Below are 72089 nucleotides of genomic sequence, written 5' to 3' on the forward strand. Positions count from 1 at the left end.
AAGACACCAGTGTTTTGAAGTTGTTGTTACATGTTGCTGTGTAGTAATTTTATAGTTTCCCATTTTACCTTAGGTCTTTGAAAAAAAAATTGAGGTTGTTTTTGGACAGAGAAAGGAAGAGCTCTCTTTTCCCAGTTTTAAGATACTATATTTTTTTATATAGTGTGGTTTTGGTCAAATATCAGTTAGCTGTTAGAGTGTGGATTAACTTCTGGCTTCTGCTTACAGTCCCATTGGTTTGTCTGTTTTTATGTTATTACCTTGTTGCTTTGGCTACTAGAACTCTGTAGTACATTTTAAAAAATATATTGTGATACCTCTGGCTTTGTCTCTGTTATATATTTTTTCATTTATTTAGCTGTTTACTGATTTGTTCATACATTCCTGAGGATCACCTTGGGCATTAAGGCTGTGTTTCTGTTATGTAATTAGAATTTTGAGTTTAAATGTCAATGCATGGTTACTCTCTGTCGTTCCTTCACAAACACACATATTTAAGTGGTCAGTCGTCTGTGTGCTAATTGATTGTCCTCATAAGTCTTCTCCATCACTTTCTTCTAGTGACTATTTTACTGAATATCTAGTGAATATTGTGGAGGAATGGGAAACAGTGATTGGTTTGTAAAATAAATGAAAAATGCAGTTTAAATATAAAAATATAGTGAAGTTGCATGTAAAAAAGAAATGGATGATATAATATCATATTGAACTTCAACTATGCCAAGAAAAAATATTTTTACCCACTAATATCATCATAAAATATCTTGGAAATAGCATCAGTGAGAACAGATGACTGAGAACTCAGTTCAACAAGGGTTTATATCTGTGCAATAATTTATAATTGTAAAGCTGGATTTTTAATGTGTATATTTTTATATTTATAAAATCTGTGGTATGGAAAGAATAACTTTTCCTCTTTCACTGGAGAATGTAAAGCCCAAGGTATCATGTTTTATTATTGGTGACACAAACATTACATTATGCATGTATGACTGTTATTTAATTCTTGGTTTGGGAAAACTGATGTTTTCACTAAGGCATTTAAATCTGTGCCTAGAGTGTAGCTATTTCTCTTAAACTTGCCCTCACTGCTCTGTTAATGTAAAGCTTTAAATAAGAAGAGGACAATCCAGTGCAAAATATTCTGTGTGTGGACAAGAAGGAAGGGATGATTTTTATCTGGTATTAAAAACACAAGTTGAGTTTTACTACTCTAAATGGCTAATTAGTTGGAAAAGTTAGATCATTTTTATTGATGCATATAGTCACAGAAATAAAATCATTACTCTTGCCTTTCAGGGAACACATCTGTGTTTATTTCATGTTTACACTTGTTTCTTTCAGTCTGTTTCTGCTAACCACTTACTAACAATGGCTGTAACTGTTGGTCCAATATTAGTAAATACAAATGTCTATTCAGTACTCACTTACATTCCATATCATAGTATAGCTTATTCAAAGAATTATATAATTGAACATCTAGTATTTTCTGCACAATTAACCCCCCTACTTGAATACTGATCAAAACCAAATCTAAATATACATTATCTATACAAAAACACTGGCAGAAAAAAATAACAACAAAAATCCAAAAAACATGAGAACACACCTGGCACAAGGGTCTTCACCTGCTTCTGCAAACTTGTGGTCCCAGCTGGTGAATTGTGGGCTGCAAGCTGGCTTTGACTGCAGAGCAAGGCCATGTGTCAAGACTCAAAAATCAAGCCAAATGCAAACAAAACAAACAATCTAGCAAATAGAAGAAGCAAAATAAAAGAATATAAACAGAAAAACTGGGCAAACTTTGTCTTTTTAGTAAGTGTTCTAACAACACTAAACTTCCAAGGAACAGATACTTTCATGCTTTGCGAATCGATTTTAGAGTTGAACTGACAAACTGTGGCCAGTGTGCTGGCTCCTTCTTCTTGTAAACAAAATGAGAGGGAAACTGGAGGCCATCTACTCATGTGCATATGCTTTATGTCTGCCTCAGCTCTCCTGTCTAGTGGCTTCTGGGTTGTTGGAATTAGATAGAGATCGTATGAACTCGATGTTAAAATGCTTACTTGAGCCGTTAAAGATCTTGCTGTTCTTTAAGAGGACCTGCGTTATTTTGTAGCCAACACTAGCAGCATCTACAGCAATCACGACTGAGGTAGAGACTGAAGGGCCAAAGCTGGTGAGGATCCACAGAAAGTCACATGAGAAATGCGCTAAAGTACAACAGTTTAATTATGTTATGCAACAGAAGCAATTAAAATACTTTGTTGACTCCCCATAGGAGGAGGCCTACCCTTTCTGAGCAGTGGGTGGGGGTTGCTGTGAGAGGGAGGTGTGGGGGAATGGGAGGAGAGGGGGATGGGGGAACTGTGGTTAGTATGTAAAAGGAATAAAAACATTTTAAAAGAAAAAATAAAATACACTTTCCATGTATTAATATGTGAATTAGAATTAGGTCAGAAAATAAATACACTAAAATCAAAGGAATACAATATGGACTTTAGGAAGAGAATTTATAAAACGTGGCAGAAGCTGAAAATAGCTGTTCTGGGAGGTTTGAGGATGGAGGTGACAGGGAGCTTGGTGAGGATCCTCAGGCACTAGGATAGGGAGAGGCAGAGTTTAGGAAGTCCAGCAGTGTGTTACTGCCTATGAGATGGGACAGTCAGGGGTGACTTGGGAGAAAAGCATCTGCTTCTTGTATGGAAGCCTTTGCCTGTTCCAAAACAGTCAGCCCTGGACCAGTGACTTTACCTTCTACTGAGTCCCTTCCTGGTGGTTTTCTGGTTGGTGATAGTCCTGGGGAGTGGTTGATGGGCAGTTGAAATGATGATTAGAGAAAAAAGTCAACACAGACTGTGCCTTTCAAGGAGGGTTCTCGTCTGCATTGGCTAGCATGTCCTTTCAGTGAAAATGATCGCTTTAGCCACACTTCTGTAGCTCCTGCATTCCTTGTGTTTTCCTGTTTATGAACACAAAGAGACTTGCGATGTGTATTTCCAGCCTTATTTGGGAACAATCGTCTAGTCTGACAACTAACAATCCACGTAATCATCAACACAAAGGAATATGTAAGAAAAGAGCTCTTCTGACAAAGAGAAACACTGGTCCTGATGGATTTGCTGCCTATTCATATTAAATATTTTAAAAGACCTGAGAGCAATATCACAAAAACTCAAGAAACAGAGAAAGAAAGGACATGTCTCAATTCATTTTATGGGACACAATTCTGATACCCAAACCGAACATAAACATTATCCAAAAACAAGTTAATAAAAATCAGATACTAATAAATAGTCCATGTTCATAGGGGCAAACATTTACTGTATCAGTTGAATTCAGTGCCATTCACAAAGAATGTCCAATTCAGGTTCCAGGAAGGTTTATTCCAGAGAGATAAAACTGTTTTAGCTTCCCACTTACCAATCAAGAGTTACAGTTTACCATATTAACAAATTAAAGAAGAAAATTGATTTTTAGTGTGTGTGTGTGTGTGTATGTGTGTGTGCTCCACCATATGCTTACCCATGCACGCCTGTGAAAGCAGGTGCTCTCAGAATCCAGACAGCATTATATCTCCTGGTTTTGGAGCAACAGGTAGCTGTGAACGACTTGATGCAGGTGCTGGGGACTGAACTGGATCCTCTGCAAGAGCAGCACACACTCTTAATTGCTAAGCCATCTCTCCAGCCCTGAGAAGAAAATTAAAGGATATTTGTCAGATTCGACCCACTGTGTAAGCAAAACAACAAGTATCAGACAAGTAAGAATATGGAGAGTTTCTCAACCCTATAAAGAACATTTATAAAAGTTCCTCCCTGGCTCCTCCTCACTTATGCCACACTACAATGAAGCCATCGTCAGGGAAAGAGAGGAAGAAATAAGGTGCAGCAATACAGATAATGATGGGAAGGCAGAAATGACTGTGTACTTCATTGTATGCTGCAGAAATTTTCAGAAACAGACATAATTATCATGAAATCAATCCAATTTCTCTGTTTATCATTACCCTTTGAAGATCAAAGGCTGAGACCCTTTAATAAATTTCTCTTGTTGTGGTGACCCCCAACAATAAAATTATTTTGATTGCAATTTCATAACTGTAATTTTGCTTCTGTTACAAATGGTAATATATTATCTGATATGTAAGACATCTGATATGCACCCCCTGTGAAAGGGGTGGAGTTCTATAGGTTGGGAACTGCTGGTATGAAGGGGTCATTGAGAGTTTTAGGAGAGGTCACATCCCTGCTATGAATGAACTTTCCTTCCACCATCCTTCTAATGACAAGGTTTGCATTGCATCATGATAGCCAGCAAAGAGCAAAAGTACAGGGCCAGTGATATTTTTGCAGATCTGGGAATGATGTATTTGATACTAAGCAGAATTAACTGCCACAGCAGCCCTGTCATACGTGCATAACTGTTTGTTCAAGAATAGCACGAGTCTCTAAAGGATGACTTATAGAAATAATGTTTCCATAAGCTTAATTTTGAATGATCCCAAACCAGAGATGCCATATTGTGAGAAATGTCACAAAAATTAAAGGAGACAAAATTTTGATAATAATATGAATAAATCCTCAAATATATTTGAGTTGGTATTGCCAGATAATAATATAACTGAATATCTGGTGTGGTGTCTTATATCCTTTAAAAGTGTGGAAGAGGCAGAATTTATCTCTGGTGAACATGAGTCAAATGAATTGGTTATTTACTGAGACAGGAAAGGCTGTATGAAGAACAGGATTTGGGACAAAGTTGAAAAAGTACCTAAGGATGCTACATCTGCCTAAGAGGATATCCTGAGCCAGAGCCAGTAGGAAATGAATGAAGGATTTTGAGATTGATTTGAAAATATTTCTGAGTTATTTTAGGAAAATACATTTTTTGAATTTGATGGGATCAGAAATGGTAGTAATAGATGTTGAGACGTCTTACTCTTTCTTACTTTAGCTACTTTTTTGGAGGAAGAATGTGTGTGGGTGTAAAACATGTATGTGATTATCTTTGCCCATCAAAAACTGATTTATTAAAAACAATGTTCTACTTATGGCATAGTAACTTGAAGAAGTATCTTATTATTTAATGAAAACATTCAGATATCTCCAAGGGCAGAGTTCAGTCACATAGCAACTTGACGGCTGGTGAAGATAGTAGATCATTGTTACTGCAGGGGCTTTCCTTTAGATTTCCTCGTGGGCATGGTGAGGTACTTCTCTTAATTTACCCATTTGGAATCTACTTGCCTCATCCGGAGCCTTAGGCAGAGCTCCTCTCTCTGAGCAGGTTTCTTGTTTAATGATCTGTAAGTGAAGCTGTTATTGCTTCCTTGTCTCCTGTTTATGAGCATCATTATTTCTCACAGTGGGTTGTCTTTGTCAGACAATAAAGGTAGAAAAAGTTTTTCAAATTGTCAGGGGTTTATTAATACAAATGAGAGAGTGGTTGAGTCAAAATTAATGACAGTGGTTTTCCATGTAGGATACGAGGAACAATTTTAAGAAATGATGGCTCTTTTAAAGACATATGGGTCTTCCTCGTAACAGTGTCTTTGTCCTATTGCTGAACTCTGAATTTGAAGGGCAGACACTCATTTACTATACTTTGATGCCATGTCTAAGAAAAGCAATAAAATTGGTTGCATAAATAAGAAAATTTTATTGTAAAATTCAGCATTTAAAGGGTGCTATAGGCACTAGTCTGTGATTATCAAAACACGTTATTTGAAGTTAAGGAATCTTTTGTTCATTATCAAAATGAGTCAGGACAGAAGGCACAGACAAGATGAAATGAATGATTCTCAGAAACCAATCAGGTTGGTATTGTTGGTGGTAATTGTAGTAAATACACAATTTGAAGTCTTATTGCTCCCTAGACTCTCATCAGTAAGGAGGAAGGAAATTGAAATTGCACAAAGCATAAGTTTATTTGATATCTCACATTTTTAAAAGCCCCTTTGGAGTAATTTTGATGATGATAACCAAGTTTCTCTAATTGGAGAACAATCACCACTTATACAGATAATTAGTCTGAGAAATATTGTTGGTATTTGAGTTGTAGCCAGAAATACTGTCTGGAAATGCCACATGCTTGCTCTCAGAAAATATCTGTCCTCACTGGCATCTCCCATGACTCCATGACCTACAGTCAAAGATCTCAATGTTACTTAATCGATCAAATTCCTAATTGTTTACTTTAGAGCCCATTCTTTCTGTTTTTGTAGATCAACATTCTGAAACAATTTCTAGTGCCTTGACAGTTTTCAGAATAAGAAAAGGGAAAATAAAATTGGAGTCAATGCATTATTGGTGGAAATGCCACTTTAGAAAATAGAGTTTGATTTACACCAAAGGTAGCTAGAGTAAATGGAAGAGAAAGTAGGTTTACATGGGAAAGCCTTTACAGTGACTTCCCAGCAGCTCTCCTTTCTCGTCAAGGTCCCAGGAAGTGGCTGCACTCAGAACATTGAGTACTGGTGCTACCACCAAGAACTTGGACACTGTGGAGCAGCTAAGGCAATAGAATCAATGTTTATTTCTAGTTCCCGACAATGCTTTCTTTTCCTTTGCATTCATGTTGAATTTTGTTATTAATATTATCAAATGAGCTCATGAAACTAGCAGGTGTGAAGAGTACTGCTTGCCAGATGATTCACACAAAGTCTATGCGGGCTCGACGTGCCTTTGCCTTGTGCTATCTGATAAAAACACGGGGTCAGTTTCCTACGTTTCATGCTCTGAAATTGTGTGAGTGCAAAAGCACTATGAAACAGGTCACACATCACACATGTTAGGAGCAAGTTGGCTTTTATTAGCTTCCAGTGGCCTCTGGCATACGCTTAACAATAGAATTTCCTTCTTGAGATTGCTCATCAATGCCAAGAATACGAAGCATTTGTTCTTGCCAACAAGACATGAGAAAACAGAAGCAGTGTTTGATTTTCTGTGTTTTGTAGAAATAGGAATTCAGAGTTCTGACCTAGGTTGGTTTTCCCAAATGAAATCACATATCAATGCTTTGCTTTCCAGCCAGGAGGCTGTATTGATTAATGAAATGCTTCAAGTATTTTGAGAAAATTGAATGTCCAGAAAGTTTTAATCTTAAATGTCAGTGGAGGCCCTATTTCCAGCCCTTCTCTAATTTCCCAAAGCCCAGTCCTCCTTTCAAAAACTGTGCATGTCTCTGCTTAGAATCAGACTCTCCCCTGGCAATGAACACCAACAAAGACAGAACTGGGTTTTGCTTTAATCTGTAGCGTTTCTTATGGAAGCTTTGCTTTAGGAACTCTGTCATTTCCTTCCTTCTCTTATTTTTGGTGGATGACTGTAGATTTTCCTTCTGCAACAGAATATCATTTATAAGAATATTGTTAAAGGCATAAAAGGGATCTTTAGAGAAGAGAGGAGCCCCTCTCATGACATGAAGCAGAAGAGGGTGGTAATGGGAAGGGTGTGTAGGTGGGAAACAGATGGGAGGGTAGGACCGAGGATAGAATTAAGTGTAACTAACATGAAGGATGCTCAGAAATACAACATGGAAACTTCCTATTTATAAGATTCAAATAGTATATGAATAAGTTTAATAGGAATTGCCATACACTGGGACTTGTATTTATCTCGTAAGTCATAGTTTACCGAATTAAAAGCCCAATACCAAATTTGTACATCTCCTTAAGAATAAGCTAGTCGTTCAAGCAAATAAGTTTTTGGTCAGATATGATCTGGATATTTGTGAAAAAATATAAACCATTTCCATTGCTCCTGATTGCCTAATGGAACTTGATGACAAAATGAGGAAGACGCCACACACTTTGGTCACAGAACACGAAGATACCAAGTTGGTACAGAGTAGGAAATGCTGGCAGAGGTTTCCCTCCCACCTGGTCTCACAATAAACTCACAGAAACTGTATTTTTTCGAAAACTATATTGCATTTGCAATACTGTTTGGCCGGTAGCTTAAACAAATTTCTGGCTTACTCTTATATCTTAAATTAACCCATTTCTATTACTCTAGTATTGCCACGAGGTTGTGGCCTACTGGCAAAGTTTCGAGAGGCTCCAGCACAGCTTTCCATCCCTGGCAGCTACATGGCTTCTCTCCGACTCCACCTCCTCTCTCTATGTATCTCTTTCAGCATGGCGTTACTCAAGCCATTGGCTGAAAGTAGCTTCTTTACAACTTAATATTATCCTAATAGAATATTAAGTGACATTACCCAATCCCAAAGAAAGAAAACACTGCATGAATCTCCCTCATATTAGGGTTCTCAACTTTGGAGAATAAAATATTCTTCTTCCCCCAGCAGCTATTGACTGCCTGTAGCTTTTCATCTGAGGGTGGGGACTTGTGAAAATTTTCCCATCCATATTGCTGTGCCATTTGGTTTTGCGCTGATCTTATGTGAAGAACCATATAGTTGGGAATTCATAGGTCCAGTATGCCTGACATGTCTAAAAACACTCTATCTGCATTTTAAAATATTTTCCCCTTCTTCCATCGTATTCCCTGAACCTTAGATATAAGGATTGTTTGTAGATGTACCAATTGGGATTAATAATCTCATTGTCACTTTTCCTTGCATTTTTCCACTGTGGATCCGTATAATAGGATTTATCTGCTGCACAATGAAACTACTTAATGATGGATAAGAACAACATTTATCTGTGACTATGAAGAAAATATTTAGAATAATTGGGGCTATATTAATTTAAGAAAATGAAAATGTTGTGCTTTAGGGTTTATGTCTTTGTTAGCCACGATTATTGGACAGGTTTACACTACCAAGCATGAGTTCTTTCTCACTGGATATTAAATTCATATAGAGAACCGTTGGTTACCCCCAAGATAGAAACACCACTATTACACTTCTTTGGCATGCCATTGTTGTGGCTTACTTGATAGAACTCTTAACTTTTCTTCATGGCCAGCATGAATTTCATCTTATGATATTATGAATCCAGCCCTCAAGAAGAACGTATCCGTGTCAGTAGGAGCTGAATTCCTTTGAGACCTGTGACCCAAGTTTGTGGTATCTAATTTTCAAGTTTTGTGAGGAAACCAAAGAAAATAGAAATAGCCTGTTTTGTCTTTGAGTGTCTTGGATCCCGCTGACCTTTGTGAAGGGAGATGTTTATTGCTTTTGGGTCTATGCCAAGAAGGGGCAGAACTGAGTCATGTCATAGATCTATTTTACGTTTTGAGAATTCTCTACACTGACTTCCATAGTGAATAAAGCAGTTTGAATCCTCAGGACCAATGAATGAGGGTTTCTCTTTCTACACACCCTCACCAGAATTTGTTGTCAGTTAGTTTTTAATCCTAACCAGTTTGATTTAGTTAAGATGAATTCATAAAGTAGTTTTAATTTGCATTTATCTGATTACCAAGGATTTGAACACCTTTTAAGGTATTTCTTTGTCACTCTTATTTCTGCTTTTGAGAACTCTGAGTTCAGACCCCATGACTTCCCCCCATTTATTTATTTATTTATTCTCTTGAATCACTATTAATTTTTGAGTTATTTGTATATTCTGGATATTAATGTTCTTCTGCTGTATGGACATTTTCCTTACTCAACTGATTTTTTTTTGATGTAAAAAGTTTAGATTCATGAGTTCCCAGTTGTAAGGTTAGCATTAATTCCTGAGCAAATGGAGCACTCTTCAGACAACTTTTTTCTGCATCTTCATCTAGTAGGTGCTTTCCATGTATCAGTTTCAGATTTCTCATTGAGGTCTTTGACGTGTTTGGAATTTTTTCGTAAAGGATAATAAATATAGATCTAATTCATTTCTCTCTCTCTCTCTCTCTCTCTCTCTCTCTCTCTCTCTCTCTTTCTCTCTTTGGTTTTTGGAGGCAGAGTTTCTCTGTAGCTTTGGAGCCTGTCTTGGAACTCATTATGTAGACCAGGCTGGCCTCGAACTCACAGAAATTCACCTGCCTCTGCCTCCCAAGTGCTGGGATTAAAGGTGTGTGCTGCCACCATCCAGCCATATATGCATCTAATTTCTAAGCATCCAGTTTTCTAATTATCATTCCTCTGGTAGTTATTTTGGCATCTCTGTCTAATACCAAATGGCTTCCACTGAGTGTTATACTCTATTCTATTGATGTATATGCCTATTTCTGGGCAGGCACAACAGTGTTTTTATTACTCTAGGTCTGCAATAAAACTTGAAATCTGGTATAGTAATCCGCCCAATATTGTTCTTGTTGCCCAGGATCTTTGTGGTCTTTTGCACCTCCTTTTGAACTTTTTGATTATTTTGTCTATTTATATGAAGAATTTCACGTGGTTTTGATTCAGATTGTAATAACATTGGTTAGTAGAAAGAAAAAAGGGGGGGCTGAATAATTATCCAGAAAGTCCCCCATGGCATATCAAAGCAGGCAGCCTCAGATAAGTTAAACTGGAGGCCTGTAAAATTAACAGCCTTTACAAGGGTAGCAAAAGGGAATCCCAGAGAAACGTTTGTGGTGTACACGCTGGGAAAAGAGAGCCATTGTGGCTACTGGCATGGGTACTGGAAGGGCCAGGACAAAAGCCCACAAATCTTTAGCAAATATAACCATCGGCAACAGTGGTAACAACACTAGTGCACTGAAGAGTCCTCTAGTCTGTGGCAGTCCAGGTGTCTCAACTCGGCAGCCATATTGGCTTTGATTCTGTGGAAACACACAAGCATAACCTCAGCCACATGTCAACTGGCAGCAGGTGGTTGCTAGACATTAGTTATGGGATTCCCTCCATCTTACTAGTGGGAATGGTGTTTTTCCTGGGAAGGGAAGTCCAGTATTTGTAAGCAGGGTTAAAGTCCACTTCATCCAAGGACAGTAAATTTCTTTTGAACAGAACCTCTACCAGAGCTTGATGAGAATCCTTTTTATTGTCTGACAAAACTCTGGCCAGTTTTTCCTTCGAGGAGAAGTTTACCCTTTCTGCAGTAGCCTGGCCTTAGGGATTGTAGGGGATTTCCCAATTTTGTAAGAAGTCCTTAGAGATTTGAGAGGGATATGCTGGACTGTTACTGGTTTCTATTGCCCAGGGCATGCCCATAACCAACATGACCATTTTTAATGCCTTCATAGTTTGTATGGCTTTTTCTCCTATTTGAACAGAGGCATGTACAAAAGAGGAATGGGTGTCAATAACCACATGTATATATTTAAACTTTCCAGAAGGGGTATAATGAATGACATCCATCTGCCAAAGTGCATTAGGGACGAATATTTCTTCTAGGACTTACTCCTGCTTTATTTAGGGGTCTCAATGGGGCCAATGGGGCACATGTGGTGCAGGTTTTGGTTAAATGCTTGCAGCGGGGTAAGGGTAAGTCAGGTAAAAGCTTGTGCATATTTTGAGAGGACAAATGAAATTGCTGATGGAGGAGCCTAGCCTGTTTCAGCAAAGGCAGTGGCACTGTCATGGTCATCATTAGGTGGTCTACTCTGTGCTTGCTTGTTGCTAACATTCCCATCAGCCCCATATGAGACCTGATATGGGATACGTATCAGGGGCATTTTCTAAATTATAATTAATCTTGAATGGCTTGCATGGTTTTGGAAATTGGGTCTCTTCGGGATTTTAATCTTGCAAAGAATAATATTTTGCATGCTTGAGTAGCATAACAGTTGTCTGTAAAAATATTTATGGGTTCTGATTGAGTCATTTGTAATACCATAAGGACCGCCAATAACTCCCCTAGTTGTACTGATCCAGGATTTGGTTGGGTATAAACCCTTTCCTTATGATTAACTCCCATTATTATTAACCCCAAATTAGTTTTACTGGCATCTGTAAATGACCTTCGGATGGTGTTTTTTGATAGTGTGGCTTGATTTTTTATCTTTAATTCTAAAAGTGGGAGGACAGAAAGTCATCCGTGCTGAAGGAAATTATTACCCAGCACACCAGGAAAATCTGCCATCATTTGTCGAAAATTGAGAGAGTCTGTCCATAAGAACTGAGTATCTTGTGTAGAGAAGGGGAATATGATTTTGTCTGACTCCCATTCTAGTTTTTTCCTTGAAGTCATCAAGCCTTGTGGAAAATAATGAAGGCTATGTCAAATCTGGAGGTAAGGTATCCTGATTTTGAGCGAGATAAGTGTATCTACATCAGGGGGCCAGACTGCTAGAGCACACCCAGGACTCCATTTTCTGTCCATAGGACAAGTCCCATAAATCAGCATTTGGATCACACTATTGTTGGGAGGCAGAATAAGCAAGCTGGCTAACCTTTGTCAACATGCAGTTTGACTCCTCTGTCAAAGTCACAACATGGGAAGGGGAGGAATGGTCTTCCATCAAAGAAAATAAGCCTCTAATTTCTTCATTGGGAATAGGGAGAAACTGCTTGAGCCAATTAATGGTGTCGTATAATTCCTGGAGATTATTTAACATAGGTATACTTTGGGTGTACCTCAATGGAGGCATTGAGTGAACATATTGGTTGACTAATCTGATATTCCAAAAAGGAAAATGGGGGTATTCATTGTGTTTTTTTTCTGAGGGTATATGAAGATGAAGGGTCTTTAAATTATTTAATATTTATGGCATGATTTTTTGAAGTTTTTCTCAATTTGGGTGAGCCAATAGAACATCATTCATATAGTGTATTACAAATATGACATGGAGAATATTTTTAGGGCTTCTTGCACATATAGCTGACAAATTACATGACTATTTTTCATGCCCTGTGTTAAGATCTTCCATTGGTAGCGTTGGTTGGCTTTTGTACATTAGGCTCCCATACGGTGAAGACAAACCACTCTTTATTTTGTGGCATCAGAGGTATGGGGAAAAACAGTCTTTAATGTCTATTACCAAGATATGCCAACCCAAGCCTTCCTGGAGTGGGGCAACACCATTTTTTCCATTTGTACATTAATTTGCCTCAAATCCTATAGTAGATGATACTTTCCTGACTTCTTTGTTATAATAAATATTGGAGTATTGAACCTGCTGTGGGATGGTTCAACATGACTGAGCAAAAGTTGTTCCTTAACCAAATCTTTTAATGCAGATAATTTAAGATCAAAAATAGGCCACTGATCATCCATACTGTTTGTTATTGAACCAATTAAGAGCTACAGGTTGTGGGGTAACTAAGCTGAAGTGATGATCAGTGGTCATCAGAATTGGGGCTTAGGTCCAATGAAGTGGTGGCAACAGGGCTGTTGCCCTGATTGGCCCACAATATCATGTGCCATTATGTACTCATAGAAGGCCTTATTATCAATAGTAAAGACAGTGCCTATTTCTTCCAGTAGATCCCAACCCCAAAGGGTGCAGGGGGCGTCTGATACAATACGGCAGAATCTGCCCTGGTTACCATTCAAGTCTTTCCAATGGATCAGGTGAACAGTGATCTTAGAGGTGGAGTCACCACCCAAACCAGTAATGGAGGTTGGGGGGGCGTCCTTGTGCTTCCAATGTGGGAAGTTAGTGTGTTAACTATGTATAGTAGCCTAGAGAAAACTGCACCAATGTAGTTGTGGCAAGAATAAAGTTAGTGACTTCTGTCCAGCTTTGATGTGAGGGATTTTTTTTCGTTTGCTTGCTTGTTTTTTCTTAATTTTGTTTTGCCTTGTTTGGTTGTTGTCTCTTGGAGGCCTGATTTTGTCTGAAGAAAGATGGAGGAGGTAGGAGAGAGGGGATATGGGGGGAAATTGAGAGGAATGAAGGGAGGGGAAACTGTGATTGCGATCAATTGTTTAAGAAAAGAATCTACTTTCAATAAAAGCAAACCACCGAGCAGTGTGGCAGAATGAGTCCGTTTGCTCGCTCTAGCACAATCAAGGAGACTGTGATGCCGGAATCTTCAGAATATGGCCTTTACTATGAATTTTCAAAATAGATACACGTGTGAACATGACTCTTCTTTCTTGCTAAGAAACAGCAAGGCAGATTTCACGGGGAGAGAAGGTGATACTCCATATGGGTTCTATGGTGGACGGAGAGATCCGGTTCAGCCCCGAATCCAGCAAGGTAAATAAAAGTTGTTGTTAAGGATGGGATTGTGGCAAATATATAGAGAATTTGCAAAGAGGCTACATCAGAGGTGAAGGGAATTCTGGATAAATTGACTCCACACATTTTTTTCTAAAGATGATATCAAACACACACAATGATATCAAATGTGAGGAATCAGGAATCTGATTTAAACAGATTCGGCAAGATTTGTATTAGAAATGGGTTAAAAGAGCAAGGACAGAGTCTACATTTTGGGACAAATAATACAAGACCAAGTTTGATCACAGAAACAGCCTCATCACCTTTTGTCTTTTGGTGGCGCATACTTAGCATCTCTGATCAGATTGTGTAAAGTTGGTGTTTACGAGTTTATTCACACTCTTAGTACACACAGGAAACGGTCAAGGGCTTGTGGGAAAGCAATGTTATTTCACCATAAAAGCTGGGCACAGTAGTTTTTGCCTTCTATGCCCCTCCCCTCCTTTAGCCAGATATTGAAACACTGACAACTTCAGGATGATAATCTGACCATTAAGCTCAAGCACATCACTAGTTCAAATAAATCTAATTAAAGATAGCTAATGCTACATTTACTGCACAACTTTGACATATGAAGTGCTTAAAATATCTAGAAATAATGTCAATTCAAATATGTGTAACTGTCAGCACATTTGTGCTTTAGTGAGGAATGAAATTTAGCACAGAATGGTGATTGTTGCGTGAGTGTGACTTTGAGAGATGAACAATCTGGCTGGTACCTCTTTGTAGCAGTCATTTCTTAGGATTCTCTCTCTCTCTCTCTCTCTCTCTCTCTCTCTGCTTTTGCATGATGCAAGAATATTTGTGATGTTTACAGTTATACACAGTTTTATGAACACAGGCATTATATTAATTTTTAGAGCCCTTGATATGAGTCGAGCATAGAAGGCATACTTTCTCTTCCACACACCAATTATAGATGACAAATTCCCTCACTTTTGTAATCAGCCTCTGCATGGACTGCTGCTTCATCTCCTTTCTCTAGCCCACTGTTCGTGCGTGGAAATATCACTTCTGGAAATGGTCTAATTGTTCCATTTCTAGAAGTCATTCCCACAGGCATTTCTTTTCTGGGACTTAATTTCCTTTTGTTGTCAAAATGGCATTTCCAAGCTCATGATTTTTAACTGCGCTTTATTATATGTCAACAAATTCTGTATATATGTAAGTCTTAGTTGAAGAAAAATAAGTAGCATTTTAAAAATTAGGACTTTTTTTTGAAAGTTGAGAGCAGACTTCCTTTCCTTGCTATATGCGGGCCTTCTGAAAACCAAGGCATCTTACCAAATGATCAGAAGTATTTTATGTCGCCCAGATGTGGCAAGCTCTTCCTCCTTCCAGAAGTGCTGGGTAGGGCTCTGGGTTACCACCCAATGAGAGTCGCTACTGTTCCAGTAATGTGGAGGGAGGGGAAGACTCCTGTAGACGGAGTCCTCTTGCGCCAGCAGTTGCTCCCAAAGAACCACTTAGAAGCTTAATATTAATTGTAAACACTTGGCCAATAGCTCAGGCTGTTACTAACTAACTTTTGTATTTAAATTAATCCATGTTTCGTATCTACCCTCTGCCATGTGGCTCATGGCTAGTTATCTCTTTTTCTACATATCCTGCTTTCTCTGCATCTGCTGGTGTCTCCTCTGACTCTGCCCTTCTTCATCCCAGCATCCTAAGTCTGCCCATAATTTCTGCCTGGCTACTAGGCAGCCAGTCAGCTTTTTATTAAAACGATTTGAGTGACAAATTTTTACAAAAGGATTATTCCACAGCAGACTCCCTCTTCCTTTGTACTTCCTGACACACGCTCTGACACTTACGAAACTAGTCTACTTTTCGACTAAACCCGTTAGGCATCCAAAGTATCAGAATAGCTCTTCACATAGGGTACATATTTACAGCAAAGTTGCTTGAAAGTCTAAATTTTCTCAAATTTTCCAGCTTATTCATGGTCTTCCATAGCATTGGAAAGCAGAAGAGTTTTGAGCCTTGCAGAATTTTGTGTTTCTTTAATAAATCAAGCTTGAATACAGTAACATTTGACATTTTATAAAGTAAAACATAGTGACCCTAATACATGTGGTAGTATTATATCCAAAATACCTTAAATTTCTTCTTAGTTCTACTTTCGCTAAATCAAGTTTAAATGACACATCCATTAAGCTGTCTGATCAATTTAGTGGGGAGATTGGGTTTTAGAAAGCATACACATTACAGAGCTTAAAGCCCTGTCATTAGATGCTCAGAAGCTTGAGGTTTACAAGTGACATTTAAATAATCAGTAATGTGTCTTCAACAATGAAGCATCAAAGATCCTGCCAACAGATGATTGGAGTGATTCCAAAACACTCAGCAAAGGTGCGAAGACCTTAGCATAAAACCTAAGCTACCCACAGAGCCAATTTCTGCTTAATGGCAGCTAAGAAAGGCTCCTTCACCACAATGACAGTGGGGCTGAGAGGAAACAGAGACTATCAGGTGTGCATCTTTTTCCCAGGCTGATGTTCGCAGGATGGTGGTAGTGTTTTGGTTGCATGGAGGAGTGATAATTTTGGTGGTGTTTTTGTGACACAGAGGAGCAGTCGCAAAGTATTGGTGGGAACATAAGGGCTGCTTGGCTTTCTCAAAGTGTAGGAGATTGTTACATGAAAGTCCTGAAGTGGAGAGCCCTGCATGAGAGGTCAGGGCAAAGAAAACAAGCTCCAGAGTTGTGGGACACCCTGGAGGCTAGAGAGAAGGATACATAGTGAATGTCACCCCCAATTAGCATGATTTAATGTTCACCAAATAAAAAATAAATTCATTTAGAAATTATGAAATAATATATTCATTTACTAAAAAGGACTTTTGTTATTGTTTTGGCCTCTGATCAAAGGAAACACTCTCATTTAAGGCAAGAGGACAACAGACAATAATAACCCAAAGTTTGACTATAAAAACCAGTAGAGTTACACCAAGACCTTCCTGGCATGAGCCTGTGGTCCACAATTCAATTTTCCAGGGGTTTTCAAAAGCCCAGAGCAATCCCTTTTATGTTCTTATCACCCGACAGCCACCTTTGGCTTATACCCCCCTAATATTACCAGAGGCCGTGAAGAAAATAGTGTCCATGTGTTATTTTCTACATGGTACAGCATGAAAACTTGGCATCATAATGAACCTCACTGTTTTATGTCATAGGAGAAAATGGGCTGAAGTAGAGTTACTTTATTGATACGGTCTTAGAACAGAGACAACCATTGGAATTAATTGTTTATGACCTTTATTTTATAAATTGAAAAGACCTCCGGATTCATATTGTCTCATATATATTCCCAGACATAGTTAGTTTGCATTTAAAATATCACCAGGATTTCATAAAAAATGAACCAAATTACATAAATACTTCAAATACACAGCAAAATCTATGCAAAGAGATGATAGACATGATTTTTCACTGATGAAATAATTGGTGTTTATCACACATGACAGGGTACCATTCCTGCATGATTAGGGCTCATCACATGGGCCCTAACAGCCGTCCTCAAGTTACAGTGCTGCCGACCCTGAATTTTTACCATTTCTTCTGAGCACAAGTTCATAGATACCACACTATGTCTGTTTCCACCCCAGGGTGCTAGATTCAGAGGAATGCCTTGCATTACATCCCAATTTCTGAAATTCTCCTTCAGCATACTTCATACTGAAAGTTTCATGCTTTTGGGACACATTTTTTTCATATTTTGATCTTACTGACAACTAATGGTATTCTAGTAATGTTCCTTAAAAATTTGTCCTCATTTTCTGGCAAAGACAAATGTCTCATAGAAAAAAAAAGGCACTGTTTTGTCCTTTTTCACAATAGCTGTAGAAAAGTAGCTATTCTTTGGTGCCACAAAACTAGTTTTAATAAAATTGCATTGGTGCTAATACGGCAACAATATTAATCTTCCTCCCTTGTTCGTCGTGGAGATTGTGACTGTGCAGACCAACTACCAATCCTTTATTTCTACCCTTTGTTAATAAAGTTGTCCCGAGAAATATCTGTGAGAAGAAATCCCTAAAGAAATATATAAAACTTTCAGGATCGTTTCACAGGCTATGAAATACAATCAATAACCTCAAAAACTTGTGGTAGGGAAATGGCTGTTCAGCTCTTACCATTTAAATTGACCTATTTTAATTTGGAAACTACAGATAATTCTAAGGTTTTACTCAAGTTAAAATAGGTCTATTGCAATTCCCATTTATGTGAAGAGATGGAATATATTCTACTCTTAGATTCTTTAGCGAAAGACAGATTTGGAGAAATTTTTCTTATTTAGCTCAAAAGAAAAAAAATACTTTATATAAAGCCTTTGCTATAGTATCTGGGTACAGAGAATAAAAGCTTCCTTTCTTATAAAAATATGACTTTGTTTATAGTAGAACTTTGTTTGTTTTCATTCAAGCAGTATCTGGCCACACAGAATAAGAGAGCCCTATGTGACAAGGAGGACATGTGTACAGCCTTTACTCAAGCTTTTGTTCCTCTGCTGACATTAATAACACCAACTCTCACTCTTCCAAATGGCACTCGCTGTGAAGGGTGAATTGTATACTGGGAAGAACCTCCCCTGACCCGCTCTCCTGCCTTTCTTCAGCTGCGTCAGTATAAGAACATAACAGATTCTATCTAGTCAGAGCAGTCATCTCAACCTGCGAGGCATAGAAGATGCAGGAACCGCCATTCCTTCTTTCTCATGCAGGTTTGCTCCTGTGTGGGCTTCTCTGGGTTGGGTTGTTAGCTCAGAGTAGAAAAATTTTTGGCCTTTGTTCTAATTAGGAATTGTTTACTGTGGTGACAACATTAAATGTTTTGACTGGGAGTTTTATCCTTAAGAATTGATTGTATAATGATAGGTGGGTTATAGTCACATCTGCCTTGCCAAATACTCAATATATAGGGCCTTTGGAATACACATAACAGATCAGAAGCAGAGTGAAGCACTGAGGGTCTGTGATATTACCTGTACATCTCTTTCTAAGTTGTTGATTAGTGGAGGTGTATATGGTAGACTTTTGGCTGAGATTTTATTCTGTTTTGGGGGAACAGATCCACCTCACCTGCATTTAATCCCACAAACGTTCAGTATGTCCCATTCAAATTAGAGCAGTCACCCACAGCTCTGGAGCACTGAAATTTTAACCCAATAATTGGGGTTCAGTCTCTGTCTGTCTGTCTGTCTGTCTGTCTGTCTGTCTCTCTCTCTCTCTCCTTGTTCACCTTTATTCAAGGTAATTAGTAGAAATTGTCTAGTCCTTTGAACAGAAAATAGCTAGAAAATAAGAGGAAATGTCCCAAATACAAACTGCTGTTTAATAACATTATTAACTTAAAATATTGTCCAGATGCAAATATTTTGAGGTTTAAATATTAGAAGGTATCTTTTAGGAGGTCACTCATAGCCAATATGCTATTTGTCGAGTACAAACATTTTGAAATCTTTTATTATAAGAATAAGTTATGGACAGCGGAGACGATACCACCATCAGCATTGTGCTTGCTGCTCAAGCCCGAGGACCTGGGTACGGACATCCCAGACCTATGTAAGCACTAGTCAAGGCAGAGCATGTTTGTATGCCTAGCACTGAGGGGCTGGCGAGGCAAACACCTTTCCTTGAGCTTGAGGTCCAGTCAGTCCGGATGAGGTGAGGTCTAGAGTCCCTGAGAAGTTCTGTCCCATGAACTGAGAAAGTCACCTGATCTTGCTATCTGCCATACACAACACAGGCACACACATATGCATGCACATGTGTGCATGTACACACACATGCTACAGTCACACACAAGGATAAGTTAAAATATACACTCTTCTATCTCAAGTCTCAAAGTTCCTCAACTCTCATGCTGTAACCTGCATCTCAATGTCTGCATATTTAAATGCTTTAATGAAGTGATACCTTTACAACCAGGCAACACAATTACCACGGCCTCTCTATTTGACTTCCTGAGCTCTGTAGGAAGCACAACTGTCAAAGGAGACTGTGCTTTCACTGCTGTTTGGCCAATGGCTCAGGCATATTCCTAGCTAGCTCTTACATCTTAAATTAACCCATATCTATTATTTTATATTTTACCACAAGGCTCATGGTTTGTTACCTCACATACTGCTTTCTTGGACGACTACATGGCATCTACCTCACTCTGTCTTCTTTCTCCCTGGATTCAGTTTAGTTTTCCAGCCTAGCTCTATTCTGCCCTGCCATAAGCCAAGCAGCATTTTTGCTTACCAATGGTAATAAAACATCCTCACAGTATACAGAGGGGAATCCCACAGCACACACCTGTGCTCTCACACCTGTACTTAAGGGTGAGGCAGGCAAACAGCAAAGCGATTATGGTTCCATCCTCGTCCTTGCTGACAGCCTTAGGTGAGCTTCATATGCTGTGCGCAACAGAATAAAGGTTGCCCTAGCGATGGTCTGACGTTTGAAAGCACACTCTGATGAGTATGGCGTACACCATCGTCTTTACAGAACTCTGCGGAGTGGGGCCTGCGATGGGGAAATAACTGTAGGTGGTTTTCTTTTTCTTCCCCCCATCCCAAACAGATTTCAGGGAATGTCTAAAGACTTCAGACAAGGAGAAGTCGTCCCCCACACTGAATTTCCCACCCGAGATTCCCATACTTCCTCCAGGGCAACATGGTTTTCATCTGCGGTAAAGTATGCTAGCCTGTACTACTTAGAATTTCGTACTGAATTTAGGAGAAGGTCAGACTTCATGCTATTCCCCTTAAAATGAATGTATAAGTCGGGAGCCCCCTGCTGCTGTTCACATTGACTTATATTTTTCTTGCTTTTTTCTCTTACAGCTGTTTGCAGTACAGAGGGGTAAAGAGAGAATCAATTTTCTCTTCGGTGAAGCAGGAGTGGGGTGATGGAATTAGATGATCTCCAAGGTCCTGTCAAACTCTAAAATTTTATGATTCTAATAATGAAAGTTTAAACCACATTAGTAAGAGTAATAGCTTTTCCTAGCTGAGTCTATGGCACAGTTTTCTTAACTGCCCTACTTTGCTTTAAAACAATTCATGAAACTATGGTTTTTCTTTTCCCAATTTTACCTACAATGTTACTCTTAATTCTCTGACGCTGAAATGCCAGTACTCTGAAGCATATTGAAAACCATATTTCTGTGTATAGCTAACTTTCCCTCTTAGGGGCAATAATTTGTAGTTCATCTTTACCCCCTAGAGTGTGTTTCCTAGTCACTAGTAACTGTTTAATAAAGCTGGTTGTGTGAACGAATGTATGACTTCTATAGCTCACATGGTGTCTTGGAAATGCTCACACTGTACACTATCCAACTTAGAGTCATGTTGTGTTAAACTATGTAGTAAGTCTCTGCTACTGGTTTCCAACTAGGGTGATTTTGCCCCCTAGTGGGCATTTGGCTTGTTTTGGAGAATTTTTGTGTCGTAACAGAGGGATGGTATTATTCACGTCTCATCGGTAGACGCTAAAAACACCTTATAGAAGTTACAGCATGTTCGCAACATCAACAAAACCAATAGCAAAGAGCTCCTAATTCATCAAGAATGTTGAGATGGAGAAATTCTGCCCTTATTTTATAATAAAGTTCCTAAAATTTTAATACTTTTCAAGATACTTCAAGTCCTGTGCCTTTGCCTGATAAACTGACCCTCACATAAACCGTGCAGAGGAGACAGAAGTGTTGATATAGCTGTGCAGTTGAGAAAACAGGAACATGGAAGAGTCTTAGCCAATGACATGCCAGTTCTGTGCTAGTGAATAGAGCTGGTTAAAAGGGACTCATGATATACCTGGGAAGATCTTTGCATTCTTTGAAGATCCTGATCATCACTAACCAAAATCTTTGACCAGTAATTATTCTTCATTTATTGGGAATTTACATTTATTGTAATATGAACTTCATGTATGTGAGCTTCAGGTTCTCCATTGTCCTGGAAAAAAAAAAAAAACAGGACTGCCCGTCAATTCACTCTTAGTACAAAATGCTTGGTGTATAGATGTGTCCATTAAATAATTTAGCAGACAGTGGTTAACTGACATCATCCCTCAGCTACTGACTGCTTTTCTTTGTAAAAATAAAAATAAACTCATGGGCTTTTTTATAGAACTTTCCAATATAGGTGACAGAGACATAACCATGACATACTTTATTAAATATGTATGCATTACATTTGGTTGTTTGTTTTACATATGTACAGTGGCCATGCCATACTACTTGATATTAGTAGGGATCTTTCTGGGCAGAGTATATAAATTCTATTCCATTGCTAGCCTGGGGTTCTTCCCTTTTGGTAATATGCATTTCATTCTATTTTCAATCTAACCATTCCTGCCTTAAGCACCTTAAATAAATGTTTTGGAAGACAAGCATATGCTCCTTGTTTCCTCAAAATAACAGAATTCCAGCTCTTAGTGATTATAAATGACGCTGTACTTTTGTTCATCGGCTACCCAGACCCAAATAATCACACAGATACTATAATAATTACAACACTGACTGATGGCTCAGGCATATTTCTAGCTAGTTCTTACATCTTCAATCAATCCATTTCTATTTTTCTATATTTTATCACTAGGCTTGTGGTTTGTTATCTTTTGTTTTTTGGGCAGCTGCATGACATCTCTCTGACTCCACCTTCTTTTCTCTTTAAGTCTGCTTAACTTTCCCACCTTTCTCCATTCTGCCCTGCCATAGGCCAAAGCAGCCTCATCATTAACCAATGGAAATAAAATACGTTAACAGTATACAGAGGGGAATCCCACATCAGGTGACATGGTCCAGGATAGTCTCTTGAGATAGACACAGGGGAAAATGAACTTGTCTTTGTTATGATGTAAGCGAAGAAATGAAAATATAATCAAAAGACAATGCCCATGTAAAGAGTTCCTCGCAGGGCTGTGGAGTGCCTCTGTACAGCACCTCTGTGCAGACATGAGTCTATAGGTTAAATCCTCAGTACTACACAATTAAAAAAGAAACTTTTTAGAGAATTATGCCGTCACATGAGAAATGTGCTTTCAACACAGTTTGTCAATGCATGTATCCTCCACAGTCTTATTACAGTATGTACACTTCTATGTCACAGACAATTTGACTGCACTGTTCATTGTTCATCATACGTCGGAGTAGAGGTGTTGCCCACATGGGTAGGCCCGCATGCTTCCTCAGACTGCAGAGGCAAGGTGTACAGCTCTCCACCCACTTTACTGACAGGAAGGAAAACAGAACACAGAGAGCACTAGAGTGTGTTAAAAATGTAAAGAATAGTACTGAGTCTGGCAATAAGGAGATGTGGGCTATTTTACCAATATTTAATTTGTATATACACATGGATTTATCAAGAGTTTGTTTTTATTAGATCTGAGAAAATACTATTATGAGCAACCTTCATGAAAGTACACTAATGTCATTTTCTTGAGTTGTAAAGTTCCCCTGAAGCAAAATATGATATTTTATTTACGTTGGGACAACCTTACTTCTTAAAATCTGAGAAAACGGATTTCTGTACAGACTTCCTTGTGGAAAGAAATGTTCTCTTGTGGGTTTGTGGTACTAGTACAACTCATAGTTTTCACTCAAGGAAGTGTGTTGAGTCTGTGAGTTTAGATCATTCCAGTCAGTTTTAAACTAGAAATTATTATCTGTTTTCCCCTCAATTCATTTTCAGCTGAGCAAATATACCAATTACCTTAATTTAGGTATACTTTTTTTTTTAAGAAAAGTATGTTCAGTTGGGTCTTTCTACCTGATCTTATTATCTGTGTGCTCTCTTTTAAGGCACATGTAAAATCTTTTTAAATGTGAAAGTTAAGTTAAAAAAGTAAAAAAAAAGAATGCCTGTTCCATTCTGACAACAACTTTATCATATTTAAGGATATATAATTATGTATAATTGTGCTAAGGACAAATTGGTGCTCATCTCTTAAATTTCATGATGGGTACAAATGAAGTGATAGTTCACAAAAACTGATGCACTGTTATTTGTGTATATGCTTTGAGAGTTTCTGCTATGTTAAATTAAGGATCTTGAGAGGAGGCTCTGATTCTGTATTTTGGGGATGATCTACATCCTATCACGTGGATCCTCAACACATAGAATAGGATTTTGAAATATGCAGAGGAGAAGGAGAGAGGATGATGGTTTCAAGAACAATATCCAGAGACCAGTGGGAAGGTCCACTGGGTATAATCAGTGTCACTAGGCTAGGTGATTTGAGTTTAATCCTTGGAACCCACATGTTTGAAGGCACTAACTCACGCACACAAGTTGTTCTTTGACCTCCAAGCACATGCCCTGGCAACCCCGGCTTCATTCCAAATAAATAAATGTAAGAAAAGTAAAAAAGATACTAAGAAACCAAGGGATGAATATGGCCATCAGAAAAAGAGAGAGACAAAGAATATACTTCTAAAACCTCCACAGAGAGCCCCAGTCCTGCTGTTACCCAGATTTTGGTTGTGCAGAGCTGATTTTATATATCTAACTTCCAAGGCTGTGAGAGAATAAATTTTTGTTGTTTTAAGGCAGCAGGTCTGTAGCCATGTTTTAGAGTCGCTTCAGAACAGCAATACAGTATGCTATTAAAAGCGGTGCTCCATGATGCATCTCGACACTTTATTTAGAAGAGTTGACAATGTCTGGGTACAGGGTGGGTGTGGAAGATGAACGAGTAGCACCACTGAGAAGCCAATATCTCACAGACTTTATCTAAGTATCAAATTTAAAGCCCAGGATAAGGCTTTGCTAACGTAAAGTGCTGTGTTCTCAATTAAGGGATCCGGTCCCAAGCCAGAAGCTAGACGTGACTCATTTGCAATGGTGAAGAGCTCATGAGCTATGGTAAGTGTTTTCAGGACAGCAGCTCTACAGGAAATTGATAGTTATTAATATTTAATGATTCATTTTATCCTTGGCAGGCTACCTATCTGATTACAGACAAGTTCACCCACAGAAGTCTTTTTTGGTCTTGAAAATATTTTAATTTTTGTGTATATGGGTAATGGAATTATTTTTAACCAAAACATTTTAAACTGTGACTTTGTATTGACATAGCTGAGTTGAAATATTTGTTGTCAGGATATGTTCTTAAAACCTCAAAATAGACAGGCATAATTAATAAAATATTTATATATTGCTTCCTTGCATCATGAATTTGAAATAATTAGGAGATATAATAGAATCCAATAGTTTCTTTTAAAGTAGGAAGGAAAAGAAGCTCGGGATTTATTTTTAACACTGTGAATTTATATGGCATGAATGCCCTCTCCATTTAAGTGATTTCTCACATTTTATTTACCTTGTCAAACCTGTTAGTCTTCTCATGCTGAAATTGAGCCTACATACTTCTTCAACTCTATTAGCCTTCTGCATTTCTAATTATAAAAATTAAATGGCAAAATTTCTTCAAGCTTCAAGGAAAATAATGTTGTTAGCAGAATGAAAATCTAGACAGTAACTTCAAAGAAATAAATAGTCATGAAGTAATTGTTATAGGTTGGACCCAAAAAACTCCAGAGTCCTTGGGATATGGCTATGGTCTCCAAGTGGTGGCATTATTTGAATTGATGGGACTAGGTCAAGGAAGTTAGTCATTGGAGACTTTCTCTGGAAGTGTGTATCTTGAACAGGGACTCTTCTGACCATTCTGTCCTCTATGTCTTGGGTACTATGATGTGCATAGATTTCTTCTAGTTTGATATCTTGCCTAGTCATTGGCTCAGTAATATGGATCAAGTCACTACCAATAGAGATTTCTGGAACTGTGAGCCAAAGTAATCCTTTTCTTGATAAAATGTCTTTTCTCTTGGGTACTTTATTTTAGGAGCAAAATACTGAATATTGGAGTCATTTCCTAAAGGAAAGGGATAAATTTAGTAAATATTGGACATCTGAAAAACAAATGCCTTAGAGTTGGTAGAATGAATAAGATATAGCCACTCTCCTGAAATTTATAGAGGGTAGGTCTAAATTGGTGGAGTTGGTCAGGAAGAGAAGTCTCACTCAGCAGCATAGACATCCACCCAGGTGACCTCTCTGATATCATTTCTTACCGTTTTATTAACTCTCCAGCCATACTTCACTGTGTCTTCTTAGCATAGAAATATTTCTCCTTTGTAGCCTTTTGCCTGGTCTTCCCATGCCTGGTGTTTTCTCTTTTCCTGTTACTGATCACATCTCTCAGAAGTAGATCCAGACCCAAGGGTTCAGGGACCTGCTATAACTTACTGGAGAGTCTCAGAGGAAAGGCTTCCTTGGCACTGAAGATCATGAAAGTCATCTCAAAGACAGCATCATTTGTTTTTCCACATTATCAGACCACTGGATTTTATCACGGAGGGAAAAAAAGCTCAGAAAATATCATCTCATAAACATTCAGGTCTCTGTATGTAGGGAATGTTCTTCAAGGAGGAACTCCTGAGTGAACCATGTGAAAAAGGTTCTTGGGGAGATAAGCTCTGGACCCTCATTTAAGGAAATATGTATAGGTACTGGGTTTATCTTCATGTTCTTTCTTCATCTCATAGATTTTCTCTTCTACCTTGCCAATTGATATTCATTGATACCATCTCTCTATTTCCCTTGCTTTATGCTTTCCTTAAAGCTATTGGTCTCTGTTGTTTATTTCTTACCTATTAATTTTCTGGGTCCCCACCCAGCATACTTTGTGGTAATGTAAAAAATCATTAAGATAGGTTTATTATAAGGTGTATATATGAAGTTCCCAAATTGGTCTGGTTAAACATTCTACAAATATAATTTCTGGAAGAATACATAAATGAATCATAAATCAATCATGGCATCACGAACAGTTTTGGGAATGGAGACAGTGTTGACAGAGAATACTGCTCTGTCTATAACATTCCCCTTCCCTCAAGATTCAGGAATCTATTTTGAATAGAGAATCTTTAGAGTTGGTTCTTGTGAGGCCCAAGATAGAAAACAAGTTGAGGCAGGACAAAGCACCTCCCCGCTGCATTAAGGCTGAACATGACATCCCACCACAGGGAATGGGTTCCAATAAACTCACTCATGCACCATGATAGATCCTGGTCCTACTGTTAGGGACCCTTTCAGATAGTCCAAGTTTCACCACTGACTCCCACGTATAGAGGCTCTACAGCTGCTGGTCTAGAGTTCATGAGTTTCCATAAACTTCATTCAGCTCTCTCTGTAGATTTATCCCATGAGCTTGACCTCCCTGGCTCATACATTCCTTCTTCCCTCTCTTCAACTGAATTCCCAGAACTCAACCTGGTTTTTGGTTGTGGATCTCTGAATCTGGCTCCACCAGTTATTGGATGAAGGCTCTATGATGATAGTTGGATTATTCACCATTCTGATTACAAGGGAAGACCAGTTTGAGTGCTCTCTCTACTATTGCTATGAGTCTTAACTGGAGTCATTCTTGTGGATTCTTGGGAATTTCCCTAGCACCAAGTTTTCCCCCAATCCTTTAGTGACTCTCTCTATCAAGATATCTCTTTCATTATCCCACACTATGTTCCTTCTCCCCTTTACCATCTTGTTCCCTCATATTCTCAACCATATCCCCTTATTTTTGACATCCTCTCACCCCCAGTTTACCCAGGAGGTCTCATCTAATCCCTCTTCCCAGAGTGATGCATGTGTCCCTCTTAGGTTGATAAGGGATTCCCCTCTGTATGTTGTGAATACCATTGATCAATAAAGAACTGCTTTGAGCCTATAGCAAGCAGAACAGGTCAGAACAGAAGAAGATGGGGAAAACTAAATCAAATGCTGGGAGAAAGATGGTGGAGTAAAGAGAAGCCATGTAGCCCCCCCAGAGACAGATGCCAGTCAGAAATTTTGCCAGTAAGCCACTGCCACGTGGAGATACACAGATTAATAGAAATAGGTTAAATTAATATGTAAGAGATAGCCAATAAGAAGCTAGAGCTAATAGGCCAAGGAGTGATATAATTAGTATAGTTTCTGTGTGATTATTTCAGGACTGAGCAGCAGGAAACTAACTAGTGGCTTCCCTGCAACATTAGGGTCCTCTGGAACTGTGGATTGCAGTCTGGTTATCCTTTGCTTTACATCTAATATCCACTTATGAGTGAGAACATACCATGTTTGCCTTTCTTATCTCTCTCAGGATGAGTTTTCTAGTTCCATATATGTGCCTGGAAATTTCATGATGTCATTGTTTTTATGGCAGTGTATATGCCATAAAATATATTCCAATAAACATATTACAATACAATACAATATGCCATAAAACATATTACAATATTCCATCGTGTAAATGTACCTCATTTTCTTTACTCATTTTTCAGTTGAGCAGCATCTAGCTTGTTTCCAGATTCTGGCTATTATGAATGATGATGCTGTGAATATTATTGAGCAAGTGTCCTTGTGGTATGATTGAGTATCTTTTGGACATATACCCAAGAGTGGTATCACTAGGTAGACTGATTCCCAATTTTCTGAGAAACTGACATACTGATTTCAAAAGTGACTGTACAAATTTTTTGCCAGACATTGCTGATTTCCCATTGGATCTCTTACCCGCTGGGGTGGGAGTGGATAGGAAGTGGGTTGGGGAGAGTCAAAGGGGGGTGGGTGGGAGGGAGGGAAAACTATAGTTGGAATGTAAAATAAAATTTAATAAATAAATAAATAAATGAAAAAATGATGGACAGAGATGAAAAATGAACCAAACTGCATTATCATATTTAAATAAAACCCACCATGCCTTTTAAGCAAACAAACAAAAAATAAAAAACAAGTTGCGGCAACAAGATTCTCAATCTGAGGCCAGCCTGGGTTATGAAGTACATCCTTCCCATCATTGACAACAAAGTTTCCATTTCTTAGAGTCTAGCTACTGGGTCGTAGGTTCTGTGGAGGTGCAATGTGGGCATTAAGAGCATTCTAGAGAGGTCTCAAACAGACGTGAGGAGCACTTGGCAATGGAGGAAAAGTCATTTCTTGTTGCAAGGAAGAAGAGAACTTTTGCTACTTCTGCCTAAACTGGCTAAGACAATGTCCTTTTCCCTCTAGTCATCCAGTGGAGCAGACGCTTTCCACTGTCCACTGTGCTGATGTGATTTCCAGGGTTTAAGTATTAGAAAGAAAATATGTAACCCAAAGAATTAATGGAACACCACCCTGGCCTTGTTGTGTAATCAGATTGGTGAGTACCCTATATATCATCATAGAATCATCATTCAATAACTGATGGAAGCCAATGCAGACATCCACAGCCAAGCTTCAGGAGTCCAGTCAAAGAGAGAAGAGAGGGAAGAGTGATTATATGATCAAGGGTAGTCAAGATCATGATAGGGAAACCCACAGAGATAGCAGACCAGAGCTCATGGGATCACGAACTCTAAATCGACAGTTAGGAAACCTTCATGAGACAGACCTAGACCCTTTGCATGAGAGTGACACTTGTGTAGCTTGGTTCGTTGGTGGAGCCCCTAGCAATGGGACCAATATCTGTCCCTGGTACATGAGTTGACTTTTTGGAACGTATTTCCTCTGGTGGGATGCCTTGCTCGGTCTTGATGCAGCAGGGAGGGGCTTGGTCCTGCCTCAACTTGATATGCCAGGCTTTGTTGACTCTTGTGTGAGGCCTTACCTTCCCTGAGGAGTGGAATGAGGGCAGGTAGAAAAGAGGTGGGGGTGGAAAGAGGAGGACAGGAGGAAGCAGAAATTGTGTTTGGTATGTGAAATAAATAAAAAAAAATATTAAGGAAAGAAAAGACTCAAACCAGAGCCTCTGAAGATGGTCTGATGGGAGACTTTGTACACTGTGGTCCCTGTCACAGAAGGACTTAGGATGTTATCTTATAGGCAGTAGTTCTTGGACCGTTTTGCCATTCTTTTTAAAGTTTGTTAATCTAATCCTTCTTATATAAATGTGCTAATGGGTAGACACAGGTGTACTCTCACATACATGCACACATGTATACATATGCCCATGTATCTAAACACATACAGGCATGCACATGCAATATTTTATCTCCTGGATATAGCGATAAATATATATCCAGAGAGATACATAGAGAAAGAGTTCAAAGTGTATATTTTAAAAATTACACGGTGTCATTGAACTATTTTCTTTTCATTTTGATGTCTTTGCATTTCACAACCCTGAGGGGTCACTGAAAACTCTGCCATGTTTCCTTTCTTCAAAATATTTTTCAGATACAATGTGAAGTCTTATGCTCCTGCCCTGCTTCCCAGTGCCATCCACACTGATCCCCTGGACTAAATGGTCCCGAACACAGCTCCAGGGTGTGTCTATGTATGCAACTCAAGTGTTTTTACTTTGCTGTTAATTGCACAATATAAGAATTCAGTTTGTTTACATAATACACCTACTTTACCTCCTATTCTCGCTGTATTTTTTATAATTGTTTTAGATTCTCCGTTTATCTCTTGATCTTCAAAGGACTACCTAGCTCATTTATTCCATGTTTTGCTCTCTCAGGGCTTTGGGTCTGGCAGTCTGTTTTACAGGAAGAAGCCGCTAACACAATCATCATCTCAAAGCTTAGACTGATACTAAAAATAGCAGGCCCACTTCACCTCATCCTTCCTTTCTCTCAAAAGCTCAGGTTTCCTTTGCTAGATGTGATTGTCTCCTCTCATTGAAACACACAGAACTTTACTTGCGATCGTGGGTAGGCTTTCTCTCAGTTTGATTACCTAGAATATCTTTCACAGGGACTTAGGTACCATCTTTTAGATGTACAGTCATAGAGAGAGCAGTGCTCCTCTTTCCCAGTATCTGTGGGTGGGTGGACACTGTAGGGGCCTCTTGTTCCAAGTCACAAAACAACCTTCCACCATGAAGACATGGGCAAGATAAGCTGTCTGTGACAAATGGCATTGTCACGTCCTCCTACTTGAAGACTAGATATTATTTATCTTGAAAACGTGTGTGTAATGGGGTGTAGCTTCTTGGCTACATAAAAGGGTGCGATTTCTTTCTGTCTTCGCAAAGCTCCCTCAGCAGATTGCCTGTGATGAACATCACATTCTGGTTAAATGCTTTTTTTTTCGATAATAAAAGTAGCTTCTTTCTATAACTTTATGGAGATAATTTGAAGATAAGAGATTTTAATTGTACTTTTCAAAAATTCCTATTGAGGTGTCCTTCTGCCACCTCCTGAACTGATTGTGATTCCTACATTGTGAGGTTTGCTAACAATGCTTTATGTTGATAGTCATAATTACTTATGTATCTGCAGATTAGTGAAACCCTTAAACTGTGTCCTATGGTAACCACAAACACTCTGCAGCAAGGCGCTGTTCACTATTCTTTGTACACATAATTTTTACTTTGCTGGAACAGCCACTTGCTCCCTTGTAGTAGAGTTTTATTGTTCTGACAAATACCTGGTCAAAGAATGTCATTGATGGGAGATGTCTGTGCTTCATATCAAAGTTTCTGTTCATCTTGACAAGGAAAGCATGGCACTGGAGGCCAGGTTACAGCATGATGCCCATATTTCATCTTTCTCAGTTTCCTCTTTTATCCATCTGAGCTCCCAGTTACAGTGTGTTGATCCTCAGAAACAGCGTTACACTGCCTAGCTACTTTCCAGGCCAACAGTTACTTTGTAGATTTCCCTCCTTGGGTATATCTCTCTGGCGGTGTACTTGTGACTTCCCTCCCTTGTGTATATCTCTGTGTCTGTGTACTTGTGAGAGCATGTATATGTTCCTATGTGTTTTGTCAGTTTCTTCCTCTTAACGCCTGCTCTTAATTCTCTTCAGAAGTACAATGGTTATTGTACTAAATGTCTTAGACAATCCTTAGTCTGAACTGTAGCTAGACTGGGGATCATGCATTCAACACAGAAGCCTGTGAGTGGAATTTCATATTCAAATTACAATACTAATAGTAATTCAACAGGGTCTCCATTGCCTGGGGTTTATATCTGCTTCATTTTTATATTTCCTTTTGTTGTACAAGAAAATAACACAGTGCATATAATCACAATTTTACTTGAAATTTTGAGTCCTTTTCTTAATTTCTTCTTTAGGGCTTTAAAAAAAACAAACCCTGAAGTTAATAATCAAAATCACCTACCCATTCAGTGAGAAGACAGTTTATTCTTTCGGAACTATGAGATAACAGATAAATTATTGTATGTAATTTTCTTTGCAAAAGGAAGAAAATTACATTCAGTAAACAATCATGGTTTGGACTGATGATTCAAAAGATTTTAAAGAGTTTAAAATCACAAGTCCTTTGCAGTAAGCCCTGAAGACTAAATACCATTCTCTTATATTTCACAATAAAACCTTTTCCTCTTTTCTGAAACTTCAGAACTCTTTTTAGAATACATTCATCTCATGATTCACTTTGGCATCCTCAATGTCTGTCACATGCTAACTTTATACATGTAGTAAAGCACTATAGCATGCCACATTGGCGGCAGCCTCCTGCCTCTCATGTTCACAATGTCTGCATTTTAATAGGAATCTACATGGAGCTATTGACCTCTACAGTGTAGATTTAGATGACATTCATGCAATGACCAAATTGTAATTGCCTAATACATTTCTCAAATGTTTCTCTGTTATTTTGATGGAAAGTACACCTAGAACTCACAAAGAAAGGTAAGAACATTCCAAAGTCAAGTAAAGAGTATCTTCTGCAAACAACATAGCCTGATGTATAACTGACAATTTAATGTATTTGTATCATACCAAATATTCATACAAGGAAGGAACAGCATTTTGTTCTTTTAGATAAATCTTGGCTCAACCATTGATTTACTATATGCATGTATATATATGGTTATTCTGTACTGATGCCAGTCCTCAAACTAAAGTCTCAGTCCAGTCACTGTGCTACACAAGAGTTAAATTGTGGCCTTATGTTCCCTGTCCTTTGCTGGGTTTGATGACCCAATATTAAATTCATAGTTTGCTCTAAGAAATGACACATCTCCTAGCATTGACTTCTACTTTGTAGCCACTGCTGTTTACATATCACTTGTCAGATCTTTAATATGGTGAAGAACCAAAGCTTTTTACTAAACTTTCTTTTCATGTTATTTTGCCTAATGGATCCATCTTCATAATGCAGACTTCCATGCATGCAATGTCACCTTCATTCCTTGCCAAAACTTGTTTATATTTCTGACACTTCTGTTTGCACTCTCCAGAATTTGAGAGAAAAGTACTTTCTCTTGTCCTTTACAATCAACTATTTTCACATTAGTATCTCAAAAATCTTTCAGAGTATGTACCTTACTGTATTCATTCTCTTCTATAGCTTCAAGTTTGGTCAGTTTTCTCCTTTTAAAGGAAGCCATATGTCCTCCAATTGTCCTATAATGTTATAGTAACTATGACTTCACTAGGCAATAGAAAATTTCGGTTCTATGGTAACCTTCTGGAATCACTGTCAGGGATGTTACCTGTCACTGATATTAAGATTATGTGGCATATGATTGAATATAGAAAGATAAATTAGTTTATATAGTCTATCTTTGATTTAAATAATTTTTCTTTTTTTGTAATCACTATTTTTTAAAATTTCTGAATTTTTACTTACTTGGCATTAAAGTTATTTTTAATAGAACAATCTATTATGCTTCAATATTTTAAGGAATTTGTACATGTGTTCTTATGTCAAAACCATTTATTAATTGAGATGAAATAATCTAATGACAACTAACTAACTTGAAAAAGTATTTTTTTATCTTATCTTATTAAGCCAGAACACATCCTCTTCAATGACGTTTCTGTCACTCCAGATGATGGCTTAGCTGTCCCAGAGGGCAATCTTTGTGTCTGATTGCGTTGACTCTCAGTTCCTTTCCACAACCACTGTTCCCCTTGCTCAAGTCACCATCTGTTTGTTTTTCTCCCGCTTTTCATCCTTATTAACAAGCATTATTCAAACACATGCCAATAAATAGTAAGCGCATTCTTAGTATTCATAACTCTGTTCTTCAAATCCCCTCCAAAGGACCCGCCATTTGCATGGTCTTTAATCTGCCTCTTTGTTCTTCCTAGGCTGTTATGTTTGCGTTTCAGTCACTAAGAGGCTGCTTATATTCAGAAAGCAGTTTTGGGAAATCAAAGCCAAAACCTTTTTCATTGGAAAAATAGTCAAATCTAGGTACATAGATTAGCAGAGCCATATTTTTTAAGCACCGACATTAAACATAATTGACTTCTTTTACTTGTTTCAAAGTCTTGGGATCAATTTTAGAGTCAGAATTTAGAGGTGGTTGCAATGGTAGCAGAGTTCACACATTTAACTTAATCTCTGATCTGAAGCAATCTGAATAAAAGAAGGACTGAGAAATAAGAAGCATGCACCTCATCATACTCAACTTGTGAGGACCACTAAAAAATTAAATTTTAGAAACTAAATTTTTAGAAAACTAAATTTTGATTGAGTCACAAGATTTGGCAAATAAATCCTAGATCTCCCAAACAATATCTTTGAAATATCACTTAGAACTGGTTGAAAGAAAATAGTAAATAAAAGCATGCAAAAGACGAAAAGAGAAAACAAAATGAGTGTAAGGGCTGAGGTTTTTGCAAATCGTCAGACTCAGCCCCAAGAACTTGGAGAAGATGCAGGAGACTTAGAAATGTAAAGGCCGCTGTACAACCATTGACCACAGCTACCTAAACAGAAAACTCTTGCATATCAGTAAATACAAGCCAAGCAAAAACATGGATAAACATAACCAACAGTCCAGCACCTAAGTGTAATGTAGTGCGAGGAAACAATAACACTAAAAGCAAAACTGCACCAAATTGGAAGATTTACATGAGCGTGAACACAAGGCTCTAGGAAAAGAGGTCTCAGAAAAATTCAGTGCTTATGAAAGGAAATTTTCCTCAGTTAAATTCATCACAGTTAAATAGCTACAAATATAAACTTAATGGTAAAAGTGGGTCACTTATCATCATATTATGGGGTCACTTACTGTTGTCAGAATTGACTTCTCTTCCCTGTGTCTCTGTCCCAAATGTCATTTCACCATGTTTAGAAAGCAATTCATTTACACTTTTTAGTATAATAGTTCTACTCTTTACAATATTTTTTATCAAACCAAAAAAGTGTTCTCCATTCTTATAAAGTTAGCAAAACTCTCACATCAAAATTGAAAGTGATGTCAAACTTAAAATATATAGAATATCATTTATTACAAATATTAATAAAATTTTAGCAATAATAGTCATCAAAATATGTTAAAACAGTTACATCTCATTTCAGTTCATTTAAAATTTTCTGAGTGTAAGGCTAGCTAGTAGTTTAGAGACCTTACTGCTCTTATAGAGGTCCGGAGTTCAGTTCCCACACTCCCGATGTGTGATTCAAAAACTACCCGTATTTCCAGCCGTCAGTGATGTGTCCCTGTCCTCCAGTGTCCACAGATACCACAACCTGCTTGTGCCATCACACATTCAAATCACACACTCACACAAAAATAAAATAAATCTCTAAAATAATAGACATACACAATAAAATTTGTTAGAGGGCCAAGGAGTTGGCTCAGACAGTAAGCTCCTGTGAGCTCAGCACCTGAGTTTGAATCTGCAGGACCTATGTTAACAGCCCAAGAGTGCTCTCCCCGATGAAGATTGTTTCTCCTGTAATATCATGCCTGTAAATATACATATACCACTAACATTATACAGACTGAGATGACTGTGTTTAGAAATACACACACACACACACACACACACACACACACACACACACACACACACACTACCACCACCATCAATTAAAGAAAAAGAGGCCAGAAAGTTGAATGAGAGCATGGTGAGGGTACAGGGGAGGATTTAGGGGAGCAAAAGAAAGGGCAAAATGATATATTATAATCCACCAAATTATATATTTTTTTCCAAAAACTTAGGGACTCAGCTCCTGTAAACTCGATGCCAGGGGTCAGGGAATGGATTCCTGAAGCCCATGGATCAGCTAGTCTGGCTTAATTCACGAGCTTCACGTTTACTGTAAGATCCAGTCTCAAGAAATGACAATACGGACCTATCTCATCTTCTAACTTCAAAAGATTTTGATTTCTGGGAAACAGACAAATGCCAGTAAGCTGTCAAGAAGCAGCTGTAAATGTGCATTGATTACAATCTTACATTTTTAGACATTATCCTAATAGAGAGTGTATTGCTAAGGGAAAATGAATCAAGATGAAAACATGAGAGCCCAACTTGTGTTCTGATACTGCGTTATATCCAGAACCCAACCTAACATCTTAGAGATGGCAAGGGGACTATACATGTTTTCCAAGCATGGATTCCCCCAGATCCATCTTTTGACTTAATGTTCTTATTGTTAAGAAGTGCCATGCTTGTAACTTTGTTGCATTTTCAACTGGGCTAATTACAAACATTCTCAGTAAAATAATTGCCATTCAGAGATTAAAACTCCCTGCTTACAAAACACATGCTTTCTATCACTGTCTTTTAAGTAATTTTAGCTCTTCTCTGGGGTCTCTGGTCAACACAATCATTCTCTATTTCAGAGCATCTTAAGTGCTTATTTGCAAATGTCATTATGTTTGTGCTACTCAGAGTCAGATGAAACTTAATGGAGCTTGTGTTTGAGGGATGTAAAATATAAGATGGAATAATAACCCAGATAGAAAGTGCTAGAAACTTAGGAGTGTGATAAACTGTTGAAATACAAAATAGCCCTCTTGCTTTTCACAAAACAGATCATAGATTTTCAGAACATTAGCTTACAAGTCTGTCTAAAGATTCAAAGTGGGAAGAGAGAAAAGAGAAAGATTTTGAAATCTTGCATTTTTGAATGGAAGCCAAAATTGCAATTGCAGGACTCGGTCTCCCCCTTATTTAAAAGTGTCCTAAGCCATGTCAGCTTGTGGCAGAGATGGACAACTATTCATTAGCTGCTCCGAGGAATACAAAGCAAAGGTTTCTGGAGATATGATTAGTAGGTAGTGAGTGCCTATTACGGTCACTGGGAGTGTGGAAGTCGCTTGGAAGCCTCAGCTTCTGAGTGTGTTTACTTCTTCTAACCCTGCCAAATTCATCCCTCTCCATGTGATCAGCAAATTGCCACTTGTGCCTTGCTCAGTACTTTACTAAATTTGATAATAAGACTATTTCACTTCCAGCTTGGAGTTTTGAAGATTACTTACAAGTATTATTTCCCAATGGGAGGAAAATCTCTTATTTAACCATACAATGTCTCTAATTCTTGATAAATTAAGAAAATTATTCAGGGGAAATTCTATTATACACTTGTATCTAAAGATGCAGTTTTGACACTTGAATTTCCAAAGATTGAGTAAAAAAGGCAGTGGTCATGATTATTAGCTAATTGTACTTGTTTCTTTTCTTGAAATTGTAACATTATGCATGGAGGAACTTCCTCCAGATAGTGATTTCACTTAGAAGTTCATCCTCTATACAGATTTTGGATTATTTGAGTTTAGCCCATTTTTCTGAAATAATATGTAAGCTTTGAGACAATTGTGGACTGTGTTATCCATGGTTCAGCTTTATCTGCAAAAAAATTATAAGTATGGTAAAGAATTAGGTCAAGGTATTTTGAAATATAAGTAAATGCAGACACATATTTTTAAATGTGTATTTCCCTAATAGAGATGTGTGTTTTTAGACTACTTTCTGTCGATGTTTCTGTATAATTAAACATAAATCTACGTAGCACCAAAAGAAAATGTTTTAGTTTTTTTTTGTTTTGTTTTGTTTTTCTGGAGTTTCTGAAAACATTAAATTAGGTTGTATGATTTAGCTCTTTATGCATTTATTTACAGTGTATGTTACACATTATTAAATGGATCAGCACCACCTGATAAGACCCTTGAAATCGGTGGAAGATTCAGTTGGCAGCATCAAAGTCGATGAAGGAGATATTGCTTCAGACCCTTGCACCCAGAGTAATGCAGAATGCACATTGTTCATGTAGATGATGTCCTGCTAAACCGATTCTTGGTAATGGAAAAAGGAGTGGAAGAGGCATCCCAATTCTCAAAAGAGGGTCTACTTTACCTTTAACATTATAATTCAGAATATTTAATTTTTTCACATGACTTCCTTTTGGGGGGTAGGAACATGAATCATTGTCATTGAGCTCTTGATGTTTTGGTAAAGATTTATTTTTGGTACTTATGTATATGTGTGCATGAGCATGTGCCTGTGGTGCCTGAAGAGGACTTCAGATTCCCTGAAACTAGGCCAGTTGTGACCTGCCACATGAGAGCAAACACCTGAACTGCAGTTCTCTAAAGAGTCACGGGTACTCTTAACTGCTAAGGTATCTTTCAAGCCCCAGGTTCTTTAAACAGATTCAATTTGCTTACCAGGGCATTGCCACCAATTTAAGGTAAATAGAGGGCGACAGTGGCAACTTTGTGTCAAGCATCTCCTCAGTCCATAAGTTCTATCAACAGAGGTGTTAGCATATGTCTGCCAGCTCCCTTGCAGACCTGTGGTTTAGACTGGATACTCCGTAAATGGGTGTATTCTTGACTTTGACACTAATGGATACTACCTGTATGTCAATATTTCTAAAATACTTGTCAATCCCAGAATTCATTTTATCAAAGTAGCAAAGAAAAAATATCAGTCATACTTGGATGACTAAAGCTAATAAAATACTACTTTCTCATAGTAAGAGAAAGTTAAAACCTAAGTCTATTAACAGTTCTTTCAATTTATTTAATTTCTTACTGCTGGAAAAGTTATTAATCACCAATTTATTTTTTATTAGATTGCTATTTTATATTTATAAACTTTTCTAATTTTGCTCCTGTAATTTTTAAAATTTCTAGATTAAATGGATAACATGAAAATCTTCTCAGCAATATAGTCATTAATTTATTGACTTGAAATTGTATTTGAAAATTTAATTCAGTCATTCTTGACCCTGTATTGAACACAAGAGTAAATTGTTTGTTTTTTCATATGTAAAGCTTAGATACGAGTCATAACATTTCCTAAAGAAGATTATAAAACATTCGCAAGCATGAACACAAGAATTTAGCCTAGTTGGGTATTGGTTATTAGTCCTAGACATGCAGTGCTCTATATGATCAAAATTAGTAAAGACGCTATCATAATCTAGCTTCCTGAATAGCCTAGCCTAGGCTTAGGCAGAGGGAAATTTACACTTTAAGAATTGGGAATGTGAATCAGTAGCAGAGCATCTCCGCAACATGCAGTCTTACAGTGCTGGATTCAGTCCCCCACTCAGAGGGATAGTCATGAAATTTCCAGTAAAGTAGAAACCATCCAAGAACAAATTCTAGAGGAACACACAAAAGCCATAAATTAGAGTGTAACATGGAAGCTTTAATTACTGCATCTGACCTTAATTTCTCTCTCTTTTGAATTTTAAAACTGTGTTATTATTGGTGTGTGTGTGTGTGTGTGTGTGTGTGTGTGTGTGTGTGTGTGTATTAGCACATGCAATGCAGGTGCCTGTAGAGCCTGGAGGAGGTAAGACATCTCCAAGAGCTGTAGCTGGAAGCAGTTGTGAGCTGTTCAGCATGGATTCTGAGAACCAAACTCCATTCCTCTGGAAGGGGAACAAGCCACTTAACTGCTAAGCCATCTATGCCAGCTCCATTTTTGTTTTTCTGCTCTAATGATGGTAAAATTAATACATTATAGACCTACTTTAAGCTCTAGTCCAATCATGGAGACTGATTCCTCAGCAAGATTTTTGAACTTTGAGATGAAACTCTTGATTTTTGTCTGATCCCTTTATTCTTCATTCTTTCCTTTTTACATTTTTTTTTTTGGAAGAAACTTCTAAATAACTGCTGGAGTCCAACTGGGCCACCTTTCATGCTTTCCATTACTTCGTCCTTATATTAAATTCAGCAGCATGTACTTTTATTGTCAAAATACCTCTCTGAAATAACATTACTTTCTTGTTGGTTCTTAAAAGAACCTCTTTCAACCACTTTTCCATTAACGGGCTTCCTTGACGATAGTTAGACAAAGAGCCACTGCTTCAAACTTCCAGCAGCCACGAATTGTAGCCAGAACATATCTACATTGTGCATTCTGCTCTGAAGTCTTCTTGTCTGTGCGAGGTGAGGTCCTTAAGGTCTGTTAATGCAACTTTCCCCTTCTTATCCAGAAGTAGATGTCAAATGCACTTTTATTTTTTTCCAGTTCCTTTCATAAGCACAGTCTTTTGTTCCCGTGTAAATGCTGCTTTATGCTGTTGCTTTTGCCTAGAATATTCTCCCCCACAACCTTTGCATTTAGGAGTGTGTGTGAAGTGTCGATTTTTGTCCCTGATGTCCCAACAAGAAAAATTGCCCCTTTCTTTGGATTGTCCTAGGCATCTTGCTGACAGAGTCCACCTTTGTCCTTCCTTCCTTTCTCTAGATTGACATCCTCTCGTTTATTTCTGCACAACTAATTTTAATGTATCATGTTTAGTTTATTTGTTCACTTAATTTTTATTCTCTCATTATCAATTAGCTTTGTGACAACCGTATTCTCCTTGGTTGATTTTGCATCACTAAAGCCAGACTCTACATGGGTTTCAGAGGAGGAAAACTATAAATAGTTATTAAAATTCTCTTTCGAGACAGCTGCTGAATCCTGCTTCCGAATCTCTTACAGAGAACGATTTGAAACTCAGAGGCATCTGTGACTTATGTGAGCTGCTAGAAACTGGTGTGTCAAAATCAAGCAGGTTTTGAAATTCTATTCAAATGTATGAGGGCATCGCGCATGAGTGAGACAAAATGATGTCGTAGATGCTTTGTCTTTTGTCTTCTAAAAAATTCAGTAATGTAATAGAGACATTATGCAGACTTTTGAATAATAGATCAGCTTCATTATAGAAGGATGTTTTTAATTAGCTCACCTGTTACAAAATACTATGAATTGTGGCTAAGTGGATTTTTATACATTTCAAATCTATATTCGTAGAACTTTGAAGTAAAATTTCAGATGTGTATCACAGATGATTGAGTTCGTAGCTTGGATGTGTTCAATTGTACTGGCATGGCTGAAACCAAGGTGACAGAGGAGACCTGCATGGTAGCTATTAGCAGACTCTAAACCCGGCCGATAGACAGACAATGTAATGTGAAGTAAGGCAGTTTCGCTATGGATGCTTCTTCAAGGAGAAGGACGAATGAACCAGATAGCAGGCTTGGATCAACAATTAATTGAACTATTCTTCAAATAGACAACAGTGCCATGCATTTAATAAAAGTATTTCAGGAGTAATTCTAGGAGGCCAATTCATTTCCAAACAGATATTGGAAAAAATTCCAAGTTACTTTGATATCTGTACTTTCATTAATTTTATTATCTAGCTTTTATGAGTGCTATCTCTAAACAGATGCCTTGATGTAGTTAATTTTGTTACAAAAAAAGACATAGTTTCTTCAAACAAAGGAGAGAATAGTTGATCAAATTTAGATAATGTAACTAGACAGTGCAAGGCATTTGTCCAGCCTGCAGGCACACCTGGGTCTGATCATCTACTGCAACAAAGACAACACTGGGGATTCTCCCTGGAACATTGTTGCAGGAAGCGTAAATAAAGCATGAAAATTTCTGTACAGGCTGATGGCATATACCAATAAATTGTATTGCTTGCATTTTATAATGAAATTAATGTATTTGCTTTGTTAGATATCAGTTTGTACCTCTTTAAGAAATATGTAATACAGGGGACAGGAGCGATGGCCCACTGGTTCTCAGAGGTCTTGCAGAGGACCTGTGCTTGGTTCCCAGGGCTCACATGTAGTTCACAACCATCTGCAACTCTAGTCCTTGTGATTCTGGTGCCCTCTTCTGGCCTCTGTAGGCACTGTACACACATGACATACATACATATACACAGACAAAACACTTATACCCATAAAATTAAAGATTAAAAAGGAATATGTGATATTATGAGCAAACAAAAACAAATATCTTAGAATCAAACATATTCTCTTTTTTTGCCATGTTAGTAAATAAAAAGAGGCAGACTCACAGATTTTTTTAAAAATGATTTTTTGTCTGTGCTGAGCATGATAGCCTGTGTTTGATCTTCATATTTTGGAGACTGAGGCCAGCCTGGGCTACATGGTGAGAACCTGTTGCATAAAATATCCAGTAATACAAAAACAATATTCAGGTAAAAGTATGTGACCAACTTTTATTTGTAGATGCTTGTTCATATAAAAACATTACCAGGTTTGAAAAACAACCATGTGGAAACAATTTAATTCTCTGACAAATTACTTTATGTGACTGTTCTTTTAAAAAGTAGCATTGATCATTTATAATATAGAGGAAAGTTAGGAGACAATAAACCCACTCAAGATGCATTACACACGGCTGAATGCAGCTTAAATTTCCCTGACTCATTCTGTCAGTGAAGCTGAAGCACTCTACAGTCTTAAGAAAATTAAACAAATAACCACGGTGAAAGCAAATCTGCTTGTAGATGCTTGTATAATGTGGCCTGTTTCTGTAACCATTAAAAATACTTTTTGTCTTCATTAATAGCTCTATTAATAACCAACTACTTTTTCTTTGACAATAAGTTTAGGTCCTTCAAGACGTCCATCTAATTACTCTCTTCATCATTACCCCTTCTTTGTTTCTTTTTTTAATTATTAAAATATCATACTTAATTTATTTTTTGTTTCTTGTCTATTTTTATCTCCAGTGTTTCTAATAATTTATTAATGTATTATGACATATATAAATAATCTAAAATATTAAAATTACTTTTGGAATTTTAATCCCATATTCTTTCACATCTGGTATAGTGTTTTATGCAAAATTAAGATACCCTCAGGACTATCGATGACAACCAACCTCATCATGGTGGATTATTCCTCACTTTAATGATGCATTTAGTTGATAATTTATAACTTCTGCAAATCTTTTCATATACATTCAAATGTAGTAAACATTTCTCTAAAGCCTGTTGTCTTTAGCAACATTTCCAGACTCATCCTTCTTCAGGCACTGATCTCAAGGGAAAACAGAACCGAAATAGCAGAGACACATACCTACCTAGCCACACCCTCCACCCACATATTCAAAGGGCTTGAGACCTCGGTGAGTGGCTTTTGATCCAAGTCTTAGAAATCCAAGGTCATAGAACCTTAGATGTTCATGATCAATAAAAGAAGGGTTTCTCTGCTTTGTAAGGGAGAAGTCAAAATTTACGCCTTTTTTGTTTTCCATTTCCTTTTGTTTGAATTTTTTTCTTTCATCTGGACCCTCAGCTGATTAACATATCTAACGCCTCCAGATCACACAATAATCTCTTCTGGTTACTTCCGGAAATACATCGTGTGATACAGTCATTTTATTTAAAATTCAAGAAGGCCTGGCTCAGTGTCTTCTGAAGCACAATACTTCATAAGATACGGTGGTGTAACTTAATCTAGGAAAATAAAATCAAAATCAAACATGATAAGTTCATTCATAGACATTTTCTTACAATTTACCTCTAATAATAGGAAACAATATTATTGTTCGATAGAATTGTTCAGTGTGTACTTGGAAACAACTGGAGCCGGAACATTGTCTGGGGAGGAGACTATACCTCATTCTCTGTACCATATTCTGACACAGTGCCTCTCGGCCACCCCAGCGGGATGCTAACGGGTCAAGCTGAGGTTCAGGTTGCTCTCTTAAAGGACATAATAGTGAGCCTAAGTGGGGCCCACATGCTACTAACTCATCAAACACGCAGAGTACAAGAGTTGCTGGACATCCAGTTGACTTCCATCCAGACTTCAGAGTATGTAGCAATCCCCGCACAAGTGGAAGTTTCCACTGGGGTGATGTCTAGAAAAGGCATGGGTGTGGGGTCATAGAAATACAAAGTCATGGATGAGCAATTCTAGCTTGGGAAGGCTGAAGTCAGGCAGTTGTAACACAGCAGAGCTGCTTGCAATGTCACCAGGCTGAGATGGCCTCCCAGAGGCCAACATACTGTGGAGACGCTACCTGATACCAAAGCTAAGACCAATACACTGTAGAGACTACTTGATACAGAAGATGAGATCAATACATTGCAGAGACTACTATACCTGACACAGAAGCTACCACCAACATATTTAGAGACTCGTATAGGTCTTTTGAAACAGTTTTAATGATACAGCCTAAGATTGATATGCAAATCTTTGCGGGATTTCTAGGTAAAGGTGCTCAATAAATAGCTGTCGAAGGAGAGATGTTCATCATTTTCAAGTCATTCATTGAGATTTTTCTGGGGACTCTTGCTGCTTCTCACAATAACAAAATCGTAGCCATTAAGTGGAGATCAGAAATTCTGCTTGTCATCCTGTAATATACAGGAATGTCTCTTTTGTGCACAAATAAAGTTAAATAAAAATTAACCTTCAGTATGTTGATATTGCTGACGCAGTAAAAAGCTTTTTAGTAATTACCTGAGTGGGAGAGTATAAAAATCATTGTGAATGGTATTTAAGATAAATGCCAAGTTACACATTGGAAAGTTTGACTATAGAGATTATTTGATGACTATCTTTTCTTCAGAATGTATAATTAGGATGGACATTGCATATAATCAAGTCATTTTGCCTTCTATTTCTAATTGGAGCTATCAAATTATATCATTCTTTAGTGAGTAGTATTTATCAAATCTCTTTATCCAGATTTATGGTTTTTTTTTAAAAATGATATTTGGGGAGCCACCAAATTATTCATTTTTTGCTTTGTCCATGCCTCTTCCTTGCTCATGAATTTGAAATTGCTGGAACAACATGTTGCCACTAAGAGTTTTGGTCTGAGCATTTGAGTTGGTAAGATACTTTAGCTCAGCAAGCATGCTTGTATATTCTGCAGTGGAACCAACACTTAAAGTGTGAAGTTGTTTCTTAATCATCAATATATTGAGATAAAAATAACTTGCCATTATAGATGGCTACAGTGATGCATGCTTTTGCTTCAGAGAGAAACTGAATAAATTAAGATCAAGTTCTTCATTGCATATTAATGTCAGTGATGTCTGAAGGAAAAGACATATTTTTAAATTCAAGTAGCTGCTACCTAGTATGGATATGTGGTGCCATGGAATGCACCCACAAAGCTATCATGGCATTGTATCACTTGGAATGTTACAACATTAGATCCCAAATTGCCATTCTAAGATAGTTTCTCCAAAACTGGATAAGTCATGTATCTTATTGCTGTTTTGTTTATTAAGAGGGTGAATGCTGCATTTCCTTTCATAATGTGTGAGATTTTATATTTCCAGCTTATTACTGCATAAGGCCTTATTGGTAGGGAAGCATAATGATTGCCTCAACTTACTTCTCAGGCCATGAGGGTTTTCCTTGCTAGGAAACTGGACATAACAATATTATCCTTTATTAACTTTAATGTTGAAAGAACATTTTATTGTAAAAATTATTTCAATTCTATCATTTTTCATAATACTGTGTAAAGTAAAATTGTTGAGTATTGAGTAAAAATTGTGTTGGCATGGGATTTGCAAGATTTTCAAAACTAAAAGTTTTTTAGTAATTGCTTGAAGCATATAGTTTTATTATAATTAAATTTTTTATTATGAATGGTTTAGATTTAATTAAAGGCTTAATCTAATTAGTACTAAAAAGTGTAGCTTTGATTTCCGCATTCCAAACATAGCTTTAATTTAATATGTTGTATTTTCTTCACAGATATTTGATTAAAATTTAGATTGTAATGACTATGTTTTAAATCTCTTATTATTTTGCAATCTTTTATAACTAATTTTTGTCAATAGTAACCATTTATATATTCTAACAGTATTTAAATGCATATGCCCCGGAACACAGATTTTTTTTTAAACAGATGAAAGAATGCATTGAGCTAGAAAGAAACATGACTCATTTGGTAAAATGCTTGTTCTGCAAGCAGGAGGAGGTCCTTGATTTGCATTACAGCACCCACATTAAAAATAGCATCCCAGCACTGGGGAGGTGGAGATGTGAGTACCCTTACAGTTCTACTGGCCCACCAGTCTTGCTGAATTGTTGAGTTCAGATCAGTGAGAGATCTTTTCTTAAAATTTTAAATAAATAACCAAATAAATATGATAAGATTGAGACTATAGAGAAAGAAACCCAACCTTAACCTTTTACCTTCACATACACACAAACACACAAATGTGTGCATTCCCCACATAAACATATACATACACTTACATCACAGCGGGTAAATATCTATAAACATATATGAACACACTGTGTCTTTTCATGATTCCAGAGTTGGGTAATTGACAATACATTTGCGAAGTATGGTTATATCATTGGTAACAATTTTCCAGTTGGTAACCCCAGCCAAACCCAAGCTAATTTCTAGCAAGAGTATTCAGATCACACATTACACAATAAATATATCTATATCCACCTTCACATATATAAATATGTAGGTTATAAAATGATTTTAAGGGTTAAAGCAAATGTTTCAGAAGTACGCAGATGGAAGAAGCAGCTGAAGCTGTTCTGACAATTACTGCCCTGAAAGGGGACGTGCAGAGCAGAGCTCAACAGTAGACATGAAAAAGCAGAACTGTCCTGAAAGCAAACTGGCAGAAGGTCAAAAAATGTTTTAAAATATACCCTAGTGGTAATGAGGTTTGACCTTATAGCCATATCAAGTTTAAGTTATCAGGTCAATACCTAAAACACATTCACTTCTTAAAGTTCACTACTCTAAACAGAATGGTCTGTTAGTTGATGTGGTAGTCAGGTTCCCATTGGTAAGAGAAAGTGCTGAGAAGTCAGAAAGCTTTGTGTTTAACTTTTGGTTGTAGGAGATTCAACCATAGTCGGTTGTCTGCTTTGTTCTTGGGCTTGTGAAGAGGCAGCATACCATGGACGAATGACCAGATAATGATCATTGACTTACTTCCATGAAGCCAGGAAATAAAGAAGACAGAATCAGGGCCGATGAATCCTGCTGATATACCCTATTCCCACCTGGCGGACTGCTTGAGAATTCCAGTCCTCACAATAATGCCCTAGGCTGGAGATCACACTTTTAACATAAGGGCTTTAAGAGGTACCTAGTCTGTAACAGTTCATCATCAACAACAACATCCTCATTCTCCCTGCTTCTCCTCCTCATCATGGCTGATGGAAAAGTCAATATTATTATATTAATATTAATATTCATAATTAAGATTACTCAGTGTCTTCCTAACAGGAGGGGATGCCTCGTAAAGCCTGGTTTTATTAACTTCTGCTGGGGAGAAGAGTATAAATGTAAATTTTCTCCAGAAACAATTACAGTCCAAAACAAAATTTCACCAAAGTCCAGCTTGATAAATCCTTGAGTTTCTTGGACTTGTTTAGAAGGCACAAGCAGGGTTTTACTTATAGGAGCTTGGGAGACCTTGTTAACAGATGTATCACTTCAAAGACCCACCCCATAATGGATAATATTCACATGAAAGCTGCTTCAAGAAGATCGCCTCTCAGTCAGTCTTCCATATACTGCAATATCTCCCAAGATCCCTTGCAGCTGGAATACAGGGATAAATAGGAGTAATAACTGGTATACATCCACTTCTGTCTACAAGGACCTGCCAATACATCCAGCTCCACTTAGACCTGGATATCTCTATTGTTTTTCTGATTAGTGGTCTTGGCTATCTGGATAAGATATTCTCCACTCTGAGGTAACATCATGCTATGCTTAAAGGAAAATATGTCACATAACAGCATACTCTCAATGGTATGAAAGCACAGAGACAGACTTTTATGTAGGACTGTTGAAAACCAATGAAAAATTGTTAATACCAGTTCTTCTACTATGTAGTGAGTTTAATCTAACTCAGACCTATGATTAATTTGATTAAGTACTTAACAGACTTGTCTAGATTATGAGTTAGAAATCAAAGTGCCGACACAGATATATTTTATAAAACATATGCCATAGGAAAACATAACCCTCAGTGTCGTAAGCATATACTTTTTTTGTCTGATGGAGAACATTTTAATTTCAAGACTTTATTTTATTTGGAGAAATGGCAGAGTTCCATGAGAACACTACTGCAGAAACATGGACATGTTATGTTTTTTGATGATGTCAGAGTTTATTGAATAGCAATCAGTTTGCCAAGTATGATGGTTTTCTTGGTAGCCATTTGCCAGATTGGTAATCCCAGCCAAGCGGGGGTTTCATCTGAATCTTAATTGCTAGCATGAGTACTCAGGCCATACATCACACAAAAGATATGATATATCTTTATCTACCTCCACAGGTATAAATATGTAGGTTAGAAAATGATTGTAAGGGTTAAGCAAAGGTTTCAGAAAGAGGCAGGTTGAAGAAGCTGGTGAAGCAGCTGTGGCTATCAGAGCTCTGAAAAAGGTATGCACAGCTGGGTTCATTGGTAGAGGTGAGAAAAACAGGACTGTCCTCGAAGCAAATTGGCGGGTAAGTCGATGGCCAACCCAACAGACTGACAGAAGAGTGGACAAGAGGTCTTTGACTAGGCCTTGTCAAAAGCAGAGACCCAGCTGATTTGAAGCTGCAGGAAAAGTTGAGATCTTTCTGCCTGTCTGTCCCTGATGCTCACTGGTAAGCAGACAGGCTGGTGGGGCTATGACCATTAGCAGAGCTAATTGTTCACCTCTATGTGGAATTGAAGTAGATAGACCCTTTCTTGCTGTGAATCCCATAAATTGTTGGGTCTGACTTCCCTGGTGCCATATTAACAAGCAAATGTATGCCTGTATTCTCAACTCATTCTGGTAAATATATTAGGTGACACTCATGAATCCCCCAGATAATTCTTTTATTAGTGTGATACTTGAGTTGTCTAATACAGGTGTTATTGCTCAGGTACCACCCCCCCACACACACACACAGCCATCCTCCAGCCTCAAAGGAGAGCCAAATACCATGTGTAAAATTAAGACTCCAGGAACATAACAGTCTGATAAACACCACTGTTACACAATGTGCAGTAGCTTAGAGCAGACCGCAGCCTAATCTCAACATAAAGAGATTTTTATCTCTTAAAAAAATGTAGCCCCAGGAACGGATAATGAATTCAGATGACAGTTTCAGAGAAGAGAGGCTGATGATAGTGAATAAGATTGTGAACTGGAAAGAACATGCTTTCTTTCCAAAGGAGACACATACTAAGTTTATAGAAAATGGTCCTTGCAAACCCTGGCTGTATATCTCTGTAGCTATGCCAGCTCTTCAGAGTTTCCCACTGCAGACTATTTCTCTGCACTGTTTTTCTCTGATTCTGTGCTCCGCAGTTCCCACTCTGGGGAAATGCATCTGAGATACCTTGGCTGTGCCTGGGTCAGACTGGGAAAGAGATTCTGGGAGGACTTTTTGTTTCTTCTTTTGTTTCCTTGCTGCAGTGTTGTTCAAAGTATCCACCCCCTGAGCTTTTCATCTTTAGAGCTGCATCTTTTTGCTGTGTTGGTTGACTTCCTTTCCCCAGTGGGTTGTAGCAGTGTGAATGGGAAGAACATCTTCTCTTGTGACAGCCCAGCATGGTCATCATCTTGTGAAACTTTCCACTAATCCTTGAGTGTGCTATTTATGTCAAGGTGAGACACTGGCTGTCATAGTAGAGTTATTTACCGTGCTAGCATCAAACAGAAACCTGACTTTGTAGGAGAGACAGCTCTTTTGCCCCAACTTCCTAATGTATGAATGAGAATTTCCAAAAAGAAACTGTGTCTTTAAAGGTTAACTGATTGATTAGAATTTCAACTATTAGAAGTGGCTGGAATGGTGTAAATCCAAAGACAAATTATCATGGGACAACTTTGATCCCCTTTGTAGCCATGTGATACCCTCCTCTATATGAGATCTAATGTCTTGGTGACCCTTAGGTAAATCCTGTGGAATGTGTGAACATGCTTCTACTTCTGCCAAGTGAAGGACTAAGAGTGCTGACAAGCAGCATCCCAATCCCCATAGAGCAGCCTTTTCTGCTTTGCTGTATCTTGCCTGCCTGATGTATTTGAAAAATGCCATGGTTTATGACTTTCTTTGTTCTGTGTCTTTCAGAACTTCATCCGTCTTACTACCTCAGAACATGGAATTTGGGGCAACCTAATTATGTGTTCCTGAACCGCCATGGTAACTTATATGGCATCAGAATGCAGTATATCTTATCCCTTCTGAGGTAAGAATTGCACTTTTTCAATGGACCTATGTAAATTCAAAACATTAGCATATAAGCAAAGTAACTCACACATCATTTGTTTACTACTCTGTGGCTTTTCTGAAACCTTCACGTCCCCATAATCAGCATCCAGATCATGAAGTACTGCATTTTTACTTTCTGGAATCTAATGTCTTTGATGTTTTTGTTTTTTAAGTGTATCCAGAGTCCTGTCATCTAACATAGGAATGGGTCCAGGGTCCTGTCATCTAGCACACGAATGAGTTTCCTTCTTTTTGAGATTAATGTAATAGCATCTATTCAGTGTACACACATTAATAACATAGATATGTTATTAGTTCTATGCTTCTGAGTGTTGGGAGATATATTAATACTCAGGTATAGAGAACCTACTTAGCATGCATTAAAATTCTGGGTCTTAAGTTAAACTCTAAGAAAAAATAAAAACAAACAAAGAAGTATAAATCTTCAAAGACCCATGTTATGTTTCTGAGATTAACTCATACTGTAATATGCAATCAAATTAATTCATTCTTGGTGCTCTGTAGTAGTCCATATAACTTATCTGCTTTTAACCAGTTTAGTTGCTCACCGTTGGTGTAATATGAGTAACACAGCTGTGTACATTCCAAGTTATATCTCAGTAGATATGCGTTCTCTTATTCTTATGTGCACACATAGTGTGCAACTGTTGGGGTGTCGTATGTGCTTATACTTATTTAAGGAGATAATATTAAAGGGTATTCGTTGTGTTGTACAAATTAAACTTAAGTCAACAAGGCATTGAAGTGTCATCTACTCTGAAATCTAAACAATGCCTGGGATTGTGAGTACATAATTAAACCCATCTGCTGTGAGGACACTAAAACCTAAAAGTTGAAGATCATCAGATATGCTATCGTCAAAGAAGAACCTTGTGAAAATTTGCATGAAACGGGGTCACACATTGTCTCAGTGTGGGCGGTGCGGGCTGTGGTAGTATGTCAAAGCATTGTCGGTGATTTTTGAGACAGATTAAGAGCAGACGCTCTGCGGCACATTCTGAGTCAAATGAAGTGATGGCTGATGAGCAGTTGATTATCCTCTTAATTTCAAATACAGGAGGCCAGAGGCAAAGTGAAGCTGGAATTGTCACAGGTGAAGAGTCAGTGGTCAGCCAGTGACCAGGAGAGAGGGGGATTAGGAAATGCTATGTTCTTGTGTTCTCCTGTTTTACTTTGCTGTGTCATGGTCATGGAGCAATGCCATGAGATATTGATAATCTGTTAAATCATTTCGATTCAATAGCCAGCACAATGCCCTATTGTTATTTTCCAAGATAGCGACCACTTATCAGCTGTCAGGACTGCTTTGTCATTCTCTGATCACCTTAACGGTAGATAAAGTCAGTCTCCACGACACAAATCTGACATTCAGAACTGCAGCATTATACAAAGTGTATTGGCAGAAGATTGTAGTTGGAGGAGAATTAATTCCTCCTGCTGTTTTCATTTTAGTTGTTTGTTGGTTTATCTGCTACTCTAGCAACTAGGAGGAGTCATCAAGACTCTGAACTGGATGCATCTGCAAATTGCAATACTGGCAAAACCACAAGTTAATGAGTGATTACTAGCTCATACATTAGGTCTTGAAACCAGAGGCTTAGCTAGATTGAACACATACTAAGAGAACAGGCTTTAAAGTCTTAGCTGCATATTGTGTGTGTCCTTTTCATATCAGCTTACATTGAGGAGAACCTAGGGACGGAGACAGGTAAGTCCTAAGAACATAGGAAATGGACTGAAAAAGCAGCGGTCCACAAAGTAAACTAAGAAGTAAAACAGTTCCATGGAATTATGTTTCCTCACGAAGAAAATCTAAACTCCGTGTCTTTTATTCTTCTTTTTAAAACCAGTATGGTTCATGAGGACAGTTAGCTCAGCGTTTGGTAAAGATTGTGAATTTAAATATGCCATGCCCTACTAAACTTAGAGTTTCAGGTTTCTGTGTCTAAGAATAAAGCATTACCAGAGAATTACTACGTAAGACTTACCTGGTGTTCAAGTTTTGTATGAGGCATTCATTATTTCTTTAAATGAGTATATTGATCCTTCTAAATTGACTGTACATTTATGTGTTATATTTTATGTGTATGTTAATATGTATGGTAATTAGGAGATGACCTCTCTGGTACTCAGGTCATCAGGCTTAGCAACAAGTATTTATTTTGTTTAATTTTTGAGATCATAATACAATTACAAAATTTCTCCTATTATTTTCCTCCCTTCAAGTTTTTTGTATGCCCTTCTTTGCTCTCTCATAAACTCATGTCCTCTTTTCTCTTTTTCATTAGTTATTATTGTATGCATATATGCGTGTTTATGTACATGTCCATTGATAAATATAATCTGCTCAGTCTGTATAATGCTATTTTGTATGTCTTTTTCAGTTGGTGCATTCTTCCCTGGGGAAACCTTTCAGCCACTCCTCATTTCTCAGTTGCCTGCAGTATTTTTTTCTTTTTTCTTTTTCTTTTTCTTTTTCTTTTTCTTTCTCTCTCTCTCTCTCTCTCTCTCTCTCTCTCTCTCTCTCTCTCTCTCTCTCTTTGTGTGTGTGTGTGTAGTGTAGGGTTGAGGTTCTGTGGGCTGTCCCCTGTTCAGGTTAGCATGTCTACTGCAGCCATCTTTGTTCAGCTTGTGTTTAGGCAACCATATTGGTGAGAGTTTCTTTGTGTAATTTCTGATGTGACTAGCATATATAACCTCACAGTAAACTCCCTGTTCCTTTGAGTCTTACAACCTTTCTGCCCACTCTTTTGTAATGTTCCTTGAGTCTTAGATTCGGTAATGTTTTGTAGATAAAACCATTGAGACAGGTGTCTATCACAGAAAACTTTGTCCATGATTTTTTCTAATATTCGCAATCCTTGATGTTCTTTTCTGGATAGATTGGTATTGTCTATACACAGTGCTTTGTATTTTCCCTACGTCTTACTGATTTTTACTATTGAGAATTGTTCTCATTTAGATCAGGCTGAACTGTGTATCAGGATGACCTTGAATTACTGATCTTCCTGCGTCTGTATTCTAAATTCTAGATTATAAACACACATCACCATGTCAAATTTTATTTGCTCTGATTGAACCTAGAGCTCTGTGAATTACAGTCAAGCATCCCATCAGCTGAGTCACATTGTCAGCCTCCACTGATGCTCTTGTTTTCTAAGATATCCACCATAGCTTTTCCTTTAGATGCTTGGTGGTCATATTTTAGCCCACATTTGATTTCTATTATTTCTTGCTTTCCTTTTTCTACCTTTAAGTTGCTAAGCAGTTATCTGCTATTCTATAACATGCTACTAATCCCAGTGGGCTGTTATTATCCATATGTTTTTCATACCTAGTATAATTTTAGGTTTAAGATTTTTATATATTCATCTATCTTTTCCTTTATGTTTTTGACATAGTATATTTGCTTATAATCACAATTTCTCTGATACATACTCTTTCTAAATCAAAATCTGTTGACTAATTTTCCCTCTAGATGTAGACTATATTTTCTTGTTTTTCTGAATGAATGTTAAATTGATATGTGACCTTACAATTAATCTTGTCTTGTTGATTTTCAGCATGTATCACCTCCATAAATAACAAAAATAATGCTGGCCATCATTTTGTAAGCAATAGTATAACTGTTCAATGCTTGTGTATCTTTGTGAGCATGAACCATGTCATGCTTGGGCACTGTCGACTGCAAAGAAGAGGGAGGTGGGAAAACAGCCCCACAGTCAGTGCTACAATCAGTGCAAAAAAGTCAGGCTGATCATGGTTCAACCTGGATTTTGCCTATTATTATTATTATTGGATTTGGATAAGCTACTAAATTTTCATTGCTTCCATCATAATCTATGCAATGGAAAAAAGTCTGCAAAATTCATGTGGAAACTACTCAAACTACAGCTAACTTGTTGAGAGAGACTGCTTGCAAGCAGTTGTTGTTGAGTATGACAGCCAAAATTTCTCACATACAAAAGCTGTAGGTGGGAGAAAATGATGGAAAAACAAGCTCTGCTTTCCACAGTCTCCAAACATTGTTCAATAAACAGATCTCAGAAGATTGCTAACTTCAAATTGAGTCAAGCCTCAAAAATGCTATATGTAAAAGGCAGTTTTAGATATCCTTCCGGATCATGTTCTGATCTAATTAATGTACCTGGAATCTTTTATGTTCAAATATCACCATTATTCCTACGGGACTGGCCTTTTCTGAGTAGTGAATACAGAATAGAGGAGAACTATAGGAATATTGTTGAAGTGCCATTCTGATTGTGGATGGTTCAGAGCTTATCTCAGAAAATATTTTACTTTGTATAAAAGTTTGTCATACTCGAGTCTCAGAAAATTAATTTTAGCTGTAATGTAATAGAAACATCAACTAACAAGCACGACTTTTAATTTTACTTTGGATAGCATTTTTGCGCACAAGTATGGAGTATAAGCCATGCTGTTTATCAAACTGAATGTCAGATGAGTCACTCAGACTGGCCTCAAACACTGTTATTATTAATTCATGAATCATTCAATCCTTTCTGGAGTGATTTTCTTTATTTTTTATTGGTATTTTTAGAAAATGTCTTAAAGCAAGAATAAGGACTACTGCCAATAACATTTTCAGCTATCATCTTTGAAATCTTATGAATATTTACTATTAATTCAGTGATGTAGTTTCCCCTTTCTGTTCTTTAAGTTTCAAGATGAAATTTTGCTTAAAAATTATCACTTCCTTCCTTTCTTTTTTATCCTCCATCTTCTCCTGCATCCCCTCCGACAAATCTCTCCCATGTCCCCCTTACTCTCAAATTGATAGCCTCTTTATCTTTACTTATTATTGTTACTTATTTTGTAGTTGGAGTATACATGATATCTGTAATGACCCCATTATTATTATTATTTTGCTTTTTGTTTGTTTGTTTGTTTTGAGACTTGGTTTTTCTGTAGCTTTGGACCCTGTCCTGGAACAAACTCTTATAGACCAGGCTGGCTTTGAACTCACAGAGTTCTGTCTGCCTCTGACTGCCAAGTGCTAGGATTAAAGGCGTGCACCACCACTTCCCAGCTGACCACATTATATTGAATAACCAATCATGGTTCTCATCTGTTGGAAAAGTGAATTCTTGCTCTTTTAGGGGTCATTAGCTACTTCTGGTTCTTTGTCTTTGGGTGGGTCCCATGTGACTTTATACCTTCTTTGTTAGTGTGTACAATGGCATTGTTGCTGCTCAGGTTTTGTTTGTGCAGCTATTTCTAAGAGAGAAAGTCTTACTGTAGATTTTCTGGTTTTCTGCCTCTTACAGTCTTTCCCCTTCTTCTGTGAAATATCCTAGCCATAGATTCTGGACATATCTACTGGGACTGGGCTCCCCACAATCCATTGATCTCTGTATCTTTTTTTTAAAGTTGATATATATATGTAATATATATATATATATATATATATATATATATATATATATATATATATATATTGGTAATGGATTTTATTTGTATAGAGAGAAGTTTCTTCTTGGATGAGGAGTAAGAGTTACACTTATCCATGGGTATAAGGATACGATTTAGACTTTAGTTAATGAATTATGCTGGTCCAGCAAATTGACAATAGTAGGTATACCTTCAATAGTAGGTGATCTTCTATTGATCACTATTCAATAGTGATCCATGATTTCACTAGCCCCTAGAAGTTGACTAGTGATGGAAACAATCAGTCAAGTGAAAAGAAACCTAAATATTGTGAAAGAGTCTCTGCTAGATATACTTTTGACAGAGGATTAATATCCAGAATGCAAAGAACCCAAAAAAACCAAGGGTCAAGGAAACAAATAACTCGATTAAATTGGCTAAGGGTCTAAATTTAAAATTCACAACAGAAGGAATAAAAGTGGTTAAGAAATAACTAAAATATTCATTATGTCTTCTTTAAACTTCTTGAATTCTTTGAAGACGCTTATAAAGTTTATGCTCTTTTAATTTTGGATCCTGGAGTTCATGTAGGATGTTGGAGGAGGGTCCGCTTATCCTTCCTGGCTGCACGGATAGCTTAGCCCTGAAATAATCACACAGAAATTGTACTAATTAAATCACTTCTTGACCCATTAGCTCTAGCCTCTTATTGGCTAACTCTCACATCTTGATTTAACCCATTTCTATTAATCTGAATATTTCCACATGGCAGTGGCTTACCAGGAAAGATTCAGCATGTCTGTCTCTTGTGTCTCCATGGTATTCCTTCTACTCCACCTTTCTTCCTCCCAGCATTCAGTTCTGTCTTTTCCGCCTACCTAAGTTCTGTCCTATCAACTAGACCAAGGCAATTTCTTTATTAATTAACCAATGAAAGCAACATAAAGACAGAAGGACCTCTACACCAGTAGGTAACTCTCTTTGGCAAACATTTGTATATGATTGGTTGAGAATATAAAGACTTAATCTTTCATATTTCTGGTATTTCTGCAATGAGTTCTGGGCATGTGGACTTCCTTTGTTAAGAATTTATTATGAAGTGGACCTGGTTGGGGGAGAAGAAAAGATATGGATGGGTTGGGTCTTGGATTAGAAGTAGTTTGGTTAGACTGCAGTCCGTTGGGCAGAGACGACTGAGCAGATGCACAGGAGGGGCTTCCTCTTCCATGCTAGAAGTATGCACGGAGATAGGTATAAAGGGGGCAGTTGGATATGGAGTGGAAGAACCCTGTGATATGATGGGTAGACAAGGCAAATACTGGCTTAAGCCTAGAGCTCTTTTATATGAAGGCAGGGGAGGCCAAACTTGGCTGGTACACCGGTAGTGGGATCCAAGTCAAATCTGGTAGATTGTGAAAAATGCCTGGATGAGGAGGTCAAGGGTTCTCAACAGACTAGATCATGGTGGAGGGTGTAGGAAGTCTGGGTATGGAGTAGTCAAGGAGGTGAGTATGAAGACTAATTTTTTATGAAGATGGATTCTCTGAACAAATGATTCTGGAAGAAATAAAGTCTTTATGAGCAAAAAGTAACCACCTTCAATTCTCTAATGAATAAAAACCTTAAAAATTTTCATTTTATGTTTTTGTTTGGCAGATTTTTTTCAGAAACAACCCATTAAAAGTCAGAAAAAAATTAACTGTACTTTATTAAAGTCACCAATATTTGCTGTTCAAAAGGAATTGTTAAGAATATAAAAGTAAGAAATTGACTTGGATTCCATTATTTGTGATATATATTTGGTTGATAAACAATATTTGGAATAAACAGTCTTACTACAAAAAACTAAATATGCAAACAACTGAAATTAAAAAAGAGAAAATGCTAAACATTTAAGATATATGGATGGTGGCAAACATATAAGGATACTTAGTATCTTAAATTTTAGAGGAATTTTCACAACTACTGTATTTTCTATGACTGCACACTCAATGGGAAAATTGATTTAAAGACCAACAACTGAAATGTTGGTTTGGTTGACAAGCTGCTATAGTTGTCATACCGGAGTTCTGAACACAAAATTATCCAATGATTCTGGGACTGTTGCTGTTTTTTCTTTAAAACGTGCATATTCTCACCACAGGCCTCGAGTAAGCTAAAAGAAAACAAACATATTTCTACAGAATGACTTTCACCCAAATGTTACAACAGCTTTGTGTATAATACTCAAAACCTGGAATCAAACAAAAATGTCCAAGACAGATGAGCAATATATACTACCCTCATGAACAGAAACACTACTCAGTAATTAAATGTTTGCATATGCAAAGTAATATGGATCTTGGAATGCTTATGAATAAAAAAGACATAAATACAGCATTTATATGTTATAATTATATTCGTATTATAAAAAATGCATGATTTATGTTGTTGCATTTCGAGCTTCTTGAGCAGAGGAGGACTGAGATATGTGTTACTAAGGGACGTGGAACAGTTTCTGAGTAGGATGGACGTGGTTGTTGTGATCATAGATGTAACTAAATAGGTGTGTGCATATTTGTGAGATATAAGTGGAGTACTTTAACTCTGTGTACCTGTCACATATCAATTGTATATTACTGAAGTTGTTCAACTCCTTGTAGCATCTTGTTTGCAGTTACAATGTGTTTATGGGCAAATGCATAGAAATTTGAGTCATTACTGTAAAAATCTTCCCATTTATAAATACCAGGCCTCTGTACTTACATGTCTTCACTATCTTCCAGCTAAGCCTAACTATCTTTCACCTGTGATATAAACATATATTGGTGCATCTATGTTTAGATATTCTATTATATACGATGAAAATTAAGTTGCTATGCGAAGAGATGGTATTACAATGAATGGGATAGATTAAATCTGTGTCTTTTATACCATGTTTGTGAATTGCTTATCAAGAAAGGGTTTGCGAAATGATCTTCCATGGAGATCTCAGTGATGAGAAAATTATAGGTTTTGTGTAAACTGTATTGTGATTGGATTATTTATCAAAAATTGTTCCTCAAATGTTTAGGAAGTTTCTTTTTCATGAATTTTTAGGTTTATTTTTTTCTGGGGGGCTCGACTTCTCTCATTGGTCCTTATCTGATTATTTTTCACTTCATGTCATGCTAAGATTAACTTGGCAGGGTCCCATGGTTCAAACTGTATGCATTTTGAACGACTGAGAAATGCACTCGTTAGGGTCTTTGAAACATTCTATTTAATCGAAGTATGCTTAGGTCCAAACTTTTGGACCACAGAACTTCAATTTAATTAATCAATTTATGGCCACAATGTAGTTTATAGAGAACACCCATTTTTCTATGCCTGTGGCCTATTTGATCAGATAGTTTATGTTAACATGGGACTAATGGCCAACTCCTGCTTATGTTTTGAGCAACAGGAGACATTAATACCAGGTCTGAGAGGAACTCTAATAAAACTGAAGCAACGAGACTTGTGAGCTCTTCCTTGGTTGATGGTGCTCCATCTGCTGCCATACAGTGCACGTGGAAAAATGTTTATTCATGCTGCTGTCCTGGGTGAGGGGCTTGTGCCTGGCTTTTCTTGAACTTCACCCTGTTTATATTTTGTCTCTTTTGAATCAGTCTATAAAAATTTCATTCATGAATATTTAGTTTTTCTGATTCCTGGGAGTACTTCAACACACACATGTTTCCTAAGGGGAGACTTAAAAATCTCTGTCATGTCTACCTTGAGTTGGTTTTACAAAAGATCTTAGTTGGAAAAAAATTCCTTTCAGTTGAGTTTTAATTTTAACATTCTTTATTGTTTAGAAATTTAAAAATTAACCTTTATGACTATACTCTGCTTTTACAACAAGCTAAACCTGCAGCCCTCTTATTCTTCAACCATAAAAGTAGAGATAATAACCTAAACATTATACGGTATAGAGTTATATAGCATTTTCTGCTCTTTGGCTTATTAGACAAGCATTCTAAGATCATGTTAAGAGGTAAGGTGGTATGTTACTGTTTTTATTTTTTTAGAACATTAGAACATCTACAAATAATTTTGCAGCTAATTCAAATGTTTAATTTCAAATGAAATCCCTCCTTAATTTGTAGTGTACTTAATACATTGTTAGGGAGTATTTTCAAGCACAATATATTTTAAAAATTAATTCTGTAGTTCAAAGAAATTTTAACATTTTCCTTTCTTTAATTTTTATACTGATGAGTACAGTTACATGGTGAATTTCAACTCTGTGAATGTTAACTAGTGTTATTCTATAATTGGGATGTTGAGTTCTGAATTAAAAGAAAAAACTGTGATCAATTATTATTAACTAGTACTTTAAAAGATATTTCGTGTGTGTTCTAAGTGTCTTTAAAAATGTAATGTGTAGTAGCAATTGTCAACCTGGGAGGATCCTAGCTCACCTAGCAAACTAGTCTCCAGGTACAACTATGAGAAATTATTTATAGTATGGAAATTTCTGGGAATATGTGTGAGGAATTATCTTGATTTGCTTGACGACAGAAAAAGAATAGTAAAGTAAGTTTGCACCATTGCCTATGTATGGGTTCTGGGTTTCTCAAAAAGAAAAATGTATCAGAATATAATCTTTCATTTCTGCCTTCTTCCTGACTTGGGTGGTGCAGGGAAGAGGGACACCATGATCAGATGCTTCAAGGTTCTGATTTTTTAACTTCTTTCCATAATGGACTATAACTCAAATTGTGAGCCTAAATAAACTATTTTTGTATTTAAGTTAGTTTTGTAAGGCTATGTCATTAAGGCGAGAAGAAAAGTAGTTCGAAATTTATCTTTAAATTTTTGGACTTTCAAATTATATATTCTTTAACTTAAGGACATACATTTATGGAAGTGATATATAGTAGAAGTCTGTTAATTACACTAGGTGGATTATAAATGTATTGCCTGCTTTATTAGTTTAAAAGCTAATGTGCTGAAAGAGTTGGATCAGTGGTTAAGAGTGCTTGCTTGTGGTGATTTGAATGAGAATTACACTCTTTGTATCATATATTGAATATTTTGTTCCAAAGTGGTACAACTGTTTGGGAAGGATCAGCAGATGTGACCTTGTTGAGCAAGGTATATCACTGGGGACTGGCTTTGACATTTCCAAAGCCGACACCATTCCCGGTCTTTCTTGTTCAGCCTCGTGTGTATCCTAAGGTGTGACTTCTCAACTACTGCTCCAACATCATGGTTCCCTTCCTGCTATCGTACTTATCATAATGTCAAAGGTTTTACTCTTTAGAATGAGTGTGGGCAACAGATGTGTAGTTGGAGCAATCTTTGCAGCCACTAGCATTGGGACCAGGCTTTATCCCCAGTGCTTAAACTGGCTTTTTAGAGCCCATTCTTTTTGGAGCAATACATTGTTCGGCCTAAATATAGAGGGGAGGGCTTGGGTGTTGCCTCAAAGTGGTGTGTCAGACTTTGTTTACTCCTCATGGGATGCTTCGCCCTCTCTGAGGAGTGGATGGGAGGGTGGAGTTTCAGAAGGTGGAGGGAATAGGAGGAGAGGAGGGAGTGATACTGGGGTAGGCATGTAAAATGAGAAAAGATTTTTTTAAATAATTAATTAATTAAAAAGAAGTGTACAAAGAACCTTTTTCTTTCTTTTATAAGTCACTTTCATTATTCTGTCTTATTATACCATGACAAAAGTAACACATTGTCTGTCAGGAGACTTTCTTTTGTTTTTTATAAGGTTTGTCAGACAACCATCTGTGACTGCAGTTTCAGAGGATTCTCTTCTGGCCTTCATGGACACCCAAAATCCCCCCCTCCTCTCTCTCTCTCTCTCTCTCTCTCTCTCTCTCTCTCTCTCAAACACACACTCACACTAAAAGATAGCAAGTCTTAAAAACAAAAGTGATTTAAAGCTGAATGTAATTTAATAAAAAATAATATATTTATTGGAAATCTTGATAAGTTTATATCTGTACTCTAATATAGTCCAGATAAGTAATTTAACAAATTAATGTCTATGTGAATTAAAACAAGACTTTTAAAGACTGAACATAAAGAATTAAATATCAAATTTATTATATTACTTATTATAGACTAGCTAATTTGTAAACATTGTTAGGTATAAATTATAGATTGTTGTTAATACTCTGAACAGGATAGAAGTGATATCCTCTCTGTGGAGGCTAAGACTAATAGATTCTGGACAGATCCAACACATTGAAGATATATTTATTATGTCCTGTAATGTGTCCAGAGTCAACCGCCCACCCCCCAGAGATTCAGAGAAGTCTTATTGTAACTGTTTTTCTCCATATAGAGGAACAAAACTGTGAAATTTACACAAATTTTAGAGGAGCTGTAAATGATTTTTGGATAATTGTTTTTGTTCTTTTGTTTTCTTTCCTTCCTTCCTTTCTTCTTTCTTTCTTTCTTTCTTTCTTTCTTTCTTTCTTTCTTTCTTTCTTTCTTTTTTGTTGTTTTGAGACAGGGTTTCTCTGTAGCTTGAGAGCCTGTCCTGGAACTAGCTCTTGTAGACCAGGCTGGCCTCGAACTCACAGAGATCTGCCTCATTTTCGGGTAATTAATGAAAACAGAGAAACACATCTTTTGGGACACAGTCCTTCTTTGTAGCACATTCAGCGGACTGAAGAAAGAGCCAAAGGTGGGAGCTGAAGGAGAAGACAAGATGCACGGCAACATCTGTGAAGGGGATGTGAGTCATCCCGTTTCCTAGTTCAGGAAATTGGTGACGCAAACCTAGAGAGGTGGCTGGAGGTGTGTGTTTTCTTTCAGCAGTCAGGGAGATGGAGTAAAATCTCTTCTAGGCGCTTCTGGTCTCTAATGTCTTTTAAAGTAACAAACTAGGTATAATAATACTTGGGTGACAGTCCCGGAACTGTCAAGCCTTTTGGTAGTTTGAACCCTTAGTGTGGTAGACAGCAGACTGGCAGAAGTCTGTGAGAGATTTTCTGGAGAAGATTTCTGAGAGAAATTAGAGTAGAGAAAACCTGAACACCACAGTTTAGACATTGTTGATAACATGACACTCTAAGAAATGTTTGGCAATCATTACGGAGAGCACTTATGCCAGGATGTCCATAAGAATAGTCTGCTCTTACGTACTAACCTAAGTCCTGCTTTGAGCCCGCATGGAAAATGTCAGTTGGCCCAGAGTTAGGGTAAGATTCAATGTACAGTGGTAAGAAATCCTCCCTAGAGTAAGCCAGAGCGGGTGCACAGTTTCCTGACCAGCTTTCTGTTAGCCATAGGCTGGAGGCCGGTATTGGAGTTCCAATGCGTCAAGTCAGAACACATGTCTGAAAGACAGTGAATGGGATGCTAAAAACACTAGGAAAGGATAGAAATGAAATGGACATTTTGAGCCGATGGAGATTAAACATCTTAGCTCATCTCTGTGATACTGACATGACATTAGTTTGAAACAGAAGGATTGTGGCAGGGGTAGAATCAGGGCATAATTTTTGGGTATAATCTCATCACAGGATCTCTGTGAGTCATCTCTGTTACTGGCACCAAGATATCTATTGTTTTAGGACAATGATGGAGAGACATTTGAAAGCCTCTATAAGGGTCTGACGTGGCGTTTTTAAAAGCAGAAAGTAAAATACCCTGTATGCATTAGATTAGGTATCACCAGTGTTCAGACAGGGGCGTTTAGAGCGATGAACATGCGTATGTGCAGCGTCAGCCATGAAACTGACATAAAGGGAACAGATTGTAAGTGAAGAAAGGAATAGTAACTCAACTTTTTTTCCCCCTCTTGTCTTGTGGACCCAAGTGAGGAAGTACTCTAAGCACCTAATACGATTGCATGTCACATTTAGTTTGCTGAATAGTTGAGAGGATCACTTTAATCTGTGAGGACATCCCTGCTATTTCTTAAACATCAGTCCGTTTCCCCCCATTATTATAAAATAGAATTCAAAATGTGGTAAGGCTTCCTGGTCTGAGGATGTAATCGTGGAAAGACGGTGAACAATAAGTTTCTTCTTAGGCAATCCACTTTGGTATGATATTCAAAAGACATGGAAGTCTCAGTAATCATACCAGCAGATTGAAAGCCAAAGGGATCACAGAGATAGGAAGTTTAGTGCTAAGGGGCAGATAGGAGTTTAAGGGAAACATCAGGATGCAGAGTCTTTGCCGCTGATGCAGTACACAAATCAGTCTGTTCCCTGAACAGCTACCAGGTTGCATTAAGGTAGGGTCAGGTTCTTTTCCTGCAGTCTGTGTATACTAATTTCAATGTAGAAAATCAGTATTTTAAGTATAAGGAACCAAATCTGAACACATTCATTTTGTTTGTTTGTTGTTTCTTGTTTTTCAAGACAGAATTTCTGTTGCAAGGAAGCGCTTGTTCATCCAGCCTCCCAGAACCAAAATAACCACACAGAAACTATATTAATTAAAACACTGCTTGGCCCATTCACTGTAGCTTCTTATTTGATAACTTTTATATTAATTTAACCCGTTTCTATTAATCTGTATATTGCCACATGGCAGTGGCTTACCAGCAGAGATTCAGCATATTTAACACTGGTGGCTCCATGTTTTCTTACTCTGAGTCCGCCCTTCTTTCTTCCAGCATTCAGTTCTATGGTCCCTGACTACTCAAGTTCTGCGTTATCAACAGGCCAAGGCAGTTTCTTTATTCGTTTTGGTAACCACAGCATACAGAGGGAAATGCCATATCAAATTTCTCTGTGTAACTGCCCCAGCTGTCCTGGAACTCTCTCTGTAGACTAGGTTGACCTTGAACTCAAAGAGATGCACCTGCCTCTGCTTCCCAACTGCTGGGAATAAAGGTGTGTGCTGTTACTCCTGGCTAGAATGCATTCTTAAAAATGGTGCACAAATTTGAGAGCAAACTAGAAACTCCACTCTTAGTAATGTCGGTTGAAGGAACACCTCCAGCACATGCCCTGGAATTTTGTGATGGAATTCTTAGATTACTTCCTCTTTCAGTTGACGGTACCTAGAGTTATCCGTTTCACTTCTAGATGGGAGCTATAATGAGTTTAGAATCCTTTGGAGCTTAGGGACGGTGCAGAACCACATGGCCACCTCTGAGGAAGGTGGCTACAACCTTATCACTCTTCCATGTTTGTTGCAGGCTAGCACAGTGACAGTAAAAGCTGGGGGGTTTTAAAATAGATAGACTCACTCCTACTTTGTACGTAATCACAAAGAACTATCTGGATGGTTTTCAGTCATTCTTGTGTTCTAGCGTCTGGTTTTTAGTCAGTAATAGTGCATTGGTACCTAGTCAGTTCTGCTGAATGCCATAGAGTGCTGCTGGTTAGTTTTTCTATGTCAATGTCACTTCCTAAGAGACTTGCCTGGGCTAATACTTTTTCATAAGTTATTTAAGGTCTGGAACTTTAACACTCAATAGCTATGCTGTGAATTCAAAACTTTATGAAGCAGAATTGAAAAGTATTCTTTTGTTAGTTTGTTTGTGAGGGTTTATACCAAGGAATGAGACAACAGAGTTAGAAAACTGCCATCATAAGATCTGACAACTTTGAAATGGACAATTTTTTTTTCAAGACAGGGTTTCTTTGGAGCTTTGGAGCTTGTCCTGGAACTAACTCTTGTAGACCAGGCTGACCTCGAACTCACAGAGATCCACCTGCCTCTGCCTCCCAAGTGCTGGGATTAAAGGTATGCGCCACCATCGCCCAGCTGAAATAGCCAATCTTTTATTAGTACTTCCATTCTTTAATGTTTTTGCTATAGTTATTAGAAATAAATCCTAAGAATAACAGGTTATTTTATTATTAATACATTTGTTTTTTCAAATATGTTTACATTATGTTAATTGTTCATCACCATTGTATTAATTTTAACAATCCTCAAAAAATTACCTTTTCCCTAAAAGTTCCTTGGATATAGTCACTTATTTCTCAATTTAATTTATAAATCTAAATACAATAAGAACAATTTTAGCACCAATGATTTTTTTCTTGGTAAGTAAAAGAAAAATAACTTTTAAAAAATTTAAATGTGATTTTGATTTCAGAGTCACCCAATAATAGTTTTCCTTTAGACGTTTTAAAGTTGTTTTCTGACCAGTGAATAGAGGCTGTATCTTTTTTTTTATAATTTTCATTTTGCAGTTAACATAAAACATTTTCATGCCTGCTCTAGCTTTCAAAGTTTGATACAACCTCCATTCTTATTACATTTTTACAAGTAAGTAGAAAATGATTTATGTTTTTTCATTTCTAGCTTTGCATAAAGCATAAAATTTCAATAAAAATGTATTCTAGAAACCTGTCTCTACTCTAAAGTTTCTAACCAATCTCTCTTTAAAGGAGTAAGGCTGTTTAATAATGGACCCCAAAGTCATTACCATACAGTGTGAGGCTCTTCCCTACATGAAGCACAGCCCACTGGGCACTATTGATTTAGGAGAATGTAGTAAGGTTGATTTCTGAGTTCTCCATATGGAAACCTTTCTTTAATGAGTGTGCCTCATAGACTAAGAGGGAGTAGAAACACAGTTTATTAAAGGCAATTACAGAGTTTCAATTTTTTATAAACGTATCTATTATCTTTTGCTAACTCCCTAGAAAATACCAAGTTCTGACATGATCTCTTATGATAATGTGCAGAAACCGACTTCAGACTTGCAGGCAAAAAAATGAGAAATTAAGCAGTTTAGTTGTGAATTATTTCTTTCATAGAGCATTAAACATTAATAGGATAATATTTCTATTTAGAACGAAGAAAGAGTATCTAATTAATAGAGCAGCATATTTATTCATGTGACTCATACAATATATTAGTAGTATTTTTCCAGTCTCTAGAGAAAATGCTGTATTAGCTATTATTTTCTACAAAAAAGAGAAATATTCTCGTTTGTGTCAGCTTGTGGTATTTCTTTAGGAAATATTTATAAAAGTAATGCTGCCACTTAAAGGCCTTAGCACATTCAAATTAAGAAGTGTGCTCTGTTCAGACCAGCGTTGTTACCTCCCTCACAGTGAATGAAGAGCAGAGAGAATCCTGATTGTGCTAGGTGCTTAGGGTTTTATGGTCCTGCCAGTATACAGGACACCAATCTAGGGAGATTTTTACCTCTATAGTCTAAGCTGGCTCAAAGGCATCATTGACAATGGGAGAGATAAAATGGTTTTAACTACAGAATTTTTGGCGTATGTTGAACTGACCAGTACTCTTGGAAGAAGTGATTAGTCAGTACTTTTTGAGACCCTTCAGAGAAGTGTTTCTCAGATTTTGCTGTACATACAACTCTTCTTGAGATTTTATTGAACTGTAGCTCCTACTTCAGGTCAAGGTGAGGACTGCAATTTTCAGTCCAACAGCCTCTTGAGAGATGGCCATTGCGATGATGTACATCTCCACTTGAAAGAGTATTCTGAAATGCCAGGGGGCCGTTACTGTGCATCAGTCCCCTCTCTCCTACAAGATAAAGCTGATCAGAGTCCTCTCAAGATGGTTTCTTAATTAGCTGCATGCTGAAAGTAATGTGGTCTTTGCAAAAGTAAGACAAAAACATGTAAGCATCTCCTAAGAGCTCTAATTGTTCTAGCCTAGTTCTGACAATCCTGCATTCTGTATATTGGTTCTCTTTTTCCAGACTAAACAATGTCTTCAATGTTGTATTTTCCATTTTGATGACCTTCCCTTAAGCTTACCAATAGATTGTTCTCCCGATCAATACTTCAAACTCCTCTTAATCCTTTAAGGATTATAAAAAGATCATATCCTCATTTTTAATATAAATCCTATACATCTATCTAAACAGACTTAAAGAAAATATTGTAGAAGAGAATAACGTTCTAAGCAGTTCTAAACTATTAAGTCATTATACAGTAAGTTTGAGGATGCAATCCAATGCCATTCTCCAACCTGTGTACCTCTGCACAGGGACTGAATGGGAATCTTCTGTGTGGACAATTAAATAAGTAAATGGTTTTCATATCATATCCACATAGATTATAGTCTTTACCAAGAGAGTTGAAGAGGAAAACCGAATCATCTTTGGTAGCAGATGTAGTCTTTAGAATTTTAGAACCCACATGGTAGAAGAAGAAAAATAATTTTCACAATTTGGGTCCTTATATCCGCATATGTACTCTTACCCATATGTACATAAAACAAATAAATAAAATGCAAAGATATTAAAGTCCTGAGTAGAAAAATATGTCTACAAGGAGAGGTCTTAAAGTACATGTACTGTCTTAAGAGTAAGTGCAACCTTTTGTAGTTATCATTTCTAAGGTCTAAGTTCACATTAATCTTCATATGTAAACTGAGTTTTCTATTTGTGTCAACCATCTATTGCTAATTTAAAAGTTACAGACATATCAAATTAAATTTAAGAATCAGAGCCAATATTAATTAATAAGATTCTTCTCCTTATTAATTGTCTTCTAAATAACTAGCCTGTTAGAAACATCTCTAAAAGATTAATTTTTAATTCCTAAAAAGAATTTATAGTATCTTTCACATTAAGTGATTATCTTGTCTTCCTTTCTGTCTGAGATAGGATTACTATTGTTGTAAAGAGACACCATGACCATGGCAACTCTAATAAAGAAAACATTTAATTGGGTAGCTCTCTTACAGTTTCAGAGGTTTGGTTGATTATCATCATAATGAGGAGCATGGCAGCGTGCAGGTGTACATGGTGCTGGTTACATCTTGACCAGAAGGAAGCAGGAAGTTGTCTTTCACACTGAGTGAAGTTTTAGAAAAAGACTTCAAAGCACACCCCCCCACACACACACAGTGATACACTTCCTCCAACAAGATCACACCTCCTCCAACAAGGTAACAACTCTTAATAGTTCCACTCCATTTAGGGGGCATTTTCTTTCAAACGACAATACTTAGCAACCATTCATTTGTTATTATACATATACTTTAAAAATTTGAATGCATCTTTGTCTTTACTACTAATTATTTCCTCTTTTAATTTTTTTTAAAGTTTTTTTTAAAATTTTCTTTGAAGTGTTAGTATAAATTATCTTAACTGACAAAAAACAGGAGTCTGGTACAAGCAGGGCACAAACCTGGAAAATCAAGGAACCAGAAGCAGCCAGCAGTTGCTTCCCTTCTCTCTTGTTCCTCAGTACAAAAAGGTGGTGTGATATTGTCTACACCCCACCTTATTACTTCCCCTCTCCACCTCCCAAGTGCTGTAATTAAAGGCAGGAACCACCACTGCAAGCTTCTATGGTTAACTAGTGGCTGGCTAGCTAGCTCTGCCCTCTGATCTCCAGGCAAACTTTATTTGTTGGAACACAAATAAAATGTCATGCAACATTTTCTTTTTAAAAAAATCTTCTCTTATACAATGCATCCTGACCGCGGCCTCTCCTTCTTCCATTTACTCCTCCGATAGCCACCCTCCTCCCCCAGATCCTCTGATTCTCTGTTTTACTTCAGAGAAGAGCAGGACTCAACGGGATATCAACTGAATATAGCATAACAATTTAGAATAAGAACATGCACAAACCCAAACCCTCATATCAGGGCTGAGTGAATCAATACAGTAGGAAGAAAAGGGTCCCAAGAGCAGGCAAAAGTGTTAAGAGATGCCCCCATTTCCACTGTTAGAAATCCAACAAAACACAAGATAGCAAGGATAACATATCTGCAGAAGACCTAGTGCAGACCCATGCAGACTCCATGGTTGCCACCTCAGTCTCTGTGAGCCCCTGTGAGCCCTGCTTACTTGATTCTGAGTTCAATGTTCTCCTTAAGCAGAAACCCAGAAGATGGATCTGATTTCCTGGAGGTGGAGCTATGATACTAGTAGATGTGGTCTCTCTGACATGGGTTCTGGGAATCAACTGTGGGTCCTCTTCTGAATCAGTCTTTACCCCTGAGCCATCTTTTCAGTTCAGTTGTTTCCTTTTATCATGATGCCTAAGTTACAAAGTAAGGTTTCTAGAAGAACTTTGAGCCTAAAAATATTAGCATATTTTAAAAACAGATTAAGAAGTAAATGAATAAGTATAAATATAAATAAAATTCTCATTTTTAACTGCTTCAAAGGTATACTTATTGATTTATATAATAGTGAAACTCAATAACATTTAAGACAATAGTGCTATACATATATCTGAGTTACAGCATCAAAGTTAATAGCTCAAGCAAGAACAAAATTAGGAATATTTAATTATTTTTTCCACAGAGGAAAATAAACATATAAATCAAAGAAATCAAATAGAGGGATTTAATTAGAATACTTTGGGAATATAAAAACAAAAGTGAATTAACATTGATAAGATTTTAAGAGCCTTGTAATTTTATAAAATGCCTTTATACATTATATGAAAATGCTTGCAATTCACCACTTAAGACATCTTAATACATCTGTGTATTTAGCCTAGAAAGTAGAAGACATGTAAAGTTGGAGGTCTATCAGATGGAGCAGCCACCATGCACCACTTCTCACATTAAGCTGCCTTTGTGATCTTTCAGGAAGTAGACTGTTGTTCCTCACTAGAAATCTTTACAATTAACAGCCCCAATATAAGCAATTTGTGCTGATTTAATGACCACTAGCTGAATAGGAATATAGTAATAAGGATGCTGTGAAGATGTCATTGTCATAAAAATACAGATCTCATAGCTTCAATATAATTATTGTTTCTGGGAGTGGCTTCCAAGTTTGCAGATTACTAATTATAAAAAATTTCTAATAGGTTTTTGAGAGCTATAAGTTGATGCAACCTGGCTAAACTCTCTTTACTTCAGAAGACCTTTGTGATCTAGATCATATACAGTATAAAATATACTATTAATATTTGGCTCACAACTTCTTTACACTGAATACCTATAGTTGATTGATAACTCTGCTTGTAGTATTATCCTCATACATAGCAGGACTGTGAAAGTTAAAGTCACCCTATCTACAAATTCTAGTAATGAGAGTGAGGGTTCTAAGATGGTTGTTGTTTTTGTTTTGTTTTGTTTTGTTTTTTTGCCAGTTTTACATAAGCTAGAGACTTAGCAAGACACTACCTCAACCTCTATCAATTTTGCCCCTGAGCACAACTATGAGGCACTTCCTTGAATAATGATTGGTGGAAAGGCTGCAGTCCACTGTGGGCAGTGTCATCCCTGGTCAAGTGGTCTTGAGCTGTGTAATGACACAAGCTGAACAGTACACTGCGACAGACCGGTAAGCTGTGATCCTCCACAGTCTCTGCTGCATTCCCTGCTTCCAGGTTGCTACCTTGGATTTCCTCCCTTGTGAACTATGAGCTATAAACCAAAGTAAATCCTTTCTTCCCTCAATTTGCTTCTGGCTATGTTCTATGTAACAGAAAGTAAAATAAGATAGACTCCAATAGAAGAAAATTATATAATGATGAACAAAGAGTACAAGATACCATTTGAATTTGCTCACCTCAAGTATTCACACAAACACTTGAAAATAGGTACTAAATTCAAGAGACAATATGAGTTGCAACTGTAACAGGTATTAATTAGCTCTTCTCTTTGGGGTCATAAATTTCATAAAATGTCTAGTGTTCTTTAGGACATTGGAAACCACACTACCCTATCTGTTCAGTTTGTATGTTTGTATCAGACACATATCTGCCAAAAGTCTAAGTTGTAGAATGGAGACTCTTCCTGGATACCACCAACTGCCTACATGGATATGAATCTACATGACTGATTTGGATGTGTATTTTTAATTTTGATTTGATTTGAATGAACTCATATTTTTCAGCTGATAAGAGAATAAAGGAAAATGTTATGGTAAATAATTCTAATGTGTTCATAAGGGTATGCCAAAACTGCTAAAGGTCTGTAAAGATGAACACTAAAAAGAAATCACACACTAGCTCAGAACTGAGGATAATAAAGGGTTATTTATTTAGAGGTAGCTGTGCAAGGAACAGAGAACATGGCAGTGGAGGAGGGGAATGCGCGTGAGCTTGAAAAATTTCCAAATTGCCATGCATTAGCTTCGCTGTGTGTGTGTGTGTGGAGGGGGGTTACTAAAAACTGCTTAGTAGGTGACAGCAAACCAGGTGTGTTGGGATAGTAGAATTTCTGGACCTTGGACTGTTTGGGTCTTTTAGACCAGTCCAACTGGTAGCTGTGGAGTTGGGATGCACATGGGGTGCCAGGTGAAGATGGACACTAATAAGAAATGCCACACTAGCTCAGAATTGAGTATAAAAGAATTGTTTATTTAGGGGTAGAATCACAGATCACAGTATTCTGCTTGAATGGGGAACCTCAACTAAATCCAGCAGCCAGAAGAGAGTGGCATATTTGCTTTACATTGACATTTCTAGTAGACGAGGCCACACTCAAGTGGGCAAATATCTAAAAGGTTATTGGCTGAAGGATTTCCTATAGCAGGTCTGAGGTACTTACTGACCCACTCCATTATTTTGCTTCTTGGTTTTAGAATTTGAAAACATTAATATTACTATTATTATTAATATGAAATCATTACGGAAAATACTCATAAGAGAACAGGGAAGCATCACAC

The sequence above is a fragment of the Myodes glareolus genome, chromosome 21 (assembly GCF_982192425.1).
Source record: "Myodes glareolus chromosome 21, mMyoGla1.1, whole genome shotgun sequence".
NCBI classification, from domain to species: domain Eukaryota; kingdom Metazoa; phylum Chordata; class Mammalia; order Rodentia; family Cricetidae; genus Myodes; species Myodes glareolus.